A 69,954-nucleotide genomic window follows, 5' to 3' on the forward strand; every position below is an offset into this window, starting at 1 on the left:
TTAGTGAAAGCAATAGTCTCTAGCTTCCAGATGGATTTTTTCTTTGTAAGAATATCTTTCATGTATTTCCCATAGGCCGGAACATGATTGATTAATTCCGTGAATGGGATTGAGACTTCTAAGTTCTTCACAATTTCCATGAACTTTCCAAGTTGTTCATCAAACTTAGGCTTATCTTGACGACTCGGAAATGGAAGTCTAATCACAATAGGCTCTTTCTCCTTAGCCTTCTCTTCATTTTTCTTCTTTGAAACTTCTTGAATAGTGGGTTCTTCTTCCTTAGAGTTTTCAACTCTTTGCTTGTCACTAGCCTCCACAACTTCTTCATCAATGGGCCTCTTCGGCCCTTCATATCTTGTACCACTTCTCAAATGGATGGCACTAACCGATTCATGCCTTAAGGGATTACCTTGAGGTGGTAATTGCCCCTTTTGTCTTTGAGAACTAGAAGATGCTAATTGAGACATTTGGGTTTCCAACATATTTGTGTGAGCTAGTATGTTGTTGATGGTGAGGTCTTTTTCTTGGCTATATTTTTGCATTTGAGTGAAAAATTCTTGTTGGTTCTTTTGCATTTGGAGGACCGTTTTTTGAACATCTTAGCTTTGGTCATTGGGTTGATTGTATAGAGGTTGATTTTGATAACTTTGGCATTGATTGTAAAAGGGTCTTTGAGCTTGATTTCTCATTGGAGGTGGGGTGTATGTTGGTTGAGGGTTTGAACATTTTGGCTTTTGTATGAAAGGTTTAGATGGAATTTGGTGTTCTCATTGTAATAGTTGGAATAAGGGGTGCCACTCTTGTATGCTTGGAAAGCATTCACTTGTTCCCCTACATTCACTTTGGTCATGTCCTAAAGTTCCACAACTCTCACATATTCCACTTGGAATTAATGATGATGCCACCATAGCATTAACATGTTTTTTGGGTGATTTAGAGGCCTCTTCAAGTTTAGCCATGGCCTTCTCAAACTTCAAATTAATGGTGTCAATATGAGCACTTAGTTGAGCACCCAATTGAGTAATGGAATCCACCTCATGCTTTCCTCCTCTAGTAGCCATTCGAGGTCTACTATATTGCGAATTATGAACCGTCATTTCCTCAATTTTGTTCCATGTTTGATTATCATCAACTTCGGTGAACATACCATTGGATCCCATATTGAGAATGTTTCGGGAGTCTTCATAGAACCGTTCCAAAATTGTTGCACAAGGAACCACTCGCTAAGTCCATGGTGTGGACCAGATCGACAAGTGTCCTTGAATCTCTCCCATGCTTCATACAAAGATTCTTCATCCCTTTGTTTGAACCCGGTGATTTAGGCTCTCAACATGTTAGTCTTCTCCGGAGGATAGAATTTCTTGTAGAAAGCAAGTGCCAATTTCTTCCATGAATCAATACCAAGAGTAGCCTTGTCTAGGATAGAATTTCTTGTAGAAAGCAAGTGCCAATTTCTTCCATGAATCACAATAGTCACAAAAAGTCTCCATATGAGAATGAGGGTCTTCACTAGGCATCCCCCCCAAATTGACTTCTCTCAACTAGTTGTATGAATGCGGATTTGGCAATGAAATTACTGGTTAAATGTTGTGGCGTAAGAGTACCATTTGGTAGGTTCTCCTCGGTTGGTACGGAATGTGAAGAGAATTTAGGCATTGTGGATTGATTTTGTGGTGGGTTTTGTATTGGGTTATCCTCTCCTTCTCTTGCAAAAGGGTTGATAAACTCAATGTTATTTGGTTGAATGTCCACAATTTCTCCAATACCTCTCAAAGTACCTCTAGCAAGTCTTATATTGTTGGTCAAAGTTCTTTCAATTTCAAGATCAATGGGTAACAAGTTACCTTGTGATCTCCTAGACATGCAAAATATGAAACAACTCGAAAACAATTAGAACAACCTTTAGGAGATTGACTTCCCCAAGGTAAAGAAAGACACAACTAAAAACAATTAATGAAAATCAAATCAAGTTAACACCGTCCCCGGCAACGGCGCCATTTTTTGGTATCGGTTATAACTCGTCGTCAAAAGCTACGTAACCAAAATAATATTTATAACTTCACAAACTACTCTTAGCAAAGAGGCAAGTAAAGGTCGGATCCCAAGGGACGAGTATTGATATAGGATTTTCAATTGCAAATGGTTGTGTCTTAGGGTGTCGCAATTTGGGTTGAGATAGGAGATCAACTAAACTAATCAACAATATAAAAGCAAGGTAATAAAAACAAACAATGTGATTAAAATGAGATGTAAACAATTGATTAAAAGCACTAGGGTGTCATGGGTTCATAGGGGATTCATAGGAGTTGATCATACAAACATATTCTCAAATTATAAGCAAGCAATTATTGTTGTGATGGGATCGAGTTGGTGTATAAGCTTACAATCCCTAAGAAGGTTTGGGTCCCGGAGCCGAATCGATTAGATTGTACAACATCTACAAGTCGACTTAGTCCTTCCTATTCAACTATATGCATGGTCTAATGAGACTCGAGTTGGTGTATAAGCTTACAAGTCTCATTGAAAAGATAAGTGATGGGTAAAAAATGCAAGGATTCATAGGCTCGTATTTCATCAAACATAACATGTGCATAAGTTGAAATCACAACAAGCAAGCAAATTAATTATGAAAACATATTAGATTAAGCATGAATCAATCCCCATGTTGGTTTCCTATAATTCCCCATTAACCCTAGTTAAGGAAACTACTCACTCATTATCAAGTTTAACATGCTAACAAGGTTGTCAATCATACTAGCAAGGCAAAACATGATGAATAAATGAAAATGATTAACAATAATCAAACAAGGTTAAGAGAGAATTATACCTATGAAGATGATTCCAAATAATAGAGCAAAGAATAATAGAAGTACTTGATGATTGATGGAAGGTTGTTAATTCTCCAAATAAACCCAAATAATCTTCTAATTACCCAAAATAAATGAAGAATAATAGAGAAATTAAGGAAAGATTAAGCATTGAGATTTGTATTAAGACTAGATTAAAAGCTGATTACAAGATTAAGGAATGATTAGAACTTGATTAAGAAAGTATTAAGAGAGCATGCTAATCTAAGTAGTACAATGGGGTATTTATACTAAAGATTAGGTACAAGGATTAAGGTTACTAGGGGCTTAAATGACTATTAAGTGTTGGAGCTAGTGTCCTCCACAAATTAGTGTGATAACATTTGTAAATCTCTTACAGGTTCACAAGGGTATACTTCGTATATTTAATCAGTTGATTAACGTTTACCTAATAACGGTTGGCTTGCTAGAAAGTTTGACGTTATTATCATACAGATGGTGGTGATCAACTGGTCCCTAAAGGTCACACCTATAGGACGTGTTTGAGAAATGTGGTTATAGAAATATAATTACATTGATGCCCAAAATGATTAAAATGTTAGTCAATGTGTTGATGAGATAATTATTTAATGAAAATTAAATAATATTAAGTTGAGACGAATTAACTGTCAATTCGTAAATTAAATATAATAAGTTATATTTAATTAAATATATATAAGGTTAGTTTGGACGAATTAAACATTAATTCGTAGTTAAATATAATCGATTGTATTTAATATCAACAAGTTGAATGTGTCATAGTGGTAATAGTGAGGGTACACAAGCCAAGAGGTCATGGGTTCGATCCTCACTAGATGACAATTTAACACACTTTATATATTTTTGGAAAGACCAAAAATAAGGAAATTATATTCCTTATTTCGGTCAATGTTAGCCAAAATTAGGAGATATAAATCTTTCCGAATTGATTTCGGATTTCGGTCTATATAAAAGAAAGGTGGAGAATTACTTCTACCCTAATTCTTTTTCTGACCGAGCCTCCTCTTTCTCATCACAAAAAAACACAAAGACAATAAAATTTTACAGAAAATTTTAGATTGATTTCTAGCATAATCAAAGGGTATATCTTAGATCGTCTTGGGTGCAACTAATAGGCGAATATCAATTTTGATATTGTTCTTAGGCCAATTTTGCAAGGACCCGAGGTTAATTCTAAATCTTTTTACTTATGCTTATGTATTTTATTTTATGACCATAGATCATCTTTATTATATCGTTATAATCCTTCATGTTAAAGGGAAGTATACAGATTATTTCCCACAAGTGGTATCAGAGCATTTGGCTACGATTTTAATCTTGATGATTTTCATAAAAATTGTATGTAAACATAACCTGATTTTCGAAAAAATTAGGGTTCCTGTTTTTTTAAACCGTGATTTTTTTTTCTCCGTTTCTGTACTGTTCACGTACAGCAATAAAAAAAAAAAAAAAATTCGTTTCGCATCTTTGTTCACGTACATGACAATAAAAAAAAAAAATTTCGTTTCTGTACTGTTCACGTACAGCTATAAAAAAAAAAAAAAAAAAAAATCGTTTCTGTACTGTTCACGTACAGCAATAAAAAAAAAATTTTGGAAAGTTTTTTTTCTTCCCTTGTTTTTCCTATTTACCTAATTAGAATAGGAAAGGATTTGTTTTTTAATTTTTTTTCAGCCGTGTCAATTAATAAAATAAGGGGACTTTTCGTTTTTTTTTTTTTGGGCCGAGATAAATTTAGAGAATTGGATTTTATTTTTCTTTATTTTGGCCAATTAGTTATTGTGAATCGGTTCACAATTTAATGATACTGAGTTATTTTAAAGCAGTTTAAAATTTTTGACGGATAGAATTCATATTACAAGTATAATATGGATTAAGTTTGAAAATAATGTGATTAAATTGCGGAATTATCACTTAATTTAATTTAAATAGGTGGTTTGGATAAATTAATCAACATAATTTATTTATTGTATTATGTATGTTTAATTTAATTTTAGTTGATGCTTTTAATAATGTTGAATGAATCGAATGAATGAATTTTATTTACGTATTTAATTTTGCAATCGGTTGTAATTTGTAATACTTAGTGTGGCCTTAGTCAATTATGTTTTCGTAATGAAGGAAACATAATTTTTATGTAATTATGAGATCTCGAATCTCCTTTATTTTAGTTTTGGGTTTTGAAATTAGAATGTAATTAATAGGTCAATTATGTAATTTTAATTATTGTAATTTCAAAGAAGACTAAAGATGAAGATTCAAGCTCACTCCCGCTACATGGATCAAGATGGAACATCAAGACAAGCTTCTCGGGTCCAAGGATGGATTCCAAACTTGTATTTATTGTTCATTTTGATAGGATAGGCCACACTAGGACTTTTTTTTTTTTTTTTTTTTTACGTTTTTCATTTTATTGCTTTTCATTCACATGCTAGTAATTGCATCATATTCCGCCTAAAACCAAACCACCTACTACTAAAATGCATGAAAATTGACTCATATAGGTTGTATGTTAGTTTTCATGGACATGCAGATGTCACAGTCTTTAAGCCATCACCTTAGTTTAAATCATTCTCGCATGCTAGATTATAGTTCACCTAAAATAAATTAAAAAGTTGATGGGATCTTCCTCTAAAACGAAAATTGAGATTAGTCTTTATAAGGGCAAACATCTATGAATCCCTTCTTCGTTGGTAGGCCTAATATGACCCCTTCTACGTTGGGTAAGTAGTTGTGTTGACTTAGTTTACCTCAACATTGTAGTCCGAAGAGTTTCTCGTGATTATGACGGACTAAAGATAGTATTTACAGAAATTTATCGACCAAGAATTCTAACGGTAGAATTAGCTAAAAGGTTAGCTTATCAATTTACAGAGAATTGAGTCTTGGGGTCATTTATATAATTCTTGAGGGAGGTCAATTGTATAAATGTTTTTTGAGTCTTCGCGTTATGACATTAGTTCATTAGACTTAAAATAAAAACGATGCATGCTAATTATTTTATTCTTCTTTCGCAGTGTAGAACACGCTTATTATCAATAATACTGTTACAAAAAATGGCTGGAAATAACGCAATCCCAATGCCTAGTGCCACAATAGATCGTTCGTCCTGGCTAAAAATGTTTATGGACCAAATGAATCAGTCCACTCGACTGAAGAATGATGGGTCCAATTTTATGGATCGGGAGGCGGCACTACGGAATCTTGCCATTCTTGACGGTAAGCTCGGGTATTTAATCGAGCCAATACCGGTCAACCAGGCCCAATTGCGAGGAGCCGACGAGTCATTTGCTTATAGTGACTTCGTTATGGAAGCGGGTGCGATAAAGAACGTACTCATCTTTGCAATGGAAACCAATTTGCAGAGACGCTTCATTGCCCAAGGTGCAAACAAGATTTTCACCACGCTCACTAACGAATTCTCAAAGGCACCGAGAATCGTTACATATGAGCATACCTGTCGCTTCTTTGATGCGAAACTCCAGAAGGGCCAACCGGTTAGCCCACACATTCTTCACATGATTGAGAATGTCGAGAAACTGGAGTCACTGAATTGTAGAATCAGTGAGAGCATTGTCATTGACCGAATGCTTCATTCTCTTCACGATGGTTTTGCCCTTTTCAAGGCGAACTACTACATGAATGACTTGAAAAGGAGTCCTCATGAGCTACACTCCCTTCTCGTACAGACCGAGAAGGATATGAAATTGAGTGGGAGCATGAAGCAGGATGTTCTCACGATTCACAACAAGAGTAAAGGTAAGGGCAAGGCTCATGGCGACCTAGCTGTAGGTAAGCCAAAGTTTAAGAAGCCAGAAAACGGTAAGAGTGCGCTCGGTGAGACTAGTGGCTCACAGGGCAAGACAAAGAGCAAGGGCGGTGACATAGAGTGCCATCATTGTCACAAGACTGGACATTGGAGGAGGAACTGTCCCGTCTACCGTGAGGACATCAAGGCAGGCCGCGTCGTTCCTGTTGGTATGTCATCTTATATTCATATGATTGAGATTAACCATGCAAGTTTCGGAACTTGGGTACTAGATACTGGTTGTGGTTCTCATCGTGTAATCATTTACAGGTCTAAAGAACATCATACCTCTCGAAAAAGGTGATGTGGACTTGCGAGTCGGGAATGGAGCACGAGTAGTCTGCGCCTCGAAGGGAACATATGTAATCCAACTCCCTAGTGGTTTTGAGTTATTTTTAAATAAATGTTACTATGTACCCAATTTGTCTAAGAACATTATTTCTGTTTCCGTACTTGCTAAAGACGGTTTTACATTTTCAATAAAGGATAATAGTTGTATTTTCTCTTTTAATGAAATGATTTATGGCAAAGCAGTTTCCATGAATGGAATTTATATCTTAGATCAAACCACGGAAGTATTACACATGAATAATAAGAAATTAAAGGTTGGTGACAAAGATCAAACCTATCTATGGCATTGTCGAATGGGACACATAATTGAGAAACGCGTAAAGAAACTCGTCGATAATGGGACTATTCCCTCATTCGGATTTTCTGCATATGGCACGTGTGAATCATGTCTCATTGGCAAGATGACTCGAATTTCCTTCAAAGGTGTTGGAATGCGCGCTAGTGACCTATTAGGACTCATATATACGGACGTATGTGGACCTATGTCAATTACCGCTAGAGATGGCTATAGATATTTTATCACTTTCACGGACAATTTGAGTAGATACGGATATGTCTACTTAATGAAGCATAAAAGTGAGTCATTTGAGAAATTCAAGGAATACCAGAACAGGGTATAGAACCAACTGGGTAGAAAGATTAAGCACTCCGTTCAGATCGGGGTGGCGAATATCTTTCAAATGAGTTTGATCAACACCTGAAAGACTGTGGAATCGCTCTACAGTTAACTCCACCTGGAACACCTCAATTAAATGGTGTATCCGAACGGAGAAATCGAACCTTACTTGATATGGTTCGATCCATGATGAGTCACACAGTAGTGCCTGAATCATTATGGGGTTATGCTCTTTTGTCAGCCGCTCTTATACTTAACCGAAGTCCGTCTAAAGCTGTCGACAAGACTCCATATGAAATGTGGAAGGAAACGGTACCTAACTTGTCCTTTATTCGGGTTTGGGGCTGCGAGGCTTATGTCAAGTGGAGACACGAGGATAAGCTCGGCCCGCGATCGGTCAAGACATACTTTATAGGTTATCCAAAAGGAACATTTGGTCATTACTTCTATTCGCCTACCGAACATCGAGTTTTTGTTGCGGCTAGTGCGACGTTCTTAGAGAAAGAATTTCTCGAAAACAAGACGAGTAATAGAACCTTCGAGCTGTCGGAGATTCCAGAACCAACGACCGAGGAACAGATGGAGGAAGTTGTACCTCCAACTGATGATACGGTTAATATTCCTGAGGAACCTAGGAGGTCGGGTAGAGTCTCTCATCCTCCGGACAGATACATTGGTATGGTCGAGGAGAATGACGTTTTACTTCTAGAAAGTAATGAACCTGCAACCTATAAAGGTGCTATGGCCTGTTCTGACTCAAAGCTATGGCTCGAAGCCATGCAATCCGAAATGGACTCCATGTATGAGAATAACGTATGGGATCTAGTTGATTTACCTAATAAGGTAAAACCTCTACAGTGCAAATGGCTTTACAAAATAAAGCGTTCTGTAGACGCGCAACCAGATATCTATAAGGCACGACTTGTGGCAAAAGGTTTCACTCAAGTGCAAGGATTGCATTATGATGAGATTTTTGCACCTGTAGTCATGCTACGTTACATTCGGATAATCTTAGCGATTGCCGCATTTCATGATTATTAGATTTGGCAAATGGATGTAAAAACCGCCTTCTTAAACGGTTATTTGGAGGAAGAGTTGTACATGGTGCAACCCGAAGGTTTCATAAATCCTAAACATCCTAAGAAAGTATGCAAGCTTAAGCGTTCCATTTATGGACTTAAGCAAGCTTCTCGGAGTTGGAATCATCGTTTCGACCAAGTGATAAAAAAGTATGGTTTCACTCGATCAATCGAAGAACCATGCTTATATATCAAGTCGAGTGGGAGCAAGATTGTATTCTTGATACTGTATGTCGATGACATACTCTTGATTGGGAATGACATTCCTCTCCTATCTTCGGTTAAAGAATGGTTGAAGAACCATTTCCAGATGAAAGATCTGGGTGAGGCACGGCGCATTTTGGGAATCCGTATCTACCGAGATAGATCACGACGGACGTTATCACTTAGTCAGGAATCGTATCTAGATAAGGTTCTTGAGAGGTTCCGCATGACCAACTCCAAGAAGGGGAACCTTCCTATGACGACTGGGATGTAGTTGAGCAAGTCTCAGTCACCCACGACGCCTGAAGGTATTGAGCGCATGAGTCGTGTTCCTTATGCTTCTGCAATAGGATCGATCATGTATGCCATGATATGCACACGTCCAGACGTGGCATATGCATTGAGTATGACGAGTCGGTACCAAAAGACTCCAGGTGAAACACACTGGATAACAGTAAAAAATATCCTCAAGTACCTACGGAGGACCAAGGATTGGGCATTGACTTATGGAGGCGATACTAAGCTATGCGCAACCGGTTACGCAGATGCTAGCTTCCAAACGGATCGAGATGATTCATAATCTCAGTCCGGATTCGTCTTCACTCTTAATGGTGCGGCGGTCAACTGGAATAGTTCCAAACAGGAAGTTGTAGCAGATTCTACTACTGAGCTATTGAAATATGATAAGCATGTAAGGCACGTTATTTCCATGGGAATTAAACGTGTACCTGAGTTATAGTTGTTGATTATGAATTCGATACGTTATCTTTTTCATGTACTATAACTTCATCGTTTTATATATAATATTATGTTTTTCATGTGGATTGTACTGACAACATTGAACGCCACAAAGTGAACTGAATTACATTATATTTGTTTAGGTCCGTAATCGCCAATGTGAGCTGATAACTCCGGCTATTATATTGTGCAGTCGATTGATGGTGGGTTCAACGAGCCATAAGTCAAACGGTTGACTGATCGATCACAGATGCGAGATTATGACGATACCTCGTAGGACAATTTTTATTTGTGACAACGTAATGGAGTCCTAAATGTTTTATAACATTCGGTGCCAGGTCGTGGATAGGACATCCATTGTGTACCTAGAGTCGATTCTTTTGACTATCAACTGTCTCTTGAGATTAAGGCAGTCTTTGGGTGACTTTGGTTTCTTTCTCACGGTCTCACCGTGAATCGGGCTAAGTAGATTTTTTTCGGGTCATTTCATACGTGCTTACGCCTCAGGATTCGAGTTGAGGAAAATATCCATCCCTTATCGGTATAGTTATTTCTCGGGGCCACTCGAGGAGTTGTAATCGAAATGCATGGCCATGCTCGAATGTTGATTCGTTTATCGGTTAAGTTACTCTCTAGTCGGGAAAACCACTCTTGATGCAGATCGCTTGTAAAATACGACCTTTGTGAATTCGGATTTGCAAATTGTTTTACATTGAGTGGGAGAAATTTTAAAGGATATGAGAATCGGTTATCGCACATACACTTGTGAGAACAAGTGGGAGTTTGTTGGAGCTAGTGTCCTCCACAAATTAGTGTGATAACATTTGTAAATCTCTTACAGGTTCACAAGGGTATACTTCGTATATTTAATCAGTTGATTAACGTTTACCTAATAACGGTTGGCTTGCTAGAAAGTTTGACGTTATTATCATACAGATGGCGGTGATCAACTGGTCCCTAAAGGTCACACCTATAGGACGTGTTTGAGAAATGTGGTTATAGAAATATAATTACATTGATGCCCAAAATGACTAAAATGTTAGTCAATGTGTTGATGAGATAATTATTTAATGAAAATTAAATAATATTAAGTTGAGACGAATTAACTGTCAATTCGTAAATTAAATATAATAAGTTATATTTAATTAAATATATATAAAGTTAGTTTGGACGAATTAATCTGTTAATTCGTAGTTAAATATAATTAGTTGTATTTAATATCAACAAGTTGAATGTGTCATAGTGGTAATAGTGAGGGTACACAAGCCAAAAGGTCATGGGTTCGATCCTCACTAGATGACAATTTAACACACTTTATATATTTTTGGAAAGACCAAAAATAAGGAAATTATATTCCTTATTTCGGTCAATGTTAGCCGAAATTAGGAGATATAAATCTTTCCGAATTGATTTCGGATTTCGGTCTATATAAAAGAAAGGTGGAGAATTACTTCTACCCTAATTCTTTTTCTGACCGAGCCTCCTCTTTCTCATCACAAAAAAACACAAAGACAATAAAATTTTACAGAAAATTTTAGATTGATTTCTAGCATAATCAAAGGGTATATCTTAGATCGTCTTGGGTGCAACTAATAGGCGAATATCAATTTTGATATTGTTCTTAGGCCAATTTTGCAAGGACCCGAGGTTAATTCTAAATCTTTTTACTTATGCTTATGTATTTTATTTTATGACCATAGATCATCTTTATTATATCGTTATAATCCTTCATGTTAAAGGGAAGTATACAGATTATTTCCCACATTAAGTCCTTAAGAAAAGTTGAGGAAATGCTCCTCTCGAAGGAAATGAGCATTTCCGTTTTGCTATTCTCGCTATGATCCGTGCGTCTTGGGAAGTGGCACGGGCTCTCTGGGCTGTGATCCGAGCGGATTAGTCTGGAAGAGGCTCGGATCCTCTTGCTACAAGACGAGCGTCTTGGCTGCGGGACGCTCGGATGGTGGTGGTTGGAGATGCTCGGATCGTCTGTGATCCGCTCGGATCCCACGGCAGACTGCTTCTCTTCTTTTCTTCCTTCATAATCCGCGAGGATCATTCTAGGGATGCAAGGATCCTTTCGTCATTGCCCATTTTACTTTATTATCTACATAGGCCTTCTAGTGATGTCTTCTCTTTGATGCTTGGTCATTAGATGCGATTAATTTAGCTCCATTTCGCCATGTAAATGCAAGGTTAGCGCTCCTTTCCTACCAAGGAGACAAAACCTCAAAGAATATGCAAAATGGGAAACTAAAGATAGTAAATGGCCTAATTATGCACTATAAAGCATAGGAACGAGGTTAATTCGGGGACTAAATATGCTCAAATATGAGTCACGTCACTCTTCTCATACCGCCGCCTGACCGCCTTACTATCCTCTCATTTCATTAATTTCATTAATATTAATGTAACTCAAATAATCCTATTCTCTTATTGTAATCCTGTCTAGACTCACTCCCGCTCCTCTCATCCTCTTATTCTCTCATTTAACTCTCCCTAAATCATCTCCCTAAATCATCAATCTTTATCGGTACTTCAAGCAAGATTTCTGCCTCTCATAATTGCGCCGTTAATTAGGGGCGGCCAAGGACCTGAGCATTTCAGCTCTCTGCACAGGGGCCCAAGGTAAAATAGGTCCCAAAATTTTAAGTCCAATCCCTTATAAACGGTCAATTATAAGATACATGTGGTGTACTTTCTTTTTCTTGTTATGTCCACTACTGTACTAATACATCTATCTTCCCATTTTCCTAAATTCTTTGCTTTTTTTTTGTTATTTATTTACTCCGTATTTCACATATTATACAGTACACATTACATATTATACACTACTAGTACATATCAGTCAGAATTTTTAGACAATCTCTCTAACTTTCAATTTTTTACAGTAATTATGGCGTAAGACGGTCTTATATTGTGAGACGATTTATTGTGCAAAAACAACTCATTTGTTAGCAATAAACGGATAGTTATGTTATAAAAATGGACTATTTCATTCTTTCATGGTGTAAAATTGTCTTATTTTACTAGGTTGATCGGACACTCCTCCTAATCGGCGTTCCCGTGTCGGACACGACACTCGTCGGACACACGTCAAAACGTGTCGGACACTTGTAAAGCCGTGTCTAACTTTCATCTTTTATTTGGGCACGTGTCCGACATGTGTCCATGGTATTTTGAGCCGTGTCCATGGTATTTGGACATACCTTCAAACGGAATCAAGTTGAATTTAAGGTAAATGGCGTGAATTGTTATATGGTTGAATTTGGTGGGGAAATAAGTTGAATTAGCGGTAAATGATGTTCTTTAGACTAGTAATGAGATGTCGAAATACTTGATTATAAGTTAATTTTTGGTTTTGGAAATGAAAATGAGTTATAATTAACGTCAAGTTTTACCTTCACTTATTTAAATTTAATATTCAAATACTTTTTCAAAAATAAAATCGCACATAAATAAATATAAAATATATATTTTATTAAATTTAAATGACGTGTCCCGTGTCCTAAATTTCATAAGATGCCGTATCGCGTATCCGTGTCGTGTCAGCGTCCGTGTCCGTATCCGTATCGGTGTTACCTAGGCTCTCTCCAACAGTCCAACACCCCAGTCTATACGGATCCACTTTAAGATGAAAGTGGAGTGGGGCCCTAATATTAATCCAGCCACAAATGAGAATGGTGAGTAGAAATATCAGAAACCACATCCGAAAGACCCTATCCCATTAGGCCTTCAATTGACGGACCCAAAACTCGTACGATCCGACATACATTTTAATTCTCAACCAACGTCTATAATGTGAACCTTCGCTAGTTTCTTTTTTAACGGATCACAAATTATGACAAAAAAAATACGATCATTTGATAATAAAAATAATCATTTCCAAATTCATATTGTATTTATCAAATAATGATGTCTCTTTCTGTTCCAGTGATATGTTTACACTTCATTTATCAAATAATGAGTACATTTTATCATAAATAATCACATTTTTCGTCACAACTCAAATGAGAATTTGTGAACTTGATATTCCCTATGTTCAAGACACGGGTCATTTGTTTATCCTGGGTTGAGATACTACATATAAAGAATAAAGAAAAATAAGTAAGATTATGTTTAAAAACGCTAAATTGATTTTATTTTGATTTTAATTGAAGAAATTCAAATGTTTAAACAAACTCAAATCCAAATTCAATTTCATAAACTCGTTTGCAGATCACTGGAATTCACTTTCGAATTTCAATTTCATAATGATGTTTGGAAACTATGGAATTGGAGGTAACCAAACTGATTACTAAAAATATTATGACACAAAATATTTGTGATTAGGGAAAAAATATTGTAATTAAATTTATTAATTGTAATCATAATTCATGAACATAAACATATAACCCTTGCGTATTTTCAAACACTACTTTTTAAGTTGTAATTCCGACAACCTAACCTAAACCAAACCAAACGACCCGTTTTCCATGTCGACCAAGTAAAGACCTAACATGAAAAACATACAATGAAGAAGAGAATAAAGGCGCAAATTTAGGAAAATACAGATTTTGTGGGACGTACATCTCACATTTCTCATACTAAAGAGAAAATTACGCTTACCTTTCACGCACTACAATTTTTTTTCATTCCAAGAACACAACCAACATTTGTCCTTTAGTTTGTTTTTATTGGGCACTTTGAAATTTCAACATCAATTATAATATAATTGGCTCAACAATGCTAAATGTGTTAAGCTCAAAATGCATAATAATCAGTTGTTGGAAATGTTGTCATGGCCTTTCAAGCGAAGGGGTTCTACTGTTATTCTCTTCTATGCCGTCCTTCTTACCACCGCCTTTTTCGCAACCCGTCTCATGAACGTTGTATGTTCCTTTATTGTTAATGCTTTCGTGTTTTTTTCATTTCCAATGGAATTAAAGACTGTTATTTTCGTCATAGAAAAATGGGTTCCAAACAATTTTTTTATATCGTGGGTTATTTGGACGACAGACCCCTTCATACCCGCTGTTGAAGCACTGGGGTGATGTTATAGTTGTCGATTAATTAATGTTTTATTTCCTCTGTGCCAATTATTTATTATTTTGATTAAAATACAAAAAAAAAAAAAATGGTAAACAAATGATTGGGACGAGTAAGTATGTTCAAGTGCTAACAATGGTAGGATCAGAAAAGAAAAGACAATTTGAAAGGGTGATTTACTAGTTTGTTGAATTTTACCATATATTTCTGTAGAATTTTAGCAATTTTCGAACTTGTGTGTTAAGAATTTTAAGATCACTGCCTTCTCTGGCCTAGACTTGTAGAGGTTTTCAAATGCAGGCTTGAGTTGGATAAGAGGCGGATTTAATGTGGATTGTTTGGCCATGAACCAATTGACAAGACCTTGTGTCCCAGGGGCGGAGCTAGAAATGAAATATTGGAGTAGCAAATTTTCTTCTTGTAGTTTAATATCTTTGCTATGGCCTCATGTTTAGAGATGTTCAGGTAGGAGAAATCGATAATTTAACTATTTTTTGGGATTTAGGTTAGCGGTTAGCCAGTGCTAACTGTGCTGTTAACAGAAGACACAGAATAATGTTGTTTTTGTTGATCTTATTGTTGTTGTTGCTGCTGCTGTTATGTTTTGTCTGACATTAACTCTGAGCGTTCCGTTGTACAGCCGTCACTTCAAGCATCAAGATTGATCCAAAGGGCGCTTCCAAGCTCCATATCCGAACCTCAAACTCAACTAAAACATCCATCCATCAGGAAAACAGAATTCCCCTTACAATGCATCTTGGGTATTAATGTTACTCAAACATGCCCTTATGAGTATCCAACCAAGTTTGAGCCTAGGAACCTATCAACCCGTACATGCCCGGAGTATTTCAAATGGATACACGAGGATCTTCGGCCTTGGAGGGAGAAAGGGATCACAAGGGAAATGGTGGAATCTGCAAAACAGTTTGCATTTTTCAGACTCGTGGTTGTTGATGGAAAGGTGTACTGGGAGAAGTATAGGGATGCTTATCAAACAAGGGATGTCTTTACTGTATGGGGTATATTGCAGCTCTTAAGGCTTTATCCAGGGAAACTGCCAGATTTGGATATCATGTTCGAGGCAGGGGATGTTCCTGTGATTCAGAAGAGTAATTATACAGGACAAGAAGAGAAAGCTCCTCCTTTGTTCCATTATTGCGGAGATGATGGAACCTTAGACATAGCGTTTCCTGACTGGTCTTTCTGGGGCTGGTAAGACTGTTTCTTTTCATTATAACGGTAAAAGTAACCATCTCGATTTTAATGTATCCAAATAATCAATGTTCTTTGGCTTTGGAATACGATGGAGCATAACAAAATGGTTAATTGAACAATCTTCATTTCTAACTCTGTGAAAAGTGGTGAAATAGCAGCTCAGATGTCAGCTAGTTTAAAGGGTTAAGGACTCAAGAGATAACAATCCGTCACTATCAAAACTGCCCTCGTGGCTCCTTTGACACCAAAATGAAGTAGTAGATGGGAGATAAAATCCTATGATTTTCTGTTACCTATCATGGACAATGAAGCCTTTTGCGTAACTGGTGTACTTTTGATGTATTTAAAGGGAACAAACCGTGTTAATAGATTTGATAAGTAACATTTACTATTTGTGTTTCACTAGGCCAGAGATAAACATAAAGGGATGGAATGAATTGAAGAAGGATTTAGCAGAAGGGAACAAGAAAGTTCCATGGATAAATCGGCTACCTTTCGCGTTCTGGAAGGGGAATGCTTTCATGGGTGACAGAATGAAGCTTGTTGATTGCAATTCCCCAGAGAAATGGAATGCTCAAGTTGCTACTCAGGTACGTAACAAGTTAGTAACTATACTTGGTTAATACTTCACATTTTGTAGATTATCAGTTTCTCGTGTGTTGTCTTTTTAACATTCATAATTTCATAATTTGCAGGATTGGGATAAAGAAACAAGAATTGGGTTTAAGTCATCTAATCTGGCTGATCAATGCGTCCACAGGTTGGTATAGTTCATTGAAGTTGTATCAATAGGAGCAGTTAGTAGTGTCTATCCAATCCTCGATCCAAATTTCACTATGGGTGGTTTGGAAATAATGTCTGTGTACATCTGACTCTCTTATCCCTTTATAGACGGGAACATTTGGGGCATTAGGGTAATGTAGTTATTATGCTTGTCGATGTCATATATTTATAGTCTTGACGAACACCATTTTGGCAACAGGTTCAAGATATATATAGAAGGAATAGCCTGGTCAGTGAGTGAGAAGTATATCCTAGCCTGTGATTCCATGGCCCTTCTGGTAACACCCCGGTGGTACGAGTTCTTCACCAGAAGCTTACAACCCATGAAGCATTTCTGGCCCATTAATCCTGATCCTAATCACCTCTGCAAATCCATCAAGTTTGCTGTTGACTGGGGGAACAAGCATCAAGAAAAGGTATTCTTGGCACTACTTGTAGTATTGTTATGTGGTATTCCTGACTATGATCTTATTTTTATTCACACGGAAAGCAATATATATGATAGAATAATTAAAAGTCGAGCGAAAGAGGTATAGAGGGAGTACAAATCAATTTTGCTGAGACTCTGCTGTCACACGTGAGTGCGTGTCAAACATGGCTATTTTCTGGAAAAAGAAAGAAGCCTTATTTTAACCTAAGACGAACTGCCTAACTGTTGTGTCGTGTTGAAAGTATCAAGGTGAAGTACACTTCGCCTATGTTTCAATGTTTTCGAAAACCTGCAGGCACAAAAAATAGGAAAATCTGGCAGCAAATTTGTACAGCAACAGCTGGCCATGGAGAATGTATATGACTATATGTTTCATTTGCTGAATGAGTATGGGAAGCTGTTGAGGTATAAACCAACTGTGCCTCCTGGAGCCGAGGAGACATGTTCCGAAAAAATGGCTTGTCTTCAAGAAGGTCTACAAAGGCAGTTTAGGGTAGAAAGTATGGTGATGGGTCCTTCAATGAAAACCCCTTGTACATTGCCACCTCCTCAACCACCTCAAGTTATCAAGGCCTTCTATGATAAACAAGATAGCATCATAAAGCGGGTGGATGATTGGGTGATGAAGGGAGGATCAGGCGAAATTTCCTGAGATGATATGAGGATGGAACTGTAGTAGACAATTTCAAAAACCCTATCAGGGCAATGAACATATTCATCTTGAAATATTCGACATTTTTCAACATGCCAAATGCTACAAAAAGGCGGAAAAAACAAAAAATGAAACAAATTTCGGTAAGATTGCTCCTGATCCTGTGAGTAGAAATATGGTTGTAAATTTAGTTCCAGAGGTCAAAGGTGGTTGGAAATCGAAAGCTCATTGAATTTAAACCTTTGAGATGAATGAACTCAAGAACACCCCTTAAAAATGTTTCTCATTTCTTTTCTTATATTTGCTGCACTTTGTACAAATTGCAGGGGTTAGCTAGATCACTTCAGAGGTTGACAATTAGATGATGATTTATTTTGAAATTAGATGCTATCATATTGGTCGCAATGACCCTCGAGGAAGTAAAAACATGGTGTCAAATCGAGTCTACATGATAATAACATGTGCTTTATTCCTGTTCCGTATCACACATTTTTGTTCAGAGACTCCCTGAAACCAAAGATTCAGCTACACCTCCTGTGGTAAAAAGATGTGAGAATTCAAGGTTCTTGAGTTGAAAGCTCACTCAAACCTGAAAATACTCTGCATGTCTTTCTATAAGACAGTCTTCCGCAAAACTCGAAGATCTTATACATCAGCCCAAGTAATACTAAGATTCCCACTCTGAGTCTGTGGAACCCCTAGAGCCCTCCAAACAACCTTAGACCCAGCAACAATATTATACCCACAAGGCGGGTGATAACCCTCCGAAGCATCGCATCCTTTGGTAGAATCACATTCATCAATTACCCAAGCCTTGACACTCTTCCCATTTGCGCTTATCAGGATCGCCTTTCCGCACCTGGTTCCACCATTGTACCACCCGGTTGACAGTGCGACAACCGGTACCATATCAGGATAGTACTTGCTGTCACACTTTGACCGGACCCTGCCTCTGTAGTTCTGAAAGGCTTTTAGGGTTAGAACTCCTGCGGTTTGGTTGGTTACCATTGGGGAACACCCGAAGGTGAAGTAAACCGTGGTTTGGACACAGCAGTTTGAGCTGCATTGCCCTGCTGGTGGACTGTAACCCCTGAACACACCTGTCGACCTGCAAAAATATTGTCCTTCAACTTTAACACTACTGATTATTACCGTTAATATCACAAGAACTGAACTATATATGATAAAATTCTTCATCTTAACTTGGACGTGGTTTTTTTTTTCGGTATTTGAATGATTGATAAGATAGAACAACATATATATAATTTGAGAAAGAATGAGTTTTCTTGATCTGATCTAGTGATTAGTGCTTATTTGTTATTAAGTTATCTTTGTCAATGTTATAATAATGTGGGTCAATATAGGTGGCTTGTTATAATAGTGTAAAAGAAACCATAAATCTTGCAGAAATAGCACAACTATCTAGGTCAGATCTGGCTGTTTAGAGCAGCATCTCTGATCTCATAGGTTAGAAACTGGTAAACTTAGAGAAACTTTTGTCTGAGTTTTTGCTATTGGCTAAATTTATGTTTGAAACAACTCAAAGATCTAGGGATAAGTCTGACCTGAGATTTGAAGTTGACCTGAATCGGATAATTTAAACTGTCTCGATTTAAACTGTATCAGTCCTAAGTTGACACGAGAAGAAATAACCACCTACCCGCCTAGATAATATTTTTTTCCAAATCAGCATCTTTCCGTTATTTGTTGTGGCGTCTAGGGACTTCCTTGCTCGCGCGGTCTCAGCCACTGAGGTCAACCATGAATAGAAACATGGTTGTAAATTCAGTTTGTTTAAAGATGAAGAAAATTCAGAAAACCAAAGCTCGTAAAATTGTTGATACTATGATGTTATGTTGTAGTTTCGCATCCTTCTTTCTCATGTCATCACCCCGTTTCAATCCCTTCTTTACAACAATTTTCCTCTAATTTTGTTTATGTTGTTCAACTGTATTATCCTAATACCCGTAAATCTTATTCATTCCAAGTGAGTCTAATTATATATTAGGATATAACTGGATACGAAGTATTTGTTTTGCATTATCAGAATGTGGTTTATTCTTATTAATCAGTACACATTTTTGTGAACACTCCTCACAAAACATAACATTCGGCCAAGACCGTGTTGTTGTAAGACGAGGTAAGAATTCAAGGTTCTTAGGTTGAAAACTCACACAAAACAAAAAATTCTTATGCATCAGCCCAAGTAATACTAAGCTTCCCACTCTGACTCGGTGGGACCCCTAGCGCCCTCCAGACTATGTTAGACGCAGCAACAATATCATAACCACAAGGAGGGTGATAACCGTCTAAAGTATCACACCCTTTGGTAGAATCACATTCACCAACCACCCGAGCCTTGACACTCCTCCCATTCGCGCTTATCAGGATCACCTTTCCGCACCTGGTCCCACCATTGTACCACCCGGTTGACAGTGCAACAACCGGTGCCATATCAGGATAGTACTTGTTGTAACACTTTGACGGGACCATGCCTCTGCGGTTCTGAAAGGTTTTGAGGGTAAGAATTCCTGCGGTTTGGTTGGTTACGTCAGGGGAACACTGGAAGGTAAAATAAACCTGGTTTTGGACACAGCAGTTTGAGTTGCATTGCTCTGCTGGTGGACTGTTACCCCTAAACACACCAGTTGACCTGCAATTCTGTCCTTCAACTTTAACACTACTACTGATTATTATTGCTAGTAACACGAGAAATGAACTATATATCATAAAATTCTTCATTTTAACTTGGATTTTTTTTTTCCCGGTATTTGAATGATTGATACAGTAAAGATAGAACAACATATATATAATTTCTGAAAGACGGAGTTTTCTTGATCTGATCTAGTGATCAGTGCTAATTGTTATTAAGTTGTCTTTGTTATTGTTATAATAATGTGGGTCAATATTGGTGGCTTGTTATAATAGTGTAAAAGAACCCATAAATCCTGAAGAAATAATACAAGTATCTAGGTCAGATCTGGCTGGTTATTGCAGCATCTCTGATCTCATAGGTAAGAAATTGGTAAAACTAAGACAATTTAATTAGAAAATACTACCACTACCATTTGGTTATCCAAGCGAAAAATAGACGTGAAATGGCGACAATGACCTTCATTTAATCATTAGCTCTTCGCTCCTCTCATTCATTTACACTGTTGATCGTGTCATATGGCGGGTGAATGAATGGGTGACTACGGGAGGATCAATACATCTATCAGGGCGACTAACGCCCCTTGAAATGTTTTTCTCATTTATTTCCTTATATGTTTGTTGCATTTGTACAAATTGCAAGGGCTAGCTAGATCACTTAAGAGGCCGACAATTAGATGATAATTCTTTTGAGATCATGCTAATTTTGAGTATATGTGGATTTAATAATTAATAATGTTCTATAATAAGAATGTGTTTTATTCCTGTAATCAATTTAATACACATTTCTGTTGTACACTTCATAAAACCAACGATTCAGATAAAACCGTCTTATGGTAAAACGATGTGAGAATTTGAGGTTTTCAAGTTGAAAATAACACTGAAACCTGCAAATACTAAGCATGTCTTACTATAAGACAGTCTTATGCAAAACATGACGGTCTTATGCATCAGCCCAAGTAATACTAAGCTGCCCACTCTGACTCACTGGAACACCTAGCGCCTTCCAAACAGCCTTAGACGCAGCAACGATATTATACCCACAAGGCGGGTGATAACCCTCTGCAGCATCACACCCTTTGGTAGAATCACATTCATCAACCACCTGAGCCTTGACACTCTTCCCATTCGCGCTTATCAGAATCGACTTTCCACACCTGGTGCCTCCATTGTACCACCCAGTTGACAGCGCAACAACTGGTGTAGTATCAGAATGGTACTGGCTGTCACACTTTGACGGACCTACACCTCCGCTGTTCTGAAAGCTTCTGAGGGATAGGATTCCCGGTGTTTGGCTGGTTACGTCTGGGGAACACTGGAAGGTGAAATAAACTTGGTTTTGGACACAGCAGTTTGAGCTGCATTGCCCTGCTGGTGGACTGTTACCCCTGAACACACCTGTTGACCTGCAATTCTGTCCTTCAACTGTTACACTATTGGTTATTATTGCTATTAACACAATAAATGAACCATATATGATCAAATTCTTCATCTTATCTCGGGTTTTTTTTTTTTCGGTATTTGGATGATTGATATATGATAGATATGAAATAGATAAAATAAAACAGCATTATATATAGTTTCTGAAAGATGAAATTTGTTGATTTGATATGTGTTTATTGACTTATTGTAATTAGATTATCTGTATTATTGTTATTGTTAATGTGTGTCAATATTGGTGGCTTGTTGAAAATGCAAGATTTGATTATTTGGTTAAGTGGGTCCAAAGAGTGCAGTGGTAGTCTGGTAGAAGATCATGAGTGTCAAAGAAACCAAATATCATGAAGTATTAATACAATTTTGTAGGTGAGAGATTAGAGTATGTTTTCTGAGAGATCGTCTCACGTTAAGATAATGTGATACGGAACATTAACACACTAGAAAGTGGAGTTGGAAGGAAAAACTGAAAAAGTTGGAATAAAAAGAGAACCTATTATGAGAGGTTTCATGATAAGATTATCATGAGACTGTCGTATACGAGAATTAGTGTAGTTAATGTATGCATCATGTCTGATCTCATAGGTACGAAATTGGTAAACTTTGACATTTTAGACATTGTGTTTTATGATTTTATCCATTACTGAGTCATACGCAAATGGTATTTGCTTTTGGCTGAAATCATGTTTGAAACAACTGAAGATCAAGACGCCACATTTCTTGCGGATTATGTAGTAGACTGTATTTAAAAGAAAATGATCTAGATCTAGATCCGAAGTTGGACTTGGTAAAAACATAGCCGACTTGATATTTGTTTCCAAGTATGTATTCTTTGTAAGGGGGTGTTTGGTTCACCCAATATAGGTATGAGGTATGGGTTTGGAATGAACCAAACCCATACCATGTGTTTGGTTGACAAAAGTGGAGGTTTGATACCCATATCTCAAACCCATAAGGTATGGGTTTCTCATACCCAGGGAGGGGGGTGGGTATGAGATTGATACCCATGGTATCAAATTACAAATATTAAAAAGTGATAAAAACAATTGTAAAAAAATCATTTTATATATTTATTTGATTAAATTTTCTCTACATGATTTAATAGTATAAAAATTATTATTAAAAATATTGTATTTTGAAAAGTTTTTAGCTTTGATTAGTTTCTAACCCCATACCCCCAAAATTGAACCAAACACAAGGTATGAGGTATCAAATTCCAACCCGATACCACTCAGGTATGATTCCCGATTTCAAACTCATACCCACGCGTGAACCAAACACCCCCTAAAACATTGTAGGATTTGAGTATTTTTATAAATATTTTGTCTTTTGTGCATACTTTAGTTCAGTTAATTCTTAAATCTCTTCCTCAAAACAAAAATTCATAAATCTCTATAAGTGTTATGTTGTACAGAACATAATCACAAATTCTCATTTATGACGGATAAAATCCATCACTCTGAATAGACGTGAGACAAAGAGACAAGTGGGAGGACAAGTGGAAAAGGGATGTGAGAGGTCTCTTTGAAGAGACCTTACAAATAAAACTCTTTGAAACATAATTTGGTGTCAAGTAGCTCAAATGACCCGATTGCATCAACAATAGCTAAAACCGACCATAACCAAATAATAACCCTTTAGTAACAAATCAGAACCCATAGATCGACTAGCAAGTGGCAAGTAGTCATTAATTTGAACTAAAATGACTCGAACTAAAATGACTCATACCCGAACTAAATAACCTCAAGATGACCTGTTTTTTCAAAACCTCAATAACAAGACACTATAAACATACCCAAAAGTCCTAAACCTTGTATAAACTGATCATACATACTCAACCCATACTATATAGTACACCGAAATGACCTCATCCAAACTCGACCTAACAAATAGATGGGCCCGGCCAGCCATATATATGAGCCTTAAATAATGAGAGTATAATCTGAATCTTAAAAAGAGCCAAGCTCCATTCTCAGGGCTGAGCTGCTAGTAATTAGATTAGACATTACATTAGAGTAAGCCTTAAGAAGATGAGATTATATATACAGGTAGATAAATGCTTCATCCACGCATTAGATCAATATCAACATTTGAATTTCTCATGTCCAATGTTTGCCAGCCACCCATTGTAGAGCTTGTTATCTGATTTTGGATTGGTTGACTACTTTGTGGACCCACTCTTGTACCATCAATTGTGTATTGTTGTGAATCTCCTCCACCTTCTCTTCCTTTTTGGCTATTTTGATTCGTGTTTGGACTTGTCCATATAAAGCTTCCAACTATTACCTGAACGGAAATGATAACGTCAAAGAGGAACCGTATTACTATTGTGTGATTATTAGTATTTTAATTGCTCGGTTTTCTGCAGATGTCAACTAATATAATTTAGTTGGTAAAGTCATTAGCAATGGTAGTCATGACCTGGTGTCAAACCCCTTCGACATTAAAATCGCCCTTGTAACTCCTTAAAAAAAAAAAAAAAAAAAAAAAAAAAAAAAAAAAGCCTAAACTTTACTAAGGTGTGTTTTAGTGGTTGTATATTGACCCTAACAAAAAAGGAGTTCATTTGAAGCCAGATAATTGGTATGAAAAAACGGCTCAGTAAATTGAACCGCTATTTAGGTTTGACGGGTGGTTAATTTTTTTATTACGGTTCATTTATGTGAGTAAACAAAAACCATTATTTTAAAAAAAAAAATTGATATTAAAGAAAGTATTAATATGTTTTCATCTAATTTTCATTGTGAAATAAGTAGCAATTAGTCGATGCTCGAGACAATTACGATTTTGGATCATCCGAAAACAAAGCCTCAATGTTGCTAACAAATGAGTAATTTTGGGTGCATATGACCCTAATTAGGAATACAAGTGGCAAGTTACCTGAATTGGGGTGGCCGCGATAAGCATTCCAGCAACTACACCACCAATGACACGACCATCAGAACCGGCGAGTGAAATAGTGAGATCGCCACCTTGTTTACGGTAAGGGTCATTAGCTACGAGCAAGAATGAGCCTGACATGCTCAATATGTCAAAGCGCCCCTACATAAAATAAGCCCATCTCAGACACTTCAGTATAAAACTACACAAGAGGCTGAAGGGTAAGGGGTTAAGGCCTAAGCCAATGTATGTTAATACCTCATATGTAATGCCCCCATTGGGATTCGAAGGATGCCGTATAGTCGCTGTTGAGACTGCACCATTTGCTGACAATATACATATAGCTCTACCCCCTTTTTGAGCAAATGCAAGCATTTTTGCCGATATATCCTGCACACAGTGGTATGACAGTGAGTTCACTTCTATCCTCGCAAATTTAAAACCCAAGTCATGAGTGCCGAATATTGTATTATCATTGTTGTATGAATGTAATTTGATGAGACATATCCATAAGCTACGATAAGAGATGCTGAAGTCTTACTTCCCCTGTTGTTACTGTGATGACATGAGGAGTGAAACCGATACCAGCTGAACTAGACACCATTCTTCCTGCCAAGAATATGAAGCAACAACTAAAGATGTCAGTACCCACACAAAATAGCCGTTTCCAAAACTCAGCGCCGTCTTGCAAACAATTTAACCAACAGTTGGCATTTCAGTTGTTAAGTGGCATGTTACTTAAACCGACGCATGTACAAACAAAAGTTATATTATCTCGAACTCAAATATTTTACCAAAGGGAGCCGGTTGTTGTTGCTGCTGCTGCTGCTGCTTTCGACCACTACCAGGAGGCCGCCCTCTACCACGCTTCTCAATCGAGGCGTTCCCTGCTTGACGCGCAGCTGAAATCGAAGAAAGGGCCAACGCCGCTCTTCCATCAGCTCCATATTTCCGAGGCCTTCCTCTTTTTCTTCGCATTGGCGTTGCAGACAGCTGCAGAGAGGCAGGACCTGCACCAAGACCATTGGGTAGACCAGTTTGATTGGGCTCGAATACTAGCCCCGGCCCTGAAGAATTCCCCATGACATTAGATTGGAAAGGCATCCCGGAATTAGACAGTGAACTAACACCTTGGGAATGGGCATGGGCATGGGCCCCAGGTAACTCCATCATTCCCCGTTGCATATACAGCGGAGCTGTTCCTGGTATTGGCATACTTTCCCTTCTATCCATGCATTTAGCTCACAAAAGCTCGAAAAAAAAAAAAAAAAAAACCTTTAAATTCGATTTACTTTGTTAATTGATGATTTTTTTTATTTTTTTTTTTGCATTCAAGGAAAGAAAAAATTTGTAAGGAACATCATTAAGAAAAATAAAATTAAATTAAAGGGTCGCTATACGCAGCGGAAACAATATATATACGATACGATTATATAATTTCAAAGAGTTACCAATTTGAAAACTCTGTGAGTTGCATAGAAAACTCGACTCGATTAACAAACTCAATCTTTACAACAAAAACTGAAAACCCATTTAGGAAATGAACAGCTATGAAATGGGTAGTTAATGAAACACGAAAAAAATTAACAAAGAAGGTAAAAATTTTGTTGAATTATGAAGTGTGTTATGCATAAGTGGGTAGTTAACTTTATCTCATCTCTAAAAATGAATGTATTTGTTATGTGGAGGTTTATGTGACTCTGGTGTAACTGAAGATGACACTTCACTCACTATCAGTTAAGCAGAGTGACTGATGAGACGAAATCGACGCTCACTATCGATCTATCTATCTATCTATCTATCTATCTATCTATATACGGAGTATGAAGAAGTGTTTATAGGGGGAATGAAAGGAAAGAAGAAAGGAAAGGCGTTTGTGTTTGTTGTGGATAAAAGCTCTTTTCTTAATCGATCATCCATGATCCATTTTCATCCTTAGCTTTTTCAGCTCTTTTCCCGTGTACCACAATCCTCATCTTAACTATAACAACTAACTATAGAGAGGGAAATATCAAAGTGTCTTGTGTAGTTGTGTACATGCCTTATTTATCTAGTATCTACTACTTATGTTATTCAAACTCGGGTTCAAGTGTCGGACACCCCTCATTGTCGAATCCGATTAATTTCCACTAAATTTTCAATTTATTGGCCTAAAATGAAGTGTCGAAGTATCGTGTCTAGACCTGGCAAACAGATCGGGTCGTGTCGGGTTCGTGTTCGTGTCACATGTAAACGGGTCACAAACCTTCCAACCCAAACCAGACCCAATTAAATCTCGTGTCGTGTTCGTGTCGACCCACTTACATAAATGGGTCATCAAGCCTCAACCCTAACCCGTTAATTTCGTGTCGGGTTCGTGTCGTGTTTTCGTGTCATGCCCATATTTGGAAAGTTTTAGTATATTTATGTGACGGAGAATCAAGAAAAATTAGGATTAATTTAGTAAACAGGTCATTCGTGTTGGGTTCGTGTTTAGAGAGCTCAACCCAAACCCAACCCAATTAATTATCGTGTCGTGTTCGTGTCGACCCACTTACATAAATGGGTCATTAAGCCTTAACCTAAACCCGTTAATTTCGTGTCGGGTTTTCGTGTCAGCTCTAATCGTGTCGTATCTGGCACTTTTAAGTATTGTAAATGTGACCAATATGAAAACGACAAATGATGAATATTTAATTAATTTTCCCTCCAAGGTTAATCAATGATTAATATTGTCACGTCATCAAAATTTAATGTTCATTTAATGACTGTTACATTAGGGGATAACATGGGTTGATGGGTACAATGATGGAACGTTAAGGGTACCATAGACAAATTCTTAAAATCTGGGGTACTATGAGAAATCTAACAAAATTAAAAGGTATCATGAGAAATTTCCGTTAAAAATATTAATCGGAATTGCTTTTTCACATACGAAATTTACTTTTCCACATACACTTTTTCATTAACTTTCCATCTAGTGCCCTTCTTCCCTAAAACATAAGTAAATTAACTCCTATTTCAACATTTTCCTAAATCTAATCTAATTACTCCAAAAACTTGAACAATTAATCCTAATTCATAAATTAATGAAAATAATTCTTTTGTTTATTAATTATTATTACAATTTACCTAGACCGTAAGAGTTTTGTTGCGATTTTTCATTGTAAGAGATGGGCGACAATGAGCACCTGCGCAAAGTTTTTTCATTTTTCGATCAAAATAGAAAGTTGAGGGGATGCTCTAGCCAATGAAAATTGGACAATGAGAAAGTCATAAACACAATCATGATGTAGACATAGATAAAGCCATCCGTTAACAATATTGACATTTTAACAGTCTAAGCTTGTAATTGATGAAAGACGGTTCACTACAGCACAGTAAACCAATGATGTTTTTGTTTGCAAACTTGTTTAATTTTAGGTATCTTTGATTTGGTTTTATGAAATTGAATCCGTTGAATGTTTGGCGCGGTGGTGAAGTTTGGTTGGCGGTGGCCGGTTGGTGGGTAGGCCGGTGGTAAGAGAGGGAATTGATGGGTAATTGGTTTTGAGGGAGAGGGTTGCGAAAAATGACAAGGATAAAGTCGTAAAAAGCGTATGTGAAAGAGTAAAATCCGTATGTGAAAAAGCACAACCCATATTAATAGGATTATGATTTTGTAAATCTTACTACAAATTTAAATATTTTTTTTTTGTCATATAAATTCAATCCGTGCTTCATTCTATTTGGTTCAGGACCATAGCGAAGATCAAAGTAGAGTAAATGGTGAACTTTTGATCAAACTAAATAAAATACGGTCCGGTAAATAGTCCGGTTCGGTATGGTGTTTGGTCCGGACACGCATGTCCAAAAGTATCAGAATAACACGAGCATCAACATTTCTTATTTAATAAAAGAATAGGTGAATTCAAAAAATTTCCAATAAAATGCACGTTTTTAAATATGGAAACTAATAACAATTAATTTCATTCGCTGCAAATTGATGAGTTATGGACCAGATTTGCGTTGAACGATTTGAGTTGAAATCTACCAGAAATCGCACAAGCTTTGTTGCTGAAGAATTTTGATAAAACGATTGTTTGCTATATTTGAGAGAGAGTGTGTATTTGGGCTTTTGTATGTTTTATTATTTTAGGGAAAGAAAGTATTTTGGGCTAAATGATAAGATTTGAAATAAACCCTAAATTTTCAGCCCAATGAATAATAGGAAGTTAGTCCATAAATTTGCTTAATGAAGGAATTTGGTGAGGTCGGCCGTCTCGCCATAATTAACGGCCTCACCGGATTCAGATATATATATATATATATATATATATATATATATATATATATACCTTGTATGTATTGTACGAAACCCCTTATCTCCCGCCAACGCCATTATCATGCTCAACAAACAACTCATTCAACAATTACAAGGCGCCAAAAATTTAAATTATATATATTCATTACATAGTAGGCTTTTCAAATCTGGGTTCTTAAATGAAACCGTCACCACTAATCATCTCATCAATGGGTACGTTAAATGGCGCCAAGTCAATCACGCACACCAGTTGTTCGACGAAATGTCTAAACCAAACACCATCTCGTGGACTTCGCTCATGGGTGGTTATACTGCAGCTGGGTCCCCACAAATGGCTCTTCTGCTGTTTGCAAAGATGCCTAAAAACACGGTGTTGCCGAATGAGTTTACGCTCTCAACTGTCATCAATGCTTGTTCAACACTTGCTGATATAAAGGCAGGTGAAACGGTTCATGCATATTCTGAAATCTTGGGTCACCAGAAAGACATTGTGGTGTGTAGCACATTGGTTGACATGTATGGGAAATTGAATAATTTGGTGGCAGCAAGACGGGTTTTTGATTCAATGACGCAGAGAAGTGTTGTTTCTTGGACATCAATGATTGCAGGGTATACACGAAATGCACAAGGGTATGAAGCGTTACAAGTTTTTAAGGAATTCAACCTTGTTGAAAACAACCCTCCTAACAAATTTATGTTATCGAGTGTAGTGAATGCTTGTTCGAGCTTGGGAAGGCTAGTGTATGGAAAAGTCATTCATGGAGTTGTAGTGAAAAGAGGGCATGAATCGTACGTAGTGATTGCTTCTGCACTTGAGGATATGTATGCGAAATGTGGTTGCATTGACATGTCCCTTAAGTTGTTCAGACACATGCAAAATCCTTGTGTCATATCGTACACTTCTATTATCATCTCTTCTGCTAAACATGGGCTTGGAGAATTGTCCATTGAGCTCTTTAATGAAATGATTCGAGAAAAAATCAAGCCAAATGAAGTCACATTCCTCGGTATCTTACACGCTTGTAGCCATTCAGGGCTCGTGGACAAAGGCCTAGAGGTACTAAATTCAATGCATACAGTATATGGAGTGGTTCCTAATGTAAGGCATTATGGTTGTGTGGTTGACATGCTTGGAAGAAGAGGCCGTTTAGATGAGGCTTACCAATTAGCTAAATCAGCGGAAATCCCTCGAGATAGAGAGGGCGCTCTAGTATGGTCAGCCCTTCTCTCGAGTAGTAAGCTTCATGGTCGGGTTGATATAGCAACCCAAGCTAGTAATTGCCTGTTGGAAGCCAACCAACAACTAGACAGTACTTATGTGTCAATGTCAAATGCCCTTGCATTGGCCGGAAACTGGGATGATGCTCAAAGTATCCGATCTGAAATGAAACGAGCTGGGATTAGAAAGGAACCTGGTTGCAGCTGGGTCGAAATTAGGGATTCGGAATATGTTTTCTATGCTAGAGATGTCGAATCATGTCCAAGAAGCGATGAGGTGTTGAATTTATTAGAGGACCTTGATAAGAGAATGAAGGTTCTCGGTTTTGTTAGTAGCGGAATGGTTTTCGTGGATGTTGAAGAAGAATCTAAGGCAGAGTTCTTGAGTTTGCATAGTGAAAGGCTGGCATTAGGGTTTTGCTTGATAAGTATACCTAGAGGAGAAACTATTCGGATCATGAAGAATTTGAGGATGTGTAGAGATTGTCATGAGGCATTTAAACTCATTAGCAACATAGTTGATAGGGATTTTGTTGTAAGAGATGTTAATAGATTTCATCACTTTAGAAATGGGTCTTGTAGCTGCAGAGATTACTGGTGATAATAAAAACCTTGGTTACAAAATTTACATCTTTTTTCAAGTTCGGGTTCAGTCAATTGGGTTTGCATAATTCGGGTCTGTTCGGGTTAACTATTATTAAGTTATTTATGGATAATAATCGGTGTGTAACAATAAACATTCGGGTTCTAGTCAAGGTCGGGTCTTGAATTCGGATGTCGGTCGGGTTATTCAAGTCTGGTCATTCGGCCGGATCAAGTTTGCTAGGTCTAGCTTTGTCCTTTCACATAACAGCATACGTTTTCTAGACACCTCCTGTGTCATCCTTATGAAGTGTTGGCTAAAAGTCTAAAACGCCGGTTGTGTTATTTACTAGTAGGATTGGCTAACATAATTCTGTAAGCAATATACACCCAGCTAATTGCAGCAAGACATTCTCGCTCCACAGACTGCTAGATAGCCAGATAACAAAGCATCCCGACTATAAGTTTAATAACGAATAGGCCGAGGAGAAAGTGCATTCAAAAGCATGAGATGAAAAACATTTCAGTCCATATAAATTCAACCATGTATCACAATTTACAATTCCCGTCTCATACAGAGTCTAAGTGCTGAAATCCTTTTTTCATTTCATGAGGCTGATGAGGCCGAAATTCACAGAGTCGGCTTTTCGAGGCTTGGTTAGACATGATTCCAAACCTAATCATTTAAATCACTGGAACAATGAATCCATCCACCACAAACTCGCGTTATAACACTAACCAAGCACAAGTTGCCTAATTCAAAATGAATAGGTCACATTCGATATGGGACTCTTTACCAGAATCCCAGATATATTGAGTTTAAGCAACTACATGCTAAAGTAGAGCTACCAATTTGATCCGAGCCAGCTACATCTAAACTATTTCAAAACTTACAAACACGAGTCATGTGAGATTGAATACTTAAAAACAAATCTAAAAACTGGGAAGAAGCAAAATCTACCATTACTACAGAAAACTCTCAACATCGTTTAAAATTAAACGAAAATCAATTATCTACATTTCTCTTCGAGTATTTGTCAAGAATCACAAAATGCAAGCTTCATACAGCTTCAAGTGTCTTTGTCTAACTACCATCCATCAAAAATATCCCTCTAGTACAACACTATTGCCCGAGATCCTCGTTGACAAATTTTTCAAACTCTTCCTATGGGTTAATATCATGTCTGCCAATGGAGACCCGACACCATTTTCCACCCAGTATGGTAAAATCTCCACCACAACTTTTTGTAACAAGTTTGCCTCAAGCCCTTCGACCAAAATTTCCCCTAACCCATCAAATTTTCCCTTCAAATCAATTAACACATTGCAAAATCCTTGTTTACTGCAATAATCAAGGATAACATCCAAACTAATGTGATCCAAAACAACAATTTCAATCCCTTGATGAGATATTTGTGGTTCTAAAGGTAATTCTTTGTCTGCAAATACAATTGGCATGAAATCTCCTTCAATGGGTAAGTTGGAAACGGGGGAGAGAGCGTCATGGTTCTTAGCTATGAAGATGTGTTGAGGTTGACGAGCGTTAGACTCTTGCGATGAGAAGAAAGACCATTGTTGGGTCATTGAGGTAAGTGAATGTATAACTGCATCATATTCTTGCAGCAATTTTGAGTAATATCCCCCGAGATTGGAGACACTTTCTCCTAGCTGTTCGGAATATTCACCATTCATTGAGATGGAGTACCTGCAGGTCGGTAGTCAGACTAGTCAATCATCAACTCAAATTCAAACAAAAAGCCGCATAATGAAACACCAAAAGAACTCTCAGATTTTTGGTATATAGTACTCAACTAATTTAAGAAAAATTTAGGGAATTTTCAACTTTGGTTCCCGGAGACCTGTGTTTTGAACATTTCTCTTCAATTTGGTGGCTTGAGGTTTAAACTATTTCTAGCATAGTTCAATTTATCTACATTAATAATGTTTCTAGCTTTCTACGGACTACTCGTAGAAATGTGCTAAATTCAACATTTAAGCACATTGGTCAACAAAGTCAGAAATAAGTCCTACCTTAAATATGCCTTCTCATATGGATAAATGCGCCTATTCTAATATTAGGTTCCTAATCATAGGTTTGAATTAAGTCAAACATGAAAGCACCAAAGTGGCCATTCTCCAAAATCTAATGAGCCGAGATTACAATAACACATACAGGAAAGTAGCAATGTCACAGCTGAAAGGAGAATCAAGGAGAGCATTATTGATCTACTAATACATATGCATGCGGTTCGAAATCATAAACTTGATGAGTGAATACCAGTAGTACTCTGTGAAGGAAGAAGAATAAGCTTACCTAAGAGTAACAAAAGGCTTTCCATAAAGCATTCTATGGATGAATGCTTCATTAAGCTTCTTGCACGATTCTTCCTCAACTCCAACAACTACTTCAATGCCTGCTTCTCTGAGTTTATCAATCCCCCTTGAAGAAACAATAGGGTTGGGGTCGACCATACCAACTACAACTTTCTTAACTTTGGCTTTTATCAACGCTTCACTACAAGGAGGAGTTCTCCCATGATGATTGCACGGTTCTAGGGTAACATATGCAGTTGCATTCTCAGCCAATTCCCCGGCCTCCCTCAAAGCAAAAACCTACAACGTCCACCTCCAAATCAGCAAACCTATAAACACAATTCATAAGACCACAAGGCGAGAAACTTGTATTGTATTTTACCATGGCATACATTGGTCACTGAGAAAACATCGAGAATTCAACCAACTCACTAGAAAACTAGCTAGCATGTCAGGAATGTCTATGAACAGAACACACGAATAACAAGCTGCTCCTACAATTACTTTTTCTCAGACAAAATGCACTACTTCAGTTATGCACAAAAAACTTTCTTTCTGCAATTTCATTGCATTTAGCAGCTAGAATCAAACCTAATTAAGCTCTACAAGGTCCAAATGTACGCAACCTTACCTCTAGCAACCAAAAATGTTCCTATCTATCACAATTCAGTAAGTATTGCTTGTGACCGTCACAAGGTTGTAACGTCTCACAACCCTCTTTCCTTTGTAAAGCGGTTGTAAGTGCCATCATAACTTGTGATCGTCACAAATAAGAATTTGTGATCAAAATATTTACTACATTGCAAACTACAAACTTCCAAACAATCCACAAACTACACAACCAAATCATAAATACAATGTAGTGATTACTACCTCAGCATGAGGCATTCCGGCTTTCGGGTGAAACCCTTGACCAACAATCTTACCATCTTTAACAATAACACAACCAACCATAGGATTAGGACTAGTACAACCAAGTGCATTTCTCGCCAACTCTAAACTCTTCCTCATATAATATCCATCATCAACATTTTCACTACTCTCAAACCCTTCTACACTCATTGCTCTTACCAAATCAACAAAATTTCCCAAATTACAACATTCATAAGAAAACCCTAGATTGAATTTTGACCCAAATGAGTTTTTTCCAAAAGTTGACAACTTTTTATGTGAATTGGGAACCCATTTGGGTGAATTGAATAACCCAGAAATGGAATTACACACTGATGAAAATTTGATGTGGATTAGTTGAGGAAAATCTGGAGTTAAACCGTGAGTTGAATGTGAAAGATTAAGAGAATTCATGAATAATTTTGTCAAAATTTAGTAATTTAATTTGCATTTGGGGATTTAATTTAAAAAAAAAATGAATCAGGCAAAAATTAAAAAATAGAATGTCTGAGCCCGGGTTCGAACCGGGGACCTCTAGTGTGTGAGACTAGCGTGATAACCGACTACACCACCCAGACTTGCTTGTCAGCTTTAGAAAACATGATTTACTAGTTCTTGACTGTTGTCGAATTTCTTCCAATGATTTCTTGCTAGTTCTAAACTCTTCCTCATCCAAGTCGTCATTTTGGCTTTTCTATCTGGCTGGGTTCAGATTTTTTACCCCTAATGTCGGAAAGTTAACCAATTAGTGAGAAAATGCAAACTTGCAGATTTTATGAGTGTTAAATAACCTACATGGGCTTCACAAGAGATATATCTCCTATGCATGTTATCTTATGGTATTTTAAAAGTAACAAGGTGATGTTAATTAAGTTATGTTACTCTAACGCTTTACTTTGATTATATGTGTGCGACATTTAAAGTGTTTTACATGACACGACACTTTGGCACTTCATTTTAGACTAAAACTTAAAACTTCGTGGAAAATAATTGTATGCGCTCTGACACCATATCGTGTCCGACACTTGCAGCTGAGTCTGAGTAATAATGTTAAGTTTTACCACCGGCAGCTTTTTGAATACTAAAGTACAATTGCGACAGACAGATTGAGCATGTAACTAAGCTAGTTCGCGAAGCTATATGATGTCTTGCAAGCATCGTGAATAATCTCGATTTCCTCCTAATTTTTGCCTAAAAATACCCTAACCTTCGTTGCTTTGTTAAAGCTCTCCATCTGGAGAATCCTGGCCTCTTAGGCAGACATCTCCAACAGAGAGTTCTCAGCGGGTGATGGTGGAAAACCGATGTCGGCACTAAATTGCTTAATGATAAGAGCACCCGCAATGAGGAAATTACACAATGTTATCGATGATGGTGGATACCCGGTTTATACCAAAAAAAATAAATAATATCTTTATTAACATCTTGGACATGCCCAAGATTTTAAAAAAGAATGAATGACTGCATTTCTAAGAGTTGATATATTAGGTGCAAATTTAATTGCGTATAATGATTTTAAAAAGGTGCTAGTTGTTCACTGATGCGAAACTGTATAACAAATAACAATTGTTTTACCACTGTAAATCAAGCTAGTGTACTGTAAATCGCGATAAACCTTAATTTTACTCTTCTTCTATCTGTATTACTTCATATTTGAATTGATAAGAATAATTCTCCGTATTATTTGCGTACAGAATCAGTACTTTATAAGCTGAAGCAATCATACAACCCTAATTTACAAATCTAGCACAAAAACATATTCCCTGAGATGCAGTCTTACATAGAATGGAGTTGTCACTCTTATGGTTCATCCGGTGAGGCCTGGTATTGTCAGCAAAGACGGACGCCTGTACTTTAGTATTTAGCTCTGATGGCTGTCTGAGGAGCTCTAGCAGCCCGAATCAGACCCTCTTGGACGAGTGTTACGACAAGCTGGTACACAAAAGATCCAAGTTACAAGCACGTCGTCAACAATGGCAATATTGCCCTATAGCCTAACAAATTCTATCTATTGCAGGATATGGGGGCCAAAGATACCCATCCCTAACACAATATAGAAGGCACAGGCAATTTGGATAATAGAGAGCACTGAATCTCTGAATTCATTTTTGAAGTCATAAGAAAATAACGAGTGGAAAGTACCTCCCCATTTTTATTGAACATTTGACCTGAAACTAATCCACGAGCTGCAGAAGAAGTTGAACTTTCCATCTGCAGTTCAAGATCCACATTAGCCTGTCTAACCAAAGTAAATTAACCAGTCTAGTCGATACCTCATAGTAGTGCATGCACTAATGCATTCTTACCACGAATAACAACCAATCGTCAGCTTTAACAGGCCTGTGGAACCATATCCTGAAACGAAAAAGAACAACAACGGAGCCTTAATCGCAAAATAAAATAAAGTCGGCTAATATGAATTGTTGACCCCAGATGATTAGGAGCTGTAAACCAGACGAGATATAGGTCTTGTTTAAGGAATAACATAGGAAAGAGCGCCTCAGTGAGAAAGAACAGACTATTGTCGGAAAAAAATACACACCATAGGTTAATATCTCACAAACGGAATAGAGATTTTACGCAGACATGCATCTACATGACAGAAAACAATCTAACACATAAGGTACTGAAGCATACAATATCAAGCACATACAAGACTAACAAGTAAAGAAAAGTACGAGGGAGGCGCTCACGTGTGATTCAAACTAAGGGCGCTTATCTTCAGACCCCTTCGACGGTGAGGATTACAAGTCACTTCAACAAACATAAGATCCGAAGCATATGCCACCACACATCTGAGGAGCAGATATAAATATGGTGTAAATGTCAGCATGAGAAATGAGAAGCAGTCCTTAAATGTTCCAAGCAATGTCCAAAACCTACCGTTTCTTTACTGTGACTTACCTATGCAATGCTTGATCATCTGATAATTTGCCTTTTGCTTTGAACCAATATCTTAGCCTGAAAATTAAAGTAATGATTGATATGTCCAGTAAAGTTCAAGACCTAAATTTGGTAGAGTAATTTCCTCTATTTATTTCGATTCACTATGTTTACATATGGCACAAATTTTAAGGGCGCGGGTTAGTGGGAAGAATATACAGTACATGTCATGTGAACGGAAAGTGCAAATGGGTGGAAAATTGGAACTAGAGATGTATTAGGCGGGTAAAATAGGATATCGCACTGCATACAGGGATTACACATTATTCCTGCCATAGCCCATGGGTGATGAGGAAAGGGTGATTGTACATCGTATCTGCTTCATACCCGCCAACTACCCATTTATTACTTTACCTAATATCATTATGCCATTTTAAAATTACAAATCATGAAGCAAAATCAGATCGATTTGCAAGTTTATTGCGATTAAAATTAAGTTTTATTAAAGAAAAAATAGCGGAAGAAGTCATGGTTGAGATGGGCGGCAAGTAAATAAAACGGGTATGGTTTTAGAAACTTAGGTGCTGCAGTTGACATGGGGACATATTTCCTTTGGTGGGTACGGGTGTGGAAATATTCATAATGAGGAATATACTAGAGAGGAAAATGCACCCAATCCAAATGAATGAGGTATGTATGATGAGATAACCTTGCTGGGGATTTGGTCTGGTTTGTAGAAGTGTTTGGGTCACAAAATCGTATGTCAATGGGCCAAATAGCATGTTCTGTCGTTGCCACCTTGTTTCGATAAGTCCTGTCACAAACATGCTATTAGCAAGGAGATATCAACAGATAAATAAACAAGTAAACGTGCATCATTTGGTTTAAGCTTTCACATTGAAGAGTATAGACTATAGACTATAGAGTACTCAGTAGCAGGGCCACAAACAAGATTTAAATTGTAGGGGTGAGGCGGGGTGGGGTGTAATAACAGTAAAGTTTGAGTTTGGGGGTTGACAGCGCAAGTACAAGCATTAATACAAGTAAAAAAGATATTTATAATCACCGTAACTCGATGAGACACATCATCTCAGCTCAAGGTTTTAGTGTTTTACAGGGGGGGAAAATCCCTGAACTACGAGGTTGACAGTAAAGACACACCTTGGAAGTCGGGGATCAATTATACGCCTTTCACGTAGCTCATCCATAGATAGTAACTAAAGCTCAGGAACCAAAACATCAGCATAAAGAACATGTCATTCCAGCCTACGGAAAGAAAGCATATACAATAAAGTGAATACCGTATCCGGATCTGGAACCTGTGGCATAACTGCTTCTTGGTGTTCAAAGCCCTCCTCCTCTTTCTGCAGGAAAAATGGAAAACGACAAATTAACAATGTCTCATCATAGCTGTTGAAAACAGCAAAATGTCTCACTAAGCTCTGTATGCTTAGTTTGTCGTGAAGTAGCATGGTGTCAAATGCAAATTTCCTTGTATATCTTCTGGAAACATCCTGTATCTGTTTTGAACATAAGGGAAAAGCTTCTTGCACTCAACCCCTTCAAATTTGAGTCTTTTTGAAGTGTAAACGTGCGTACACCGCCGTAACCCATGGAAGCTATTAAGAATGGGGTCATCTTGTCGTAAAGCTGTCATCTTGTCGCCAGACTGATAATATCTAGACAGCGAACTAATTCATTTGAGCATCTTACTTAAAGATTTTAATAAATATTAAGTGATGAAAAAACAGCTATTCTCAACTTATTTATAATACAGTGGTAAGACTTAAGAGTATGGATCAGAAGGCCGTGAGTAAAAGGTAAATTACCTGAAATGAAGCAAGCAACGTGAATACAACATTTCCGTTTTGAATTGCATCCACTCTTCTGGTCGCAAAGCTCTTTCCATCACGAAGGCGATGTACTTCATATAAGATAGGAACTGCCAAATTGAAGAATTCAATGACACAAGTTTTTGGTAGACGAATGAACACCCAGCATACTAATGCATAACAGTATGTTTTATTTTGTATATATCAGTTACCAAAAAGAGGATACAAGAATTATTAACTTGTCTTCTTATATGAGGTAGGATGTTATTGCAATTTTACAAGGACGAAAAGAAAATTAATTCAGCAAAAGGCCCAAAAAATAAACTGACCGTCATAATCCCCGACAAGGAGAAAATAAGCTTGCAAATGATGGGCGATCTTTAAACAATCAACAGTTTTTGATGCAGCAGCTAGTGCCTACAGTGTATAATAAGGAAACAATTGGTTGCCATATGAAGTATATAAATTACAATTTACACAATCCTCAAATACAAATACATATAACTCAGTACATTCAGCAAAAGCATGTAGCAAAACTTACATGGGCCATAAACTGTCCTCCAAAAACCTTCCCAAACTTTATAGCATAGGGCAAGGTGATTCCTTTAAATAAATTGACCTACAAGCCAAAACAACAGCATATGGAAATTTAACACAGAGCACAAACCGATTTGAACCAAGGTCATGACTCTCATGAGTATCACTACTACCAGCTAAACTAGATGACATTTGGGAAGCCTTTGTATTATCACAGATAAAGATACTTGACCTGACATAACAGAACAAATAAGAGTAACGACAGATTACGTCATCACAGAGACAAAATACAGGACATGGTGGAACTACCTAATAGGATACTTGCATATTTTTCGAAGAAAACACAAGTTATCACGTCAGAGTAAGAATCCTCACAGTTGGTCAATGGTGCACGCTAAGCTAGCTGTTAAAGTCATTCAAGTGTGTTATTCATGACCCGAGTTCAAACTCATCCGTATCAAAACAGCCGTTGTGACTCCATTTACACCAAAAAGATAAAATAGTTGGTAAAATGGACAAGGCACACATACTTCAATTGGATCCACATGTAGTATGCTTTCTACCGGTGCGCAGGTCTCTTGTATTTCATGAGCATTCCAGATGGATTTTGGTTGCAGCAAACAGCGATGCTCCGAAGGTAGTATCAAGCAGGTCAGCTATCACAAACAGTGTCGAATAAGCACACCAGAGGAATGAGTAAAACTGGAAACAAATTTTTTGAAATATACTTCTGGATCAAATGAAGAGGTCTCTAAATTGCTTCATTCATTGTAATAATAAGAAACTTGGATTACAGCAAATTTGCCAATGACAGCCGAGCCACTTTATCATTTTTAATTAGTCTTGTGCGAGATGGTCTCATGTTAATATAATATGTGAATAGCCCAATTCAACCAAATTCTCCACCGTATACCCATTATCCCACTAAAACAAGGAATTTCAGAAATAACTATCTATAGTATGAGTCCGTTTCATCACTCGTGATCGCGTGTACTCATGAGACTGTCTCATAAGTGAGTCTGTGGTTTCCAAAATCTCGAAAATAACCCTTTTGGTAAAGAGTACCTTAGTTAATGCAATCACATCTGCCTGTTGCTCTGATGTTGGAGCACCTACAAAACCATTTATGTTAACTTTCAAAAAGTACAGGAATTCATGAAATATATGTCAAAAAAGCAGACGCAGAAATGTGACCACCAATCACAGACCAGTTTTTATTGCCTCCAGCAAAATGACTACAACATCATTACAGATAACTAAAAAGGAGTACAATACTCACCATCGCCAAAATAGTCATAGCGTTTCAACACAAACTCTGGGCGAATATCTTCATCAGAATTTCCACAAACTTCAGCCTAAACATTATGAAAGACGAAGAATGTTAGCAAAACTCCACCAGGCAATAAATAAATCTCTCATGATATTTATCAGAGAAGGTGAGCTTACCTCTCCTTCCAAAACAAAATATACACCTTCGCTTTCCCCATTTCGAATAACAAACTCTCCCTCATCTAATACAGAAAATCAAAAAAATGACAGTTGTCAATCCCTTCGACAAGATATCAGATATGTAACAGCAAACAGTAACCTGCTGTCTTGTGCCTATAAAAACAGGTTTTACTCCTTTGAATTGGTTGGGACACATAATGAATCACATTCATATATTCAATCATATATTTTGGAATTGCTCATTAGTTTTTGGCACAAATAGTTAAGAGAATATGCGTAGTAAACGATTAATAGGAGTAAAATAGGAATGATGATTGTTACTTCTGATCCATTAATTTGATCAAGAAAAGAAAGTAACGCCAATTCCAAAGAATAGAAAGGAGTGACATTCATATACGCAAATCACGGCAATACAGTTAAGCAAATGGAAACTATACAACGGAAAATCAACCAGGCATACGACCTCATGAAATTTTTAGCCTGACAGTAACAACAATCAGATCAGTACACGGTTTTATCCATTAACTAAGCAACATATGACTTCGTCTACCAATAAATGATGCTTCAACACGAAGCATTACTGCATCAGAAATTCAGAATTACACCACAGCAAACTAACAAAAAATAACATTTTTCATTTTCCCACTGGAAAATAATTATTACAGCAACAACATTACCCCAATGCCTAAACGGCTCCTCCAAAATGTGAGACAAGGAGGTTGGATGTACGCAACCTCACCCTTGTGCTAGCAACACAAAGAGGTTGTCCGAATGACCCATAATGAAAATTGGCCTAAGAACTGCATCGAGTGACTCTACTTCGCAATAAAATGAAGCGCATCAGTTTAGTGAGCCAATTTGCTTTATTCCACCATAATACAGAACCCAAGAATCAAATGACGAGTCTTAGCCTCCATTGGAAATGGAAGAACTACAAAATAATAATTACTCCATCCGTCCCAATCATTTGTTTACCTTTGATCAAAATACTCCTCCCAAAGAATATACTCCGTTAAAGGTAACCAAATAATTGGGACGGTGGGGTATTATTATATAAAAATACCCTATCAGGAATATGATCACAGGAACCATTAAAGCAATGAACTTTAATTAATTACCCATTAAATTATATCACCATAATCACAAGCCCAATTAAATCATTAAATTGAATTTTAAATAGTACTTAAAAAAAGTTACCAAAATGCTTGAGTTTGATAAGTTGAGCAATTTTTCTGATAGATGAACTGGGTAGTCTCTGAAGCAGTGGAACTCCTCCTAAAAACTCCACCACTAACATTTTATCCAAATTAAAAATTAGTAAATTAATTCAATTGCATCATAAAGTTAGATCAAATAAAAAAAAAGGTGAATTTTGATTATTACCTGATTCAGCATTCATCTTTCTGAATTTAAGTAGAACAAAAAATCAATGGCAACCAATATATTGCAGTTAGTTAGTTATATAGTGTGCAAATTTAATATACTCCATTATTAGTAGCAAAACTTAAATATTGTGCTTGTCAAATCATTGGAGAAAATAACGTTTCTAACAATGAACATTTCTACAATGAGTCAATAACCAATAAAAGAGTCAAATCGGGGGTTGTTACTTTTGGTCTTGGCCCTTTGGTTACACAAATCCCCTTTGGTTACACAAATTCTCATTTGTGACGGAGGTACTCGTCGCAAACTTGTGACGGGTACCATTTTCTCTCACAAAATGTCCATTAAAAGGTGAGTGGGAAGCACATAGGGGGTGCTACACCTTGTCTACTCTCCCCTTTTGTGAGAGGTCACAAACTTGTGACGGGATTATCACTAATTAGGGGGAAATAGTTTGTATGTAGTAATAAACAGTAAACTTGTTTCAATAGCATGGAATGGAATAGAATAGAATAGAATATGAATGAAGTTTGATACCAAGGGGGAAGTTGGTTATGGGATTCTAGGGGGTTGGAATGGAGTTACAATCCATTAAGTATCTAACTTCATTCCAAAAGACTCCAACCAAAATTGGAATGGAGCAAATTTATTCCAATCCATTCCAAGAGAGCCAACCAAACACCCACTAAGGAGAGCTGAATGACACAATCAATTCGAATTATGAGTATGATTCACTGTTTGAATTTGAGTCTAGTCAATTTTGCTAGATTTATCTACAATGACAAAATTTCAAATAAAACTACTTTATAAGTCAATGTTACATTTTATTTAGTGATGTAACGAACTATGCACTACAAGTACTATATATTACTCCCTCCTATTCACTAAGATGTTCCATAATTCCAAAAATGGCAAATTCACTAAGTTCTTCCACTTTCCTTATTAGTCTATTATTTGTGGTTTTTATGACTTGTGACCCCACATTCTCTTTCTTATTTTCATTTTCCTCCATTTTCCACCACAAATCTCCTTCCTTTTAAAAACCCCCCCAAAAAGCAATGTGGAAGATCATAGTAAATCGGAGGGAATACTTGCATGATCATACTCCCTCCATTTCAATAATGCATAAAAATGATTGGAATGAAGGGAGTAACACAAACTTTACATGCTAGTTATCTACTTATCGATAATTTTTTTTGTTGACCAACTCTGTTTCATAGTCAATTCCCTGCAAGCAACAATATAATTCAATTCAAAAAAAATAATATACCGAGTACTATATAATTAATTTTTAATACACACCTAACTAGTTCTGTTAGGTAGGAATAGCATAATTTAATTTTTAAAACACACGTTAAATGTGTTAAACAGAAACTCAAATTAGTAGCCGTTGACTTGTGGGTGCACAATTTTTCCATGCACCTATATAGGCTATATTAGCAACATTGAAATTGGATGACCTAAGATGTCTTAATCGAGTGGTTAAGACGGAGGTATAATGGACAATACTTACCCTTTATTGTATAATGGCGATTAAGTACGTGTTTCGTTAGACAAAAAAAACATTAAAATCGGATGATAGTATGATACAACGTCCGCAAGGCTTCAAGAGCCTCCAGCTATATCATCAAAGGAACTGGGATTTTATGAGATTGTAAGACCCGTATGAGCTGCAGCGATTTCGACTCTAGTACCATTCATTTAACCTCCATTTACTGAGGCATGCTAACCCGAGTGGCTTTGACTTTGCCTTCGGTTGGCCCGGCTACTTGCTAGCCTTCTGCACCATGGCTTTACCACCATTGTTAATATGGTATATAATGACAACACCAATCTCACATCCCCGTCATGGAAAATCGTGACACCGACTTTTGGCCACCAATAGTTATGGGACTACCCTCGTAAAGAGGTTAATGCATTGACAACGCCTCAAGCTAGCAACAAACATCAGCAAGGCAGATATTACAAATGATGCACAAATGAAATTTTGACACTGACTGTTTTATACAATCAACGACGAGCTTCAATAATACTGTACATTACAAATGATGCCAAGACTAGATGTACCTTGATGAGAAGTTGAAGCAACTGTAAAGCTCTATCATTACAAATCTTGCAGAAAGAATATACTCGAGAGACGACTTTCGCAATCTTTGAATGCATGGAATTGTCACCGTTCTTAGGTCCATTCAGCGACACCTTTAATCTTCTCCGAGCATGAAGTCACGAATAAAGAGGTATATCGATTGATGCATACACTTCATAATTTAGCATTGAGGGCTGTATGAGGTTCTCTAATAACAACCCTAAGGAGACCCTCTTGTAAAACTGTTACTATTAACCATATCTCATCAAATTCACAAATTCTCATTGATGGCGGCCTATATCCGTCACAAGGTGTAAACGGGTCAAATAGTTGAGTATTTGGCTGAAATGGGCGGGTGGGGCAACTAGTGGGCTTATTATTATATTATGAAGACTCTCGTTATTTGTGCTCCTCACAATTATTCTATTGTACTAAACCCCACATACACACCCAACCCATCACCCTTTTCAGAGACTAATATGTCACACTCAATCAGCTTTTTAAAAAAAAAATCCTATGCAATCTTCTTCTTCCATGAACGTCTTCATTGTTGCATAATTTCTTGTAAAATTATGTAAATCTTCACCAAAAATATCAAAACAAGAAATTATTTTTCACTTAAATAAATGGCAGAGGAAGAACTTTGCTTAGCTTTAGAGACGGTTTTACAAGATAATGTATATGTTGTTGATAACGATGATATTGTCGTTCAAATCGTTCATCGATGATGAATTTGTGACGATGATAATAAATAAAGGTTCGTTTTTTTCCATTTTTATTATGGTTATTTTTTTTGTTGTGTTTCTCGTTGAAATTCATGGCATTATAGATCAATTTAGGTCATCTTTTGTTTTTGTGTTCTTCATTCTCTCGTCTTCTATATTTGGTTGTCTTCTACATAATATCCTAGCTATTTTTTATGTCGCTGATTTAGTGTTGTTGTTAAAAGATATCGGAGGATGATGAATATGAGACGATGATTATAATACTATTAAATTTATTATTATTGTATCTTCAAAAAATGAGCATTCCTTCGAAATTTTCATGAGCTTGGAAATATTACAAACAAGAACTCTCTATATATTCATCCTGTTGTCTATAATTTTCTGTCAAATCTGTTTCTCAATTTATGATACATTGTATGTTGTTTTGTTGTTTCAGCAGAGTACTATTTTCGGATACCGTTCCACAATCACGTATTTAATGTTGTATTTCTGTTGCAAGTCGACCTAGCCGGGTCTTTTCTTGGAATCAAAGCGCCAAATGGGAGCACATTTACGCTCTCTATATCAAACATTCGCAATGATTGGATTTAGTGTGAAGAAATCCACATCTCGTAGGGCTCAGACTAAAGAACGACCGTTCATTGAGCGATACTTTCGATGTTCTTGCGAAGGGAATCACGGGAACAAGAGTAAAGCTGCCCTCAATGGTGGTGTTGAAATATTAAACAACAACTTGAGGAATGTCTCAATTACTCGTTGTGAGTGCAAGGCTTGTGTTCGGACGCAAGTAAATGAGGTAGGATTATGGGAGGTACCGCAGACATGAGATTGAACATAATCATCCGTTAACCCCCCGAGTGGCAAAGCATCACCATCGGTCCGAGCGTAAAATTTTAAGCCGAGGGCGAGTTAATAAAGGCAATGACCGATGGCCACGTGCCCCTTCTCGTGCAATTCGAGTTGTTGCAGTCTCGCTTTGGTGGTGATGAGTTTGTTGGCCACACAAAGCGAGATCACATTAACTATGTTAATAGACTACGGATGAAAAAAATCGAAGGAGGTGATGCAGCAACATTGATCAACATGTTAACAGTTAGGCAAGCGGAGGAGCCGGGTTTCTTTTTCCGTGTCCAATTTAATGAAGAAGGAAGATTAAGTAACATATTCTGGCGGGATGCGATGATGAAGGGGGACTATTTGTTGTACCGAGACGTTATCATATTTGACACTACCTATCGTACGAATAGGTACAATCTTATTTGTGGCGCCTTTGTTGGTATCAACAATCATTGGTCGAATGTTATGTTTGGTTGTGCTTTCCTGTCAAACGAGAATCAAGAATCATTTGAATGGTTATTCAAAGTCTTCAATGAATCCATGGGCGATGAAATCCTACCAGTCTCTATCTTCACTGACCAAGACCAAGCAATAGCAAATGCCATCAAAGAGGTTTGACATTATCTCATTACAACTGACAACATAAAAATGTTAAACAGACCATGTCACCATATTTGTTTTTAAATGTTATCAAGTTCACCTTACATTACTGTCTAAGCTATCAACATCTTTTCGCTCTAATTATCATGTCACCACCTGAGCTGATATATGTTCCTCCTACTACTAATCTTAAAAGTGGTAACATTTATGATTGTTTACCGACATTTTAACACATTTAATGAGATGACACCATTGCGGACTAATTAATCTTTTATAGTGCCTACATTTAGGTCTAAACTACCAACATTCGTATTTTTATATACATGTTGCATTATGAACTGATTTATGTTCCTCCTGTAATCAATATTAGGCAAATGCCATCAAAGAGGTTTGACATTATCTCATCACAACTGACAACATAAAAATGTTAAACAGACCATGTCACCATATTTGTATATAAATGTTATCAAGTTCACCTTACATTACTGTCTAAGCTATCAACATCTTTTCGCTCTAATTATCATGTCACCACCTGAGCTGATATATGTTCCTCCTGCTACTAATCTTAAAAGTGGTAACATTTATGATTGTTACTTACATTTTAACACATTTAACAGATGACACCATTGTCAGACTAATTAATCTTTTATAGTGCCTACATTTAGGTCTAAACTACCAACATTCGTATTTTTATATACATGTTGCATTATGAACTGATTTATGTTCCTCCTGCAACCAATATTAGAAGTGGTGACATTTAGACCCCGTGACAGTAACATTGTAACACATTTATCAGTTGACACCATACTCATCTACAAATGTTATCAAAACAAAATAAATTTTATACTGTTTACATTTCTCTCTAAGCAGCCAACATTTCCTATTGTAATTACCATGTCACCATCTCAACCCTCATATGTGTCTCCTTTTAACAAACTACACCATGTTTGACATTTCATACAAATATTTTGTTTGTACATCTTACAATACTGTCTAAACTACCAACATTTGTTATAACTCATTAATATGTTGCCATATGACCTGATTTATGTTCCTCATTATATCAATCTAAGGAGTGCTTACATTCTAAGACTTTAACTCTAACATTGTACCAAGATTATCAAATGTCACCTTCTTTAGTATAAATGTTGGTGTTATAAGATCTTCACACATAAAATAAATAATTTGAAAACTCATTACTATTTTGTCTAACCTATCAACATTTATATTTACAATGAACATGTTACCATTTTTGTCAATTTTTATAAACAGCCACATTTGGAAGTTGACACATTACTGAACATTACAGTGGTTACATTTATGCACTAAACCATGAACAAAGCATGTAACCATCTGAATTGACATTTTTTGTGATCACATATATTAATGGTGACATGTCCACAGGTGTATCCCACATCAAGGCATAGGTTATGTCAATGGCATATTCAACAGAACGCCATATCTCACTTTGGGAAATTAAAGGGTGATCGGCCGTTTCAAAATTTATTCAACAAATGTCTAAATGGTTGTTACAATGAGGTTGAATTTGAAGATTCTTGGCGGAAAATGCTGAAAGACTATGGATTAGAGGGCCATAAATGGTTTAAGAGATTATACAAACATCGTGTCAAATGGAGCTTTCGCATTGAACAATGAATACTTTTCAGTAGGTATATTATCGTCTCGGAGGAGCGAGAGCACAAACCATGCTATAGGTTTCCAAGCTTCAAAGACCACTTCAATCACTGGCTTTTTTGGGATATTTGAAACCACGGTGAAAAGATGGAGAAATGAGGAGGAGCGGAAAGAATTCAACGGTATAAGATCTACCCCAACCTCCGTGTACCCTCTTTCTGATCTCTTGCTCCATGCATCTCAAGTTTATACCGTTGAGCTCTTTCGCATCTTTGAGAGAGAATTTGCTCTTGCCATGGGAACTCGGGCCACTATCTTACCAGTTGATGATCCTCTGTTGGTGTACCGCGTCCAACCTGGTGTTTCTGAGGAAGGGCCACATCATGTTACATATGATTGCTCTAATCAGTTAATAGAATGTACTTGCCGAAAGCTTCAGGTTATGGGAATATTCTGCAGTCACATTATCCGCGTCCTCCACATGCATTCAGTGGGCGAGATACCGTCCAGGTATATATTGCGCCGATGGACTAAATTTTCAAAAACAGCTGTGTGGGAGCGGCTCCTCCCAAGCGACATTCGAAGAAGCGCTGCTAACGACACCATTAACTGGCGTCGTTCAATGTTGATAGCTACGAACCATCTTATCACTAAATGCCACAATGTGGCTGAGGCAAGAACTATCTTTGAGAAACTGTGTGTGAAAGCTAATGAAGAAGTGCAGTCGTTACTTTCCAAACTTAGTATGGAAGAAGAACTACGTACTGAAGATCCATCCAATATGCAGCCGACTGGTCCCCCAACACTAGATCCAGTACGTTGTACGACAAAGGGTCGTAGTGCACGTAAAAAAAGGAATTTGGGGCCAAAGAAGAGGGCTAAGAAAGCGACCGAAGAACGCAGTACCATGTACACCGCTGTTCCGCGCCTCATTTGAATTCCACGGTTCCAAATGAAATAGGTGAAACATTTTGGGAAGTTTTTGGCTGAAGGTGAAGTGTTTTGTTAGACCAGTTAATTTTGTGGGAACACTGTACTCATATCAGCTGTAACATATATGAAATCAGATATATATATCTGCGTTCATACATGTTACCATTTTATGATGATACAAACTGGTCACATTTGTAGAACAAGGTGGTGACATTCTTACTTCTACTCCCATGTCACCGTTTTTATTGTAATATATGTATTTTGACTTGAAGTTTAGTGTATGACTGTTTATCTTGGATAATTTGCGACCTTCGACATGTGTGTTTCTGTTGAAAACATGGGTTACCCTTATCACATTTGTAAAAGAAGGAGGTGACATTATTAGTTTTACTCAAATGTCACCATTTTTTGTTTACTCAAATGTCACATTTCGTTTCATACAAAAGTTAACATTGTCAGTTAACTGTTAACATGGGTACATTACTCATTATTTATGGTGACATGTATGGAATGTTAATACTTCACTACAACAATGTCACCATGTCTGTTCACACATGAGAACAACCGTGCTTTATAAGCTGCTGACATTTATGGTCAACATCAAAATGTTACCACTTTACTAGAACAATGTGACCATTTTTGTTCACAGATGTGACAATATTCGCCCAACATAAGGTTGTTACAATAGTAGGAGTGTAAGACAACCTCAAAATGTTACTACTGTACTGGTAATAGTAATACCAATTTAGTCTACACATCGGTAGATCATAAGTTGTTAACATAACGAGGACAATACACCAAATCATTTCACAGTACGACGGACCAAAAGTGGTGCCCCAAAATACATCATTATCAACAAGCTGCAAATATCAGCCCCTTCCTCACTTCCTCTTATTACCGGCAGGCTTTGTGACTGGACGGCCCGTGACACGGGTGACATCAGAAGTGCTACTCTGAACAGGACCTGCAGGCTTAGGGACTGGACGGTCTCTAGCACGAGTGTACCTGAGCCCGTACGAGCGGCTTGGTGCTTCCTTGCCAATGTCATCTATCCCCAAGTCAAACGATGGTGGGGGTACCGTGTTTTCCAAAGCTTGGTCCACCTGATCGAGCATGGCAATGAAGTCAGCACAGAACACGGGATCGTTATCCAACTTTTGCGTCAAAGACTCTGCTACTTCTCCCGTCTCTCCAACATCGCTTGTTATCTCTGCACGCTGCGCGCCGAGACAGGGGAGGATCCGATGTCCAATCCGCTACCATTTCACGATGTAAGCGTGATACTAATTGTTGGTTCCTCTTTGGTGGTACCACTTGATGACACGCTCCTACACATTCACCAATATCGATGTTGAGCATATTTAACTAATCAATACACTAATATGGGGATAAACACACATACATATAATGTCACATTTATGCAGAACTACTTTAAGAATGTAACCATCCGTAATCAAGATGTCACCATAATTAGTCAGAATGTCACAACTTTAATTTCTCAACAAACACCTACAAATCACTGTTATGCTGGTCACATCTCAACTGTCCATAAGAATGTAACCATCTTAAGTCAATATGTGACCATATAATGCTTGTTATAACCAACACAGAACATGCTGACAAATATCATACTACAAGAACATGCATATCAAACCAACATTGCCACATTTTAACATTATACCATAATGTAACCATCTTATCTCAGAATGTCACCATTTTAATTTGTACACACACACACCACTTGCTGTCACAATTAATACTACATCACCTACATATCCCATCTATGATGGTCACATGTTATCAGTCCACGAGAAATTGAGGTTGACAGTTTCAAATTTAAAGAGTTAATCAAAATGCATCTAACATGCTGATTAAGGGTTATCCTCATATATCATACAATATTAATTAATTTTCAAGGGAAGGGAATTGTTGGTACTTACGTCGATATATAGACGGCGGAGATCCTCGTCGAGGGAGGTCATTTGGCGGCGGTAAAGACACGGTCCTACATCCCCGGCCACGTGTTTGACTTTGTTCTCTCCGGACGAGCCGTCTTGCATGGTAGCTTCTACTACAGGCACCACAGTTTCAACCGTCTGTCGATAGAATGACTTTTCCAGATAAAGGGAAACTGGGTATGTCTTCAGATCCCACACCCCTATACCAAATCCCCTATGAACTGTGTAAGCCTTGCATTCCTCCTTAACTCGCCTCTTGAGGTCGTCATAGGTCCAATGCTGTATCAAAGGTATGGTACTTGGTGCGAGTAATCCCCTCCAAGTCGTCGGTGAAAGTAGAGTAAATCGAAAGAACATTAGGCATCCCCAATGCTTTTCGAGTTGTTGCCCTTCCATGACCCCTTTGAATAATCAAAACAATCCATAATGAAAGAGCACCAGTCCATCTTCGGGATTCCAGCCACATCCTCGACCGCGCCAATTAACCTCGTGTCAACTCGATTGTGAACGGTTGGGGCCAAGAACGATCCCATTGAGAACAACACAAACATTCTCTTAAAATCTGGTCCACCGCCTACTAATTGCAAAACATCTCATCTCTAACCTTGTCCAACGGTATGTCTTTATTCGGCAACGCACCGAATCGCTTTCTCCAAGATCGCACTAACTCTTTATCTTCTCGTACCCACCGGTACATCCTCCCCGCACACTGGCAGCAGATGAAAACATCGTAGACATCATGTTTCTGATTGAGAAGTGCATGAGACCTATTGAATAATATCAGCCTTGTATGCGTATCATACCGATCCAACAACCAATCTACCATTGTATGAATAAACTTTGACGCCTTCAACTCAAGAAGCCCTCCGAAGCCAATATCTTCAACGTCTTTTCTCCGATTTGTTGATAAATGGGTCACGACATAGTGTAGGGAAGTGGTGACCCATGTCCCTCCACTCCTTTCAATTTCCTATATTTGAATACAATCAATTAGCGTTAAAGAATACAGTTAACATGGTTGCATGAACAAGATTATTCAAAGTAGTTTCAATCAAATGCTAACTGATTTTAAAGGATTGTAGACATACGTTCCTTCCTTTTTCGCTCGTTTTTTTTTCACAGCCACTTCGCCACCTGTTAACTTTCTCTTTGACCCTTGACCAACCTCCACCTCTTTCCCTTTGACCTTTTTCTCAACAGCAGCCACTTTGAGATCCCCTGCTTGCACCAAAAAAGAGCATATCACAAATCTATTACCATTCTAAGAATAACATTTTAACCATTTTAGAATGAATTTTATAATGCAAGATGATCACATGTTAAGACTAAACAATATGTCACAATGTTAAGCAAGATATGTCAGCATGTTAAGATTTATGGATACTCAGACAAAACTACATTTACTCCACAAAAATGGTCACATAATCAACAATTTTTAATATGTCACTATGTGTTATTATATATGTTGTGTTTTTAAGTTCATGTCACATCTTCACCCTACTATGTAACCATATTAAGATATTCATAAAACTCAACAGGTACGTACATTTTCAAACTATGATTGTCACATTTCAAACAACAACACATATGTCACTATGTGTATGTAAAGATGCCGTGATGTTAAGCTCATGGCACAATATCTGAACATTTTTATGTCACCATGTTTACAAATTTAGTCTACATTACAGTGGTGACATTTCATAATGTGTACAAACCACAAGGATATGTTATGGTATTTTCTCAATTATGTACCTATGTTAGTATTTAAACATTTTCATCATATGGTGGTCACATTTTAAACAACTTCACATATGTCACTATGTGTAAGAGAACATGTTAGGATGTTAAGCTCATGTCACAATATCTGAATATTGTTATGTCACCATGTTTAGATATTTATTTTACATTACAGTGGTGACATTTTATAATGTGTACAAACCACAAGGATATGCTATGGTATTTTCTCAATTATTTAATCAAGTTAAGACATGAACATGTTCATCATATGGTGGTCACATTTTAAACAACTTCACATATGTCACTATGTGTAAGAGAATATGTTAGGATGTTAAGCTCATGTCACAATATCTGAACACTGTTATGTCACCATGTTTAGATATTTATTTTACATTACAATGGTGACATTTCCTAATGTGTACAAACCACAAGGATATGTTATGGTATTTTCTCAATTATTTAATCAAGCTAAGACATGAACATGTTCATCATATGGTGGTCACATTTTAAACAACTTCACATATGTCACTATGTGTAAGAGAACATGTTAGGATGTTAAGCTCATGTCACAATATCTGAACACTGTTATGTCACCATGTTTAGATATTTATTTTACATTACAGTGGTGACATTTTACTACAATGATATTTACCCTACACTAAAATGGTCACATATCAGACTGTTTACAGATAACAAGGATATGTTATTGTATTTAATTTAAATAACCCCAATAGATCTGGAACATCTGCTGATCAAAGCAGTAACATGTCAAAAGTGACTAATATGTGACCCTGTTTTGCCATATTTGTAACTCTGTCAAATTTTGGTCAAAAAACACCCAAACACATATATCAGATCAAACACTGGACATTTATCAGATTAAATGGTCACATTTCTCAGACAAATCACTAACAGCTTACCATCCACCGTGCTTGTGTCATCATTGGTCATCTTCTTTGCACCCATAGCAGCTACCATTTTGACAACTTTACTCAGCATATCTGCCAAGCCACCATCATCAGATTGCGACACCTGCTTCTCCTCCTCACCGTCGTCTTCCCTTTCATCGCCGCCCCGCTGCTTCCCCGTCATCTTTGTCTTCCCCTTCTACCTCATCACGCTTTGGTTTCTCCGAAATATCCTCTGATTCATCACTTTTTTCCCCTTCATCTCTTTCCACCGGCTCCCTAAATGAAACCCCAGATTTCACCTTTTCTTTTCCCTTCTGCATCGCCTGCTTCCCTTTACCTTTCTTCTCATCTACCAACAGAAACAAAATCAATAATCCAAATCACCAAAAAATTGTTATCAGTGATTTTGTCTACAAAAACAAAATCACCAATACTACTCAATTCAAGCATGCATAATACAATCAATTTTACGCACCGAAATAACACTAACAACACCAAATTTGAGCTAACCTGACATTATTTCAACCTAAACAACTTTAACAACAACAGATCTGACCTTTTTTGACCCAATTTAATTACATTAATGTCACCATTAACATGTTCAACATCTCCGTTTATCAAATATACTCATGCATGCATGCTTCAACAACAACATTTGACAATAAACACCATATCTTTCACCTAATGTTACCTGACACCGCATTTCACAACAAACAACATTGAATAAAAGCAATATCCTCATACCTTCCATTGTTTTCTTCGGTGGTGTCCTCCTCGCCATTTGTTTCTTACCCATGGAATGCGAAAAACTTGTAGAGATCAATCTGATGACGGATTTTGAGAAGCTAAAATGGCGATTCCAAAGAGAGTGATAAGAGAGTGATTAAAAAAATAAAAGCTTATGTGAGAAGCTAAAATGGCGATTCAAAAGAGAGTGAGAAGAGAGTGATTAAAAAAAAAATAAAAGCTTATGTGAGAGTGTGATGAGAGAGAGTGGATTTTGGGTTCTATAATTACACTGACACAAGACGAAATATTGGGAGCTACCCCATTGTTTATTATTTTCTTTGTTTGCTTTCCCAACAATTTGTTCAATTGTTTATTATGTAGCCTGTCCCACTACTATCCATATCCCATTAATATGGTATTAATTTGACCCGTCTACACCTTGTGACGGATATACTCCGTCACAAGAGAGACTAATTGAAATTCACAAATTAGGAAAATATTTATTGATTGTGTAAATAATGTAATTTAGGAAAACTATCTTTGTAATTATCTACCCTATACCTAATTGTCATCCCCCTGTAAAGCTATATATACCACTGTATCTCTCCTTCTGCCCCGCCGTAGCACCTCCTTCAAACGCCAGTCATCTTCTTCAATCCTCACCATGTCAAGCAACAACATCAACACCGAACTCGTGGTCCCAAACCCCTTACTTCTCTCAACCTTAACCATTGCGTCAAATTGAATGCGCTTAACTACACGGCTTGGCGTTTTCAATTGACGAATATACTTTTTGGTTTTAGCCTTCTCGGTTTCATCAATGGAACCGAGACACCACCCTCACAAACCATTACTGGTGAGGACAAGCTTGAGAAACCAAACCGACTATGCCAAACTTAAAAATTTCGGTTGTCTATGTTATCCTTGGCTACGACCATATACCAAACATAAATTAGAAGACCGTTCAATTGCGTGCATATTTATTGGTTATTCGAATTCACAAAGCGCTTATCATTGCTTGGACCCTAAAACTCATAAGATATATATACTTCGAGACATGTAAAATTTATTGAAAATGAATACCCATCTCGCCTGACCACTTCGACGCCATCCTCTTCGCTTCCAACTGATGATTGGTGTTCACTGAATATACCCCTTATTCCTCAACCCACGCCACTCATACCAGCTCCCACGAGCACCTCCTCTTCACGACATCCTATCACTATAGTCTACTCTAGACGGCAACCTACCACTACTACACCTCCTGTACATTCCTCACCTACACCACACGACCCTCCAACCACCGAACTCTCTACTTCGATTGCTTCCCCACCTGACCCCTCTTCTTCCTCCGCTGCCCCATCTACACCAGTCCTTACCTCACGCAAATCAGCCGTGCCACCTCCTCTTAAGACCGTTACTACACGCCTAGATAATAACATTCGAAAACCAAACCCACGTTATGCTAACAACCTTGCTCAAGCCACTCCGACTAATGATATCCTACCCAACACCGTCAAGCAAGCTCTTATTCTTCCTCAATGGCGACATGCCATGCAAGAAGAATTCAATGCTCTTGAAAGAAATGAAACCTGGACCCTTGTTCCTCGTACCTCTTCCCAAAATGTTATAGGATGTAAATGGGTTTACAGGAGCAAATTCAACCCCGATGGCACCCTTAAACAACACAAGGCACGATTTGTGGCTAAGGGCTTCCATCAACGACCTGGTATTGATTTTAATGAAACATTTAGTCCCGTTGTTAAATCCACCACCGTTCGTCTAATCTTATCCTTAGCTGTAACGAAATCTTGGTCATTAAGACAACTAGACGTTAACAATGCATTTTTACAAGGTACATTGACCGATAATGTTTTTATGATTCAACCACCTGGCTTTGTTGATCCGAACAAACCCGATTTTGTTTGTAAATTAAACAAAGCTATCTATGGCCTCAAACAAGCTCCTAGAGCTTGGTACATTGAATTAACGACCTATCTTCTCACCTATGGTTTCAAACAGTCAATTTCCGACTCTTCATTGTTTATACTACATACACCCACAACCTGTATTTACATGCTCATTTATGTTGATGACATTATCGTCACAGGACCACACCCTACTCAGTTACACCAATTTATACATCAACTGTCACACCGCTTCTCGCTAAAGGATCTAGGACCCTTATCGTATTTTCTAGGCATCGAGGTCGCACCTAACTCCCTCGGTCTCCACCTTAATCAATCCAAATATATTCATGACCTTCTCACCAAATATAACATGATTTATGCTAAGCCCAACACTACGGCATTAGCTACTTCTCCACCCTTGGTTCGTGAAGATCATCTTTCTATTCATGACCATGCCACCTATCGAGCCATTGTTGGTAGCCTACAATACTTGTCTTTGACCAGGCCTGACATCGCATTTGCAATAAACCGTCTGGCCCAGTTTCTGCATCATCCCACCATCAATCATTGGACTGCTCTTAAACGATTACTTCGCTACCTACAAGGCACTCAAACCGTTGGTCTTCAATTATATCGAGACTCACCATCCCGTCTTCATGCATTTTGTGATGCTGATCATGCAGGCGACAAGGACACCTATGTATATCTTCTCTACCTCGGACGGAATCCGATTTCCTGGTCCTCCAAGAAGCAACGCGGCCTTGCTCTCTCCACTACTGAAGCTGAATTCCGTGCCATTGCCTCGGTCACGACTGAAGTACTATGGCTGCACAATCTTCTTAATGAGCTTCACATTTCCATTACTACTCCTCCAGCCATCTTTTATGACAACATTTCCGCTACTCTTTACGCTAAGAACCCGGTTTTCCACTCTCGTATGAAGCACATGACGCTCTCATTTCACTTTGTCAAACAACAGTTGCTTCACGGCCAAGTCCGCATTCAACATGTTGCCAGCAAAGATCAATTGGCCGATATTCTCACCAAGCCTCTTCACAAAAACCAATATCTCGAACTTCAATCCAAGATTGGCCTTACTCATAGGACGTCCATCTTGCGGGGGCGTATTAACCATATCTCATCAAATTAGGAAAATATTCATTGATTGTGTAAATAATGTAATTTAGGAAAACTATCTTTGTAATTATCTACCCTATACCTAATTGTCGTCATCCTGTAAAGCTATATATACCACTGTATCTCTCCTTCATTAATATACAATTCATTCATAAACAACCCAAGTCTTATAGTTACCACAAGCTGCCACAAAACAAACCCATAAAGGAAAGACATTCATGATTCATCGTAAGGTGACGAGTGGAGAATACCTCCCCATTCTCATTAAACACTTGACCTAAAACTACTCCACCATCTGCGAAAGAAGATAGACTTTCAATCTGCATAGAAGAAAACATTAGCTAGAGGAGAAACCAAAGGAAAAAAATGGAAATTAAATTACCGGAGTCTATGCTCCATAGGAATGCATCTTACCACAAACAGCAACCAATCGTTCGCTTTGAGAGGCCCATGGAACCACATCCTTCATTTTATTCAGAAAATGCATAAACATTGACAGAGATGCAAAGTAACACAGAGAATTCTTAGGCACAATATATAGCAATACAAAAGAAACAAGCAATCAAACAACCCTCTTAGTCTCTTACAAGGTGGGAGATACTCACATGCGATTCAAACTAAGGGCAATGATCTTCAGATCCCTTTCGCGGCGAGGATTACAAATCACTTCAGCAAACAACAGATCCGAAGCGTACGCCACCACACATCTGCAGAACAAATACAGATATAGAGGGTAAACTTACACCAGAAGCAACACTTAAGTTTACCATAGGCATCTATCTTAGGTCATTAACACTATTGTCTATCACCCTAGTTGTTGACATGGACTACAAAAAGTTTGTTTCATCTTACCTATTTAAACCCTGATCATCTGAGGTGAAATTTGAACGGGAACTATGCTCAATACCTTAAGGGCTATTGCAAATGGCAGGGTGAGGGGGATTAGAATGAATTTACCCCTATTTTAACAGAACAAAGAGGTTATCTTCAGATCATCCATAAGGAAAATTTTGTTGATAATTCCGTCGAGTAACTGTCATTTCACAAAGTAAAGAACCTCAAATAGGTAATGACCATTTTATTTCTTTATTCCATCGTTATTTTGGACCATGAGTGTGAAAAATAAAGGGCTAGACGAGTGTAAGCCTTTAAAAATCCTGGAACTTGTAGGCATTTAACTTGAATGGTTCAAACTCAGCCATTGATTAAGGGGTCTATCTGTTTATCATGGAATAACTGCAGATTTATAGGAAATACTGGGAAAATTCAATTCATGAGAATTAAACTCAAAGGAGCACATTTTGGACAGTACATCTTTCAACTTTTGGTAATACACAATAAATTTGTTCCTGTTCTGTCCAAACTTCAGACTAATAGACAGTACTCAGTAAGCGCGATAAGGACTTAAAACTGCATTCAGGTCCATACCTGATACAAAGATTTTCTGTTTAGCAAAAACGACTTTTAACTAGCTCAAGTCACATTGGCAATTACTCAATTAGTACTTGGAAATGTATAGTAAATTCAAATTGTTTAGGTGGCGTTTGGTTCAACGGGATATGCACCGCCCACCAACGGGATTTCCTTTACCGATAATTTAAAATTTAGTTTTAACCTTAAGAAAAATACGGACGGTATGCCATTGATTCTGTGCTTACTAGAATTCATGGTTGGTTGTGTCACTGTGTGCTTTGCACTTCGAATAAATTGGTAGGCTTGGTGTACTGGAATCCAGCCAACAGTAAATCATCGGAACTGAAACTAAGTCCAAATAAACAGGGCCGAAGTTACAAGTGTTGGCACAATTCCATGCACCAACAGTGATGAGACGACCTTAGTGAAGAGGTTCACGCATTAGCGCCTCTTTAACATTGACAAACAAACATCAACAAAGCAACATATGGTTAACTCTCTTAGGGTGTGTTTGGATAGCAAAAATGGAGGGAAAGGAAGGGGAGGGGGAAGGAGGGAAGGGAAAGGGAGAGAAGGGAAGGGGAGGGGGAATGGAGTGTGAGTGTTTGGATACAATTTCCCTCCAAATTTTGCCTATTGTGGAGAGATTTTGATTAGTCTTGGAAGAGGGAAATTGGATCCCTCCAAATCTCTCCTCCTCCATTTCCCTCCACCCTCATTTGCTATCCAAATGAGGGATTTTAAATCCCCTAGTCCCCCTCCCTTTCTTTTTCCTCCAAATCCCTCAATCCAAACACACCCTTAAACTCTTGAAATCACGTTCAGTCACGAATCACAAACAAAACTTTGACGCTAACACCTTCATAAGATCATCAAGCTTCAATAATGCTTTACAAATGATGCCCAGATCAAATGTCAATGTACACCACTCCACACCAAAAATCAGTACCTCGATAAGCAGCTGAAGCAACTGTAAAGCCTAAAGCTCAATCGTTACAAATCTTGTAGAAAATATATATTCCTGAGATGACTTGCAATCTTCTCCGAGAATGAAGTCACAAGCAAAGAGATATACAGAATGACGCATTTACTTCATAATTTAGGCTTGATGGTTGTGTGAGGCTCTCTAGCAACCCTAAGGAGACCTTCTTGTAAAGCTGTTACCACAAGCTGACACAAAACAAAGCCTTGTTATACAGAAGTAGTCCCAACAACATACGTTCATTGCTCAATGGCCTCCTAGGTGACAAGCCAGGCGAGATAAGCGTGTCTCATCTACAAACTAATACTTGTGTATATATTGATTTCAGGATAATAATGAAACTGAGTCGTAAAATGCACATCATACTCAGTTACCCGAAGATGCAAGAAGCATAGAGATTATAGTGAATAGTTTTACTGTATTCAATCACACCCTAAAGCCAACAAACCGAGATTTTAGCCCTACTGGAAATGAACACGTTTGAAAGTAGTCGAAAAATAAAAAGAAAGAGATTTATCATAAGGTGACGACTAAAGAATACCTCCCCGTTCTGATTAAACATTTGACCTAAAACTACTCCACGATCTGCAAAAGAAGATGGACTCTTAATCTGCATGGAAGAACCACATTAGCCTGTACGTGGGGAGCCAAGGTAAACTAAACACCATAGTGTATACTGTACACTCCATAGTAACGCATTCTTACCACGAATAACAACCAATCATCAGCTTTGACAGGCCTATGGAACCACATCCTGACAAGGGGTGAGCAAGTAAAAGTACAAAATGTATTATTTTCTGGATCATCGCTTTCTTCGGGTCAAATTACACATTTTAGTGCCCTACGGTTTGGGATAATTCCACTTCGATATATATGAGGTTTTTCTTTGGTTACCCGAATTTTGAACAGTTTCTGACCAAGGTGACATGCGCATAACAAGTGCGTAATTTATTATAAATAAAATACCAAATTGATTATTAACCAAAATTTACAATAAACAAAAACATAGTTGCTCCTCGCAGTACGTATTTTACTCAACTCAGTACATTTTGCCTTATACTTACTGCGTTGAGTAAAAATCATACTTCAAAAAACAATACCCAACAAAAACTTTATATGCTTTTCTAGTGAGCTTTATATACGTAACTACACTTGTAAATTGGATGAAGTTTTGGTTCTATTAATCACAAAGAGTTCTTAAAGTAGCAGTAAAGTAGGAAGCGCTTACGTGTGATTCAAACTAAGGACCCTTAACTTCAAACCGCTTTGACGGTGAGGATTACCACTCACTTCAAGAAACAAAATATCTGAAGTGTAAGCCACAACACATCTGCAAAACAAATGCAAAATTAGGAGTAAACTTAAGCATCAGAACTTCAGAACTGAATCAGAAGCACCACTTAGATTTACCACTAGAACGTCTAGGTCGCTACGTTTTCTTTTCGCACAAAATTCAAAGTATGAGGCAAATGTACAAAGTTACATACCCTTGTTTTCCCTCTTTTACCTTTTTAGGGTCCACTTGCACATAAGTTTTGCCAAGGCTTTTTAATGATGTGACAACGTAAAATATGCCTAAATTGGAAACGTAGAGAAATCGCTTAGACACACAGAGAAAGAATTGACTGGAGTCTGGGACGGAGGAAATACTTATTACTCATGCCCTTGAACAATTCTAAACCCAGAAACTAAAGCTATTGTCTATCACCCCAGTTGTTGACAATTTGACATGGACTTGTGCAGGAATCAAATAGGCTTTTAAAAATACAAGGAAGGGCATTATTACATATATACTCCTCATCAAATGTGTGACCATAAGAAAGTTAGTACACATGAAATGATGCTTCTTTGATCTCCAATCAAGGCCAAAACAAATTCATCTGGAAAAGTTTGTTTTGTACTCAATCCTTCATTTTATAAGTCATTTTCGGTGTTCTTAAAATTTATTTTAGAAATATTACTATCAGTTAAGTATAATAATTACCCATTAAGGGAATGTGGTGGGGAAGCAAGAAGATTTTAGGTAACAGATTAAGTGCTCAAAAATAATGTTAGAGGTAGAAAGAGAAACGTCTGAAAAGCTCCCAAAATAGAAATCTTTCATCGTTTTCAGTAACCCTAGAATTCCACAATGACGGCGCAAAAATTTTCTTCATCTTCTTTAACAAAAAATCACAAAAATAGTAATAAAAATCGTTTCTCTTCTTTGGATTTTACTGTTTCAGGGAACTTGAATTCGTCTGTGATTAAGCTTACTACTAATCCGGTTGAGATTGAACCGCTTGACCTTGATGAGCTTATCACAGATGATGAGACGGAGGAATGGATTGTTCAACAGCGTGGTAAGGGGAAGAAGCTGGCCACCATTGTTGAGGAACCTGAAGGTATGTTGCAATTTACTGAGTCTGAAGTTAAAAAGGAACTTGATTTTTGGAAGCACTCTGTTATTTGCTTCATATTAGGGGCCAATCCATCCTGGGAAGTAGTTGAGGATTTTATCATGGGATTATGGGATGAATATGGGGTTGATAGAATATCTTTCTTGCCTTCTGGTGTGTTTCTGGTTAAATTTAAGCAACAGAAGGCCCAGGAAGCTGTGTTGAAACAAGGACACTTCCTGTTTGAGAACAAACCCTTAATATTACGTCCATGGAGTCCTCAGGACCCTCTCACAAAGACGGATGTCAAAGTTGTTCCAGTGTGGGTTAAGCTGCATCAGTTGCCTCTTAAATTTTGGGGATAGTGTATTCCTAAAATTGCTGGTTTAATTGGTGATTTTGTGAGATGTGATGGGCCTACTGAGGAACGAACAAGGTTAGGAATGGCTAGAGTTTTGATAGATGTCCCTTTTGATAAACCTGCTCCACAGGAGGTTAAATTCTTAGATGAGGAGGGGTCTATTGTCAAGGTTAAGGTTGAGTTTGAATGGAATCCTATTCTCTGTAAGACTTGTGGGGAAGTTGGTCATATTCACAATGCTTGTCAGAAAATCAAACCCAATCGTCCTGCTAGGAAGAAAGTTGTTCAAAAGTGGTTACCTAAAACTGCAGGGGACAAGGCTCCTGTGACTAAGGTTCCAGTGGCCAAGGCAGCTACACCTCCTAAGGCTCCTTCTCCTCTAGTTCACCCTATTCCTAGGACTGTTTTTACCCCTGTGGTTCCTACCACTAAACAGGGCACCAATGTTAGGACAAATCAAATAGCTACCCCGGCTAGAGCAGTGATAAGATTGAGTAGGCAAGAGTTGATTGATCAAGGCAGTAGCTCTGCTAAATTTGGCCAATATACTTTCATGGATGCCTTAAATAATGCAACTCCTAAGGTGGGAATAGGGACAATTACAGTGCCCCCTAAGAGGGGGGGGGGGGGTTGCAATGATAGGCTTTTGGAATGTTAGGGGGTTGAAGAGTCCAGCTAAGCAGAAGTACATTAAATGGTTCCTTCATCATCATAAAGTTGGATTGTTTGGTCTCCTTAAGACGAAGGTCAAACCTTCATCTCTAAATGGAATTAGGGACAATATTTGCAGTGGTTGGTGTGTGTCTACTAATACTCAATATCATAAGGGAGGTAGAGTTTGGATTATTTGGGAACCTAATCTGTTCAATATCCAGTTCCTTGAGTATAATGCTCAATTTATCCATACTCTTGTTAAGGATCTAGCTACTGGTTCTTCATTCAATTTCACTATGGTATATGCATTTAATGGTGTGCATGAGAGGAAGGCTTTGTGGAGTAGATTAATTGGGTCCTTGGTTCATAGGGGGTGATTTTAATGTTGTGCTTAAACCTTGTGAACGACTAGGAGGAGTGACTACTGAGGAGGAAATGGAGGATTTCCAAATGTGTCTTGATCAGTGTAATATGGTGGATATGCCTGCAACTGGTTCTTTCTTCACTTGGAATAACAAGCAAGAAGCTGCTACCAGGGTCTTTAGCAGACTTGATAGAGCTCTAGTCAACCATGAGTGGATTGAGCAGAGGCCTGATTTTTATGCTCATTTCCATACTGAGGGTTATTTTGATCACACGCCTTGTTTGATTCAGCAGACCTCTGCTATGGGACACAGGAAGGGGAATTTTAAATACTTTAACATGTGGAATGGTTCTGATCTTTTTCTCCCATGTGTTGCACAGATTTGGGAAACTAGTATACAGGGTATTCCAATGTTTAAGTTTGTAAGAAAGCTTAAGTCGCTTAAATGACCTTTGAAGATCTTTGAATAGAGAGTTATTTGCTGATGTTGAGAATAACACCCTGAGGGCTTGGAAACATTTGGAGCATATTCAGATTCAGCTCAGAGATGAGCCATCTAATGCTGATCTAATTGGATTGGAAATCACTGCTGCTAAAGAGTATTATGAACTGCAGAAGGCCTGTGATAGTTTTTCTTATGCAGAAATCCAAAGCTGCTTGGGTTTGTAGTGGGGATAGTAATTCAAAGACTTTTCATAGCTATATGAAAAATAGACAAGCTAGAAATAAAGTCCTAAGGATTGCTAATGAGCAGGGCACTTGGCTTAATGATCCTAACAGTATTCAGAATGCATTTTTATCCTTTTATCAGGAGTTATTGGGGAAGACTAAAACAATGCAGGTTGTGAATGCACAAGTAGTTCAGAGAGGACCTGTTTGCACTGAGGAACTATATGTGGTGTTAGGGCTTCCTGTCACTAATGAAGAGATAAGAGAAGCTGTTTTCCAGATACCAGGACCTAAAGCACCTGGTCCTGATGGATTTACTAGTGCCTTTTATAAAGATGCCTGGCAAATGATTGGTGATGATGTTTGTGCTTAAACAAGTGAACCATACTTTGGTTTCTCTTATTCCTAAAGTGGACTTGCCTCAAACTGTTGCTCAATTTAGGCCAATCTCATGCTGCAATGTCATTTATAAAGTAATATCCAAGCTCTTGTGCTCCAGATTGGCTAAGGTGCTCCCACATATTATTAGCCCTACTCAAGGTGGTTTTGTAAAGGGAAGGAATATCATAGAGAATATTCTCATTTGTCAAGACATTATCAGGTTGTATAATAGATCTGCTGTCTCTCCAAGATGCCTAATTAAAGTTGATCTTAAAAAGGCCTATGACTCGGTGAACGGCAATTTCTTAGCAGATGCTTGATGCTCTTCTTTTTCCTGCTCACTTCAAGAAACTCATTATGGAGTGTGTCTCTAGTGCATCTTATTCACTAGTGCTTAATGGTGACACTTTTGGTTTTTTTCCTGGGAAGAAAGGACTCAGGCAGGGAGATCCTCTTTCTCCTCTATTGTTCACCATAGCTATGGAATACCTCACTAGGATTCTTAACTTCACAACTGAGGTCCTACCTTTTAAACATCATTCTCTTTGTAGGAGGTTAAAGCTGTCTCATTTGATGTTTGCAGACGATCTTCTAATGTTCTCCAAAGGGGACTCTCAATCAGTGATGCTTCTATTAAGATCCTTTGCTTCCTTTTCTGTAGAGCTTCCGGTTTGAGATGAATAATGCTAAGTCTAGTATCTACTTGAAGGGTTCATAGTTCCCTCAGCGTGCCAGACTTATAGCTAGTTCGGGGTGTGTTGAGGGACGATTCTTTTAGATACCGGGTGTTCCCATTCTTTGCCGGTAAATTGGGGAAAAAGGAGTGTAAGATTCTGGTGGAGAAAATAATTGATAGAATCAGAATGTTTGGTGCCAGGAAGTCATTCTAGTTAAATCTGTCCTTACTTCTCTCTTTACTTATTGGGCTAACATCTTCCTGATTCCTAAAGGGGTGTTGAAGCAAATTGATAATATCTGTTGTAATTACTTATGGGATGGCACTAGTAATTATATGAGGGTTCCTCTGGTTGGTTGGGATCATGTTTGTACCCCAAAGAGTGAGGGTGGTCTGGGCATCAGGAATAGTATTCACTGGAATTTGGCCACCATTGGGAAATTAGTGTGGTGGATTTATAGCAAGCCAGATAGCTTATGGGTGAAGTGGGTGCACCAGATTTATATCAAAGGCACTTCCTGGTCTGCTCATATTCCAAAGAGCCACATGAGTGGCAACTGGAAGGCAATATGTAAGACCAGGGATTTGTTTCTGGATGGATATTCACATGGTACTTGGCTTGCTGATTTGAAAGGGTACTCTGTTAAGTCTGGGTATGATTGGATCAGACTTAAGGAAACAAAAGTGGGATGGTCTAAGCTAGTTTGGAATAATGCTGCTCTCCCTAAGCATTGTTTTGTAAACTGGCTTATTATGAGGAATGCTCTTAATACAAAAGAGAAGCTACACAGGATTGAGATCAGCTCTGAAGATTTGTGTTGCATTTGCCAAGCTGAGTCTGAGACTGTTGCACATCTGTTCCAGCACTGTCATTACTTCATTGAGATTCTGGAGCAGGCTTGTGACTGGCTGAGGATTCCTAAACCTCGGGGGAATTATATTATTTGGACAAGCAGGAGGAATTGGTCGCAGGTGCAGAAGAATGTGTGCTTGGCAGTCTTCATGGCTGTTAATTATGCAGTCTGGCAGCAGCGTAATTCAGCACGGTTAGATGGTGTCCTTTTACGACCTACTGTTTTGTTCTTTCAATGTAAAAATCTGATGAAAATCAGGATTAGGAGTCAATTCAGTAGGGTCGAAAGATCTAGTGATAGGGATTGGATCAATTGTCTTCTAAGCTAAGTTATGATGTACTTTGTATCCTTGGTTTGAGCTTAATGAGATTACTTTCATTTCACCAAAAAAATAATTACCCATTAAAATTAGAAGAAAAAAAACATAATTTTTGCATGTCTGAATTTAAGCGCAGAGATTAACTTTTGATTCGGATAATAGGGCATGAGAATTAATATAAGAAATGCAAAACAGACTAATAAATGAAAAAAAAAAACATTTTTTTCCAGTAAAACGACTGAAACGAGGTGAGTACTATTACCTATGCAAAGCCTGGTCATCTGATAACTTGCCTTTCGCCCTGAACCAATACTTTAGCCTGAAAATACAAAATTACAAATAATAATACATGTGCAGCAAAGATCAGTAGATCACTTCCAAAATTGATACAGTTGCATATGATGAGAAAACCTTGGAAGGGATTTGGTCTGTTTCGTGGAAATGTCTGGATAACAAAATCGTATCTCAATGGGCGAAAATTCATACTTAGTTATCGCCATCTTGTTACGAAAAGTCCTGTCCCAAAGATATGTCATAAGAAAGATGGTAATTCATCCCAACATAATAAAATAGGTACATAGTGCACTTTATTGCATGCAACTTTGTTATAGAAGTATATAGACCTACACGGCTAGTCGGCTACACATTAATGTCTCATACTATGAAAGGAGAAAAGGAGGACTCAGAGGCGTCCGTAGGGCATTCATTTAGGTTCTCACAACCGAGGCTCAACAACTGGAAGGACCTCAAAGTCGGAACTCCATTGAAAATAGAGTATTTGAGGAAAAACTGAAAACCATTGTTTTCTCGCAAAACCTAATACAAAATGAATAATACGTTTATCAACCCCAACCCATACCCATTTCCACCCAATCGTCATAGTTAGAATTTTATGTTAAAAATAAATTTTAATTGAATAATTTTATTTCTTAATCATATATAATATATTGGGCCCAAGTTAGGGCCTCCCAAATACATGGGCCAGCCCTGAGTAGCACAAAAGAGGAGTGTGAAGTCGTGAATATCTCGGAGAACCAATCTGGATTTGTGCTGTGATTCAGTGAATATTTGTTGTGTGCATATAATGGCAAATAATTGGGATAAAAAAAATTGTATTTGGTTTTCACTAAATCGGAAAAGACATTTGATTAACTGTCAAACGAAGTTGATGATCATAAGAAAAAAATATGTGTCTTTCGTAAACATACATTGACATCATTGAAAGGTATGTGTGACTGTGTGAGGGATTAATACGAGTCTAGGTAAAAAGAAGAGTTTAATAATATGAACGGTGAGCTTAAGGCTTTACCCTTAATTAGGCCTTTACTGGAGAGATGATCGTCGACAGCTGATGAGGCTAAGCAGATTATATAACTTAAATGTATATTATCGACAACAGTTTATTACTGGAGATGAAAGGCGTTGGCGCGTGCCGACCCAGAAATCCAGAAGAGGACAACCACTAATGATTGAGTCGGGGTCGAGAGGTAAAAGAAGACAAAAAAAAAAGACAAAAAAAAACAAAGTTAACCTATATGGCTATATTTAAAACAAAATGTTTAAAAGGAAACTCGAACGATAGGCGACCAGAAAATTTAGAAAAAAATGCTAACATGTAAGATGATCACATGCTCGCTCACTAGATAAATTTTAATTGATTGCTTGCTTGGTATTCCCCCTCTGTCACCCATCTCAATCCACGAAAAAAGAGTTGAAAGTTGGACTATGAAGGCAAACCATGGAAGCCGGACACCATAAGTTGAAAGTAACCATCTATTTGGATAGAGGGTTTGGAGGGGAAGAGATAAGAGAGAAAAGGAGGGGACAATTTTCCTTATTTACTGATAATCAGAGGGATTGAAGGGCAAGGAAAACAGACCCCTCTGATTCTCTCCAACGCACCAATCAAAACCATCATACTAGGGAATTTCTCAGTCACATCCCCCCGTCCCAAATCACGCAAGGGAAAAATTGCAATTGAACACATTACGCCCATTTCACATTGTCATCACCATAAGACCATCATGTTAGCAGAACGCGTAGTAGAGAGGAGAACTAATGGGGGTTGATACTTGATAGTGAGAAAACACACCTTGGAAGTCGGGGATCAATAATTCGCCTCTCACGCAGCTCTTCCAAAGGAAGTGACTGAAATTCAAGAGAACCCAAAATGTGAGTCAACAATGTTGATTTTTGGCCCACAATATAAGGGCAGGCATATTGCTACTGGCCTATTGTACTAAGCCATGGGAATGTTAAATTTACGACATGGCTATGAGGGATCCAGCGACACAGTAGTGGCACCCATGGCAATAGGCCTTGCCCAAAAGAAAACTTGTACACGAAAGAGAATACCATGTCTGGAGCTGGAACCAGTGGCATAACTGCGTCTTGGTATTCAAAGCCCTTCCCCTCTTTCTGCATAAAAAATAACCACTGTCTCGTGCCTTACTATAAATTCCTCTCCCCTCAACCTCTCAAAAAATAAAGATGAGCCACATCAATGTCAACATCAATAACATTACACCAATGTCTCCCGTAAATGGCGGGACACAGGGGTACACATGTATCCAGCCTTAGGCTTGTTCTCACAATTGCAAATAATTAGTCTCCAAATGACCCATGATGAAAATTGTGTTAATAATCGCATGGAGTGACCGGCACTCCACAATAAAAAGAACAATTAGTGAGCCATTTTCCTTCATGTCATAATTATTTAGAACCCAAAGAATTGTGTCGACATCAATGTGAAAAACAAAAGGCTATTGGGAGTAAGCAATCAAAAGTCCTGATATGAAGACAATAGTGTTAGCAGTCATTTAACTTAATCCAGCAAGTTTTACATCATAAGTGGGTCTTATCAAACCGATGGCCAGATAGCGCATCCTTTTGACCACCATCTTAAGAGAGAATTTCAGTAGCAACGGACATACTGTGATTGACAGCAAAACTGACACTTATGTATACTAAAACAGTATGAGTAACAATAAGATGGAAACTGGGAAAAAAGTAATCACTTGAAATGAAGCGAGCATCGTGAATAAAACGTTCCCTTTTTGAACTGCTTCCACTCTTCTGCTATCAAAGCTCTTTCCATCATGAACGCGATGAACCTCATATTTAATAGGAACTGCCAACGTGAATAAAAATGTCACTGCAATTTACCCGGATCAAAACTAGTTTATGCAGCCAAAGGCTCAAGAAATGATCTCACTATTATTATCCCCAACAAGAAGAAAATAAGCTTGCAGATGATGGACAGTCTTAGAACAATCAACAGTTTTCGATGCTGCTGCTAGAGCCTGCTTGTATAAGAAGTAAACAACTGATCGCGATTTGCACAGTTTCCAAAACAGACAACCCTCAAAAATAAATGCATATAGCTCAACATGGAAACAAATCTTACATGGCCAATTAACTGTCCTCCGAACACGTTCCTTAACCGCAGAGCGTAGGGCAGGGTAATAGCTTGAAATAGGTTGACCTACACGCAATCAGTAGATGAAATAATTCTGGTCCTATTGAATAATCATCAATGAAGAACAACATAGAAAAATCCATCATTGAACACGCAAAATGGCCTGTTTGTACACATACAAGACTAATTATTTTGGCCTAA

At 37.7% G+C, this 69,954-nt stretch overlaps 10 protein-coding genes and 2 non-coding genes across 17 annotated transcripts in view; 4 read left to right on the forward strand and 8 right to left on the reverse strand.

Moving 5' to 3' along the window:
• Window positions 1-1,226: 1,226 nt before the first annotated feature.
• On the forward strand, window positions 1,227-1,333 carry LOC141597894 (small nucleolar RNA R71). Its single transcript, XR_012523105.1, has one exon. It is a non-coding gene; the product is annotated as a small nucleolar RNA R71 (small nucleolar RNA).
• Window positions 1,334-14,197: 12,864 nt separating this feature from the next.
• On the forward strand, window positions 14,198-18,033 carry LOC141596689 (uncharacterized). Its single transcript, XM_074416917.1, has 6 exons — window positions 14,198-14,510; window positions 15,308-15,879; window positions 16,289-16,472; window positions 16,578-16,642; window positions 16,865-17,081; window positions 17,391-18,033. Exons 1-6 carry the CDS (start codon window positions 14,388-14,390, stop codon window positions 17,745-17,747), a joined length of 1,518 nt encoding a protein of 505 aa, XP_074273018.1. The 5' UTR covers window positions 14,198-14,387; the 3' UTR covers window positions 17,748-18,033.
• Window positions 18,034-18,225: 192 nt separating this feature from the next.
• On the reverse strand, window positions 18,226-19,074 carry LOC141596691 (kiwellin-1-like). The gene has a single exon (XM_074416919.1). It carries the CDS (start codon window positions 19,002-19,004, stop codon window positions 18,393-18,395), a length of 612 nt encoding a protein of 203 aa, XP_074273020.1. The 5' UTR covers window positions 19,005-19,074; the 3' UTR covers window positions 18,226-18,392.
• An 812-nt stretch (window positions 19,075-19,886) lies between these two features.
• On the reverse strand, window positions 19,887-20,495 carry LOC141596693 (putative ripening-related protein 1). The gene has a single exon (XM_074416920.1). The coding sequence runs from the start codon at window positions 20,487-20,489 to the stop codon at window positions 19,938-19,940; it is 552 nt and encodes a 183-aa protein (XP_074273021.1). The 5' UTR covers window positions 20,490-20,495; the 3' UTR covers window positions 19,887-19,937.
• Window positions 20,496-21,232: 737 nt separating this feature from the next.
• Window positions 21,233-21,944, reverse strand: LOC141596694 (putative ripening-related protein 1). Its single transcript, XM_074416921.1, has one exon. It carries the CDS (start codon window positions 21,889-21,891, stop codon window positions 21,343-21,345), a length of 549 nt encoding a protein of 182 aa, XP_074273022.1. The 5' UTR covers window positions 21,892-21,944; the 3' UTR covers window positions 21,233-21,342.
• A 1,778-nt stretch (window positions 21,945-23,722) lies between these two features.
• Window positions 23,723-26,292, reverse strand: LOC141596690 (AT-hook motif nuclear-localized protein 11-like). Its single transcript, XM_074416918.1, has 5 exons — window positions 25,511-26,292; window positions 25,258-25,325; window positions 24,975-25,106; window positions 24,717-24,878; window positions 23,723-24,122 (listed from the first exon to the last, which is right to left on the reverse strand). Exons 1-5 carry the CDS (start codon window positions 25,947-25,949, stop codon window positions 23,898-23,900), a joined length of 1,026 nt encoding a protein of 341 aa, XP_074273019.1. The 5' UTR covers window positions 25,950-26,292; the 3' UTR covers window positions 23,723-23,897.
• A 2,733-nt stretch (window positions 26,293-29,025) lies between these two features.
• On the forward strand, window positions 29,026-30,842 carry LOC141594269 (pentatricopeptide repeat-containing protein At4g15720). The gene has a single exon (XM_074414393.1). It carries the CDS (start codon window positions 29,081-29,083, stop codon window positions 30,815-30,817), a length of 1,737 nt encoding a protein of 578 aa, XP_074270494.1. The 5' UTR covers window positions 29,026-29,080; the 3' UTR covers window positions 30,818-30,842.
• A 921-nt stretch (window positions 30,843-31,763) lies between these two features.
• LOC141596695 (riboflavin biosynthesis protein PYRD, chloroplastic-like) lies at window positions 31,764-34,482 on the reverse strand. Its single transcript, XM_074416922.1, has 3 exons — window positions 33,985-34,482; window positions 33,113-33,411; window positions 31,764-32,503 (listed from the first exon to the last, which is right to left on the reverse strand). The coding sequence occupies exons 1-3, from the start codon at window positions 34,414-34,416 to the stop codon at window positions 31,897-31,899; spliced, it is 1,338 nt and encodes a 445-aa protein (XP_074273023.1). The 5' UTR covers window positions 34,417-34,482; the 3' UTR covers window positions 31,764-31,896.
• Window positions 34,483-34,506: 24 nt separating this feature from the next.
• On the reverse strand, window positions 34,507-34,580 carry TRNAV-CAC (transfer RNA valine (anticodon CAC)). The gene has a single exon. It is a non-coding gene; the product is annotated as a tRNA-Val (tRNA).
• A 1,032-nt stretch (window positions 34,581-35,612) lies between these two features.
• Window positions 35,613-42,287, reverse strand: LOC141596696 (acyl-CoA hydrolase 2-like). Its single transcript, XM_074416924.1, has 17 exons — window positions 42,087-42,287; window positions 41,901-41,993; window positions 40,701-40,765; window positions 40,534-40,609; window positions 40,320-40,366; window positions 39,785-39,910; window positions 39,259-39,336; window positions 39,047-39,134; window positions 38,715-38,827; window positions 38,187-38,249; window positions 38,047-38,102; window positions 37,595-37,699; window positions 36,907-36,963; window positions 36,696-36,797; window positions 36,309-36,357; window positions 36,145-36,213; window positions 35,613-35,934 (listed from the first exon to the last, which is right to left on the reverse strand). The coding sequence occupies exons 1-17, from the start codon at window positions 42,100-42,102 to the stop codon at window positions 35,857-35,859; spliced, it is 1,281 nt and encodes a 426-aa protein (XP_074273025.1). The 5' UTR covers window positions 42,103-42,287; the 3' UTR covers window positions 35,613-35,856.
• Window positions 42,288-45,818: 3,531 nt separating this feature from the next.
• LOC141594973 (protein FAR1-RELATED SEQUENCE 5-like) lies at window positions 45,819-48,906 on the forward strand. Its single transcript, XM_074414951.1, has 3 exons — window positions 45,819-46,346; window positions 46,394-46,532; window positions 48,005-48,906. The coding sequence occupies exons 1-3, from the start codon at window positions 45,819-45,821 to the stop codon at window positions 48,904-48,906; spliced, it is 1,569 nt and encodes a 522-aa protein (XP_074271052.1).
• A 10,628-nt stretch (window positions 48,907-59,534) lies between these two features.
• The window catches only part of LOC141596697 (acyl-CoA hydrolase 2-like), a 13,261-nt gene continuing 2,841 nt past the window's right edge, over window positions 59,535-69,954 (reverse strand). For 3 of the 6 annotated variants that reach the window (XM_074416925.1, XM_074416928.1, XM_074416930.1), the window contains 11 exons: window positions 69,742-69,819; window positions 69,550-69,637; window positions 69,353-69,465; window positions 68,691-68,771; window positions 68,428-68,483; window positions 66,747-66,851; window positions 66,598-66,654; window positions 60,908-61,009; window positions 60,385-60,433; window positions 60,221-60,289; window positions 59,535-59,867 (listed from right to left, as the gene is read on the reverse strand). In XM_074416925.1, the coding sequence (XP_074273026.1) occupies window positions 59,790-59,867; window positions 60,221-60,289; window positions 60,385-60,433; window positions 60,908-61,009; window positions 66,598-66,654; window positions 66,747-66,851; window positions 68,428-68,483; window positions 68,691-68,771; window positions 69,353-69,465; window positions 69,550-69,637; window positions 69,742-69,819 (876 nt within the window). In that variant the 3' untranslated portion in view covers window positions 59,535-59,789. The remainder of the gene's footprint in view (window positions 59,868-60,220; window positions 60,290-60,384; window positions 60,434-60,907; window positions 61,010-66,597; window positions 66,655-66,746; window positions 66,852-68,427; window positions 68,484-68,690; window positions 68,772-69,352; window positions 69,466-69,549; window positions 69,638-69,741; window positions 69,820-69,954) is intronic. The other 3 variants (XM_074416926.1, XM_074416929.1, XM_074416927.1) reach the window with 2 other exon arrangements.

This window comes from Silene latifolia, chromosome 8 (genome assembly GCF_048544455.1).
Source record: "Silene latifolia isolate original U9 population chromosome 8, ASM4854445v1, whole genome shotgun sequence".
Lineage (NCBI taxonomy): Eukaryota > Viridiplantae > Streptophyta > Magnoliopsida > Caryophyllales > Caryophyllaceae > Silene > Silene latifolia.

Excerpts from the sequence above, each read along its gene's own strand:
- LOC141596689 (XM_074416917.1), top strand. The coding sequence starts at position 14,388 with ATGCATAATAATCAGTTGTTGGAAATGTTGTCATGGCCTTTCAAGCGA. Across the intron at positions 14,511-15,307 it reads CAACCCGTCTCATGAACGTT|CCGTCACTTCAAGCATCAAG; the intron begins GTATGTTCCTTT and ends TCCGTTGTACAG. Across the intron at positions 16,473-16,577 it reads ATGCTCAAGTTGCTACTCAG|GATTGGGATAAAGAAACAAG; the intron begins GTACGTAACAAG and ends CATAATTTGCAG.
- LOC141596691 (XM_074416919.1), bottom strand. The coding sequence starts at position 19,004 with ATGTTGTTCTATCTTATCAATCATTCAAATACCGAAAAAAAAAACCAC.
- LOC141596693 (XM_074416920.1), bottom strand. The coding sequence starts at position 20,489 with ATGAAGAATTTTATGATATATAGTTCATTTCTCGTGTTACTAGCAATA.
- LOC141596694 (XM_074416921.1), bottom strand. The coding sequence starts at position 21,891 with ATGAAGAATTTGATCATATATGGTTCATTTATTGTGTTAATAGCAATA.
- LOC141596690 (XM_074416918.1), bottom strand. The coding sequence starts at position 25,949 with ATGGATAGAAGGGAAAGTATGCCAATACCAGGAACAGCTCCGCTGTAT. Across the intron at positions 25,107-25,257 it reads TCACAGTAACAACAGGGGAA|GATATATCGGCAAAAATGCT; the intron begins GTAAGACTTCAG and ends CACTGTGTGCAG. Across the intron at positions 24,879-24,974 it reads ATGGGGGCATTACATATGAG|GGGCGCTTTGACATATTGAG; the intron begins GTATTAACATAC and ends TATTTTATGTAG.
- LOC141594269 (XM_074414393.1), top strand. The coding sequence starts at position 29,081 with ATGCTCAACAAACAACTCATTCAACAATTACAAGGCGCCAAAAATTTA.
- LOC141596695 (XM_074416922.1), bottom strand. The coding sequence starts at position 34,416 with ATGAATTCTCTTAATCTTTCACATTCAACTCACGGTTTAACTCCAGAT. Across the intron at positions 33,412-33,984 it reads CCGGAATGCCTCATGCTGAG|GTTTTTGCTTTGAGGGAGGC; the intron begins GTAGTAATCACT and ends TGGACGTTGTAG. Across the intron at positions 32,504-33,112 it reads AAGCCTTTTGTTACTCTTAG|GTACTCCATCTCAATGAATG; the intron begins GTAAGCTTATTC and ends ACCGACCTGCAG.
- LOC141596696 (XM_074416924.1), bottom strand. Across the intron at positions 40,367-40,533 it reads CTATGACTATTTTGGCGATG|GTGCTCCAACATCAGAGCAA; the intron begins GTGAGTATTGTA and ends ATGGTTTTGTAG. Across the intron at positions 36,964-37,594 it reads CAGACCAAATCCCCAGCAAG|GCTAAGATATTGGTTCAAAG; the intron begins GTTATCTCATCA and ends TTTAATTTTCAG.
- LOC141594973 (XM_074414951.1), top strand. The coding sequence starts at position 45,819 with ATGACCGATGGCCACGTGCCCCTTCTCGTGCAATTCGAGTTGTTGCAG. Across the intron at positions 46,347-46,393 it reads TAGCAAATGCCATCAAAGAG|ACCATGTCACCATATTTGTT; the intron begins GTTTGACATTAT and ends AATGTTAAACAG. Across the intron at positions 46,533-48,004 it reads TACTACTAATCTTAAAAGTG|GTATATTATCGTCTCGGAGG; the intron begins GTAACATTTATG and ends ACTTTTCAGTAG.